At 41.1% G+C, this 61923-nt stretch overlaps 1 protein-coding gene across 1 annotated transcript; it reads left to right on the top strand.

Annotated features, from left to right (window-relative positions):
• Positions 1 to 5768: 5768 nt before the first annotated feature.
• C1H11orf65 (chromosome 1 C11orf65 homolog) lies at positions 5769 to 56779 on the top strand. Its single transcript, XM_002708485.6, has 9 exons — positions 5769 to 5858; positions 11744 to 11833; positions 15753 to 15845; positions 32580 to 32633; positions 32764 to 32964; positions 33993 to 34123; positions 48749 to 48919; positions 52599 to 52654; positions 56424 to 56779. Exons 2-9 carry the CDS (start codon positions 11753 to 11755, stop codon positions 56573 to 56575), a joined length of 939 nt encoding a protein of 312 aa, XP_002708531.1. The 5' UTR covers positions 5769 to 5858; positions 11744 to 11752; the 3' UTR covers positions 56576 to 56779.
• The last annotated feature ends 5144 nt before the right edge of the window (positions 56780 to 61923 follow it).

Genomic DNA, 61923 nt, shown 5'->3' with positions numbered 1-61923 from the left:
TTCAGATTCTGGGAGCTGCCTGGTTTGCATAGCTTTTTTTTTTTTTTTTTTTTTTTTTTTTTGTGTCCAGCTTGAATGAACACTACTAAGTTTAATGGTCTAAAGAATTTTCCTTTAACATTTACAGACTCTGGAATGTGTTAAGTATAAGAAGGTGCTAAGTTCGCTTTAGATTCAGTTATCTCACCTCAGATGAAACAGTGTTAGAAAGTACTGTTTTGGCCGGTGCCAAGGCTCAATAGGCTAATCCTCCACCTGTGGCACCAGAACACCGGGTTCTGGACCCAGTCGAGGCACCGGATTCTGTCCCGGTTGCTCCTCTTCCAGTCCAGCTCTCTGCTGTGGCCCGGGAGTGCAGTGGAGGATGGCCCAAGTGCTTGGGCCCTGCACCCCATGGGAGACCAGGAGAAGCACCTGGCTCCTGGCTTTGGATTGGCGCGGTGATCCACAGTTAGATTCAATGTTCACATCCAGGGGCATCTTGTTCATTGGTGGTGTTTGTTCCAGTGCCAAAGTGGTGGAGCAAAGAAATGGGTTAAATAATTGTGATTTCTCTCCCTCTGCACTACAAATATTTCCTTCACCCATACCAATTCATTTGTGTCCTTATCTCTTACTTTACATGGCTTATGAAGAGAGATAAATTCTTGTCTTTTTAAAAAATGTATTTATTTGAAAGACAGGATTTAAACACAGAGGGAGAGACCGAGGTGGGGGAGATCTTCCATTTGCTGGTTCACTCCCCAAATGGCTGCAACAGTCAGAGCTGGGCCCTTCCAAAGCCAGAAGCAAGGAGCTTCTTCCAGTTCTCCCACGTGGGTGGCAGGGGCCCAAGTACTTAGGCCATCTTCTGTTGCTTTTCCAGGTGCATTAGCATGAAGCTGTACCAGAAGTGGAGCAGCCAGAACTGGAACCATCACCATGTGGGATACCAGCATCTCAGGTGGCAGCTCAACCCACTGTATGCCACAACACCAGCCCCAGTACTTGCCTTCTAACTGGAAAGCAAGAATATTTATAAACATAATACTAACAACATGAATTCACAGGGATTTTTCTCCGAATATCTTAATTGAATTTTCCAAGAACTTTTTGAAGACCTTTATATTGAAGGGAAAAATAAACAGACAAGCAGAGAGGATAGGATTTTGATGAAACCACCTGGAAGTTCCTCTGAATTCTGTACTAGTAATCTATTAGTAGATTTAAGCAAGTGCATTTAAGTGACTAAGGAGAACAACTGAGGGTTTTACATCTTAATGATACACTGTGGCTACTTTGAAGAAAGGTACTTTTTCTTTCAAAGAATTGAAAGCAATTTACATTTATTAGAGAAAGTTCAAGGCTTAGAAATTCTGGAGTTCTTCTGGATCAGGTTAGAGATAACATAAGTAATCAAATAATAAGTATTGTCATTTTTTAAGATTTTATTTATTGGGGCCTGTGTTGTGAAATAGCGAGTTAAGCCACCACCTGCAGTGCCAGCATCCCATATGGGCACTGGTTCGAGTGCTGGCTGCTTCATTTCTGGTCCAGCTCCCTGCTAATGTACCTGGGAAGGCAAAAGAAGGTGGCCCAAGTCATGAGACTCCTGCACCCATGTGGGAGATCCAGAGGAAGCTCCTGATTCCTGGCTTCAGCTTGGTCCAGCCCCAGACAGTGACTATTGGGGAATGAACTAGCAGATAGAAGACCTCTCTCTGTGTAACTCTGCCTTTCAAATAAATAAAAATCTTATTTTAACTGTTTATCTTATTTGAAAGCAGAGCTACAGAAAGGGAGAGAAAGAGATCCTCAATCCAGTGGCTCACTCCCCAGATGGCTGCAATGGCCATGCTGGGCCCGATCCATACCACGAACCTGGAACTCCATCCCTGTATCCCAGGAGGGTAGAGGTGGCCCAAGTACCTGGGCCATTTTCCACTTCTTTTCCAGGCTCATTAGAGGGAGCCAGATGGGAAGTGGAGCAGCTGGGACTGAAACTAGAGTCCACATGGGATGCTGGCATCATAGGCCATGGCTTAACTCACTGTGCCACAATACCGGCACCTGTGTGTCCTGGTTTTTGTTTAATGTTTCAGACAGGCACTTGCCTTAAAAATGTGGGGCTTAGTCTTCTAATATTACATAGACAACACAGTATGCCTTAAACGTGTTGATTATTTAATGCTCTTCACTTAGAAATTCTTTATTTTTGATGGTATGGATCTCATTTATTTAAAACAATATTTCTCACCTCTCAAATTAAAGACTGCAAAAAATAAAAGCAGTGCTTTCTTGAGCTGTCGTTTATCTTGGGACCAGGTCGCTGCCTTTCCACAGGGAACTGGGCTCCGCATACCCCTCTAATCCCACCCCGCCTACAGAACTGTCCGAAGTTTAACCAATAGAACTGCTGTGCACGTGTACATTAGCAAAGGCCGGCCTCGGAGCCCGAGTGTGCCCTCGAAGCAAAGCCACAGCTGGGGCATCGCCGCTCCCTCGAGGCAAAGCAGCACATGAACCCAAAGGAAGGCGGGATGACGGGCCAGAAGATGCCCAGGCAGGTGAAGCCCTCCTCCAGCATCCCCACAGCGACAGAGTTGACCGGGTAGCAGGTGACGACCCGGCTGTGGATGTTATCCACCCTGGGGTGGTGGGTAGGTAACCCTGTGCGAAGTAGGGGTAGGGCCGCGGTGTTAAGGTCGAGAACGCCCACCGCCCGAGGAACGACTCCAAAAGACTTCTCTCATGCAAATTGCAAAGGTTTTTTTTTTTTTTTATTTTTTTCCAGCATGCTGGGGCTCTCTGATCAGACCAGAACAGAGCAGCCCCAAGGAACTATAGCATAGGGTTTATAAAGGCAAAAACTGCAAAATTGGGAGGGGGAGGGATGCACGGTTGCTATACACAGTTGCTAAGATCAAAAAGAGTACATAGTTACTGGGGTCAACATAACCTAAGACCTAGGTGAAATTAATATCCATCATAATCTTGACAATACCAGTTACAATCGTACAATTATCATTTATGATTTTGACATTAATCCAAATTATATGTAAGACATAGACAAATTACATCTTTATTATTAACCCAGGTAACCCAGGTGCAACCTTTTTACTTTTAAGCTTGAGCAATCACGCTAGGGGGTTTTGTGCTCTGCCAAGGGTGATGCAGTGCACTGCTATTGTCCGACTATTTGAGATCATAGTTTCAGACCAGAGTCTCACAGTGTGTGTGGGGGGGTACTTTCCCAGAATGCAGTCTCAAGTGCTCCAAAATGGAGTCCCTACTGTCAAGGTGCTACTTCAGCGGCAGGGAAGCGGTGGGGATGGCACCATAGCCATGCGGGCTGCACACATAGTCGCCTTGGCCGGTCTCCAGGTTGTAGGAGGGCGGCCCGGCCCTCTGCCTGCTCCGGCCTGGTGGTTCTCTTGTTCGCCCCGCGGGGACACGGTGGGGATGGAGGAGATGGAGGCCCAGGCGCTCGGGCCTCCGGAAGGCACATGTAGAAATTCTTGTTCTGGGGCCCTGCACCCCATGGGAGACCAGGAAAAGCACCTGGCTCCTGCCTTCGGATCAGCGCAGTGCGCCGGCCGCAGCGCGCCAGCCGTGGCGGCCATTGGAGGGTGAACCAATGGCAAAAGGAAGACCTTTCTCTCTGTCTCTCTCTCTCACTATCCACTCTGCCTGTCAAAAAAAAAAAAAAAAACAAAACAAAAAAAAAAAAAACAAAAAAAAACACCTCTTGTTCTGAAAGATTTGCTGGCTTTGTTTTATGGTTTATAATTTTAATTTTCCAAGTTACGATGAAATACACACCAAATTGCCATTCTGACCACTTCAAGGCGTACAGTTCAGTAGAATCAAATACATTCTCATTGTTGCATAGTTTTGAATTTAAATTTTTAAACACAGTTGCAACTAGGTTAAAACTGAGGTGCAAGTATTCGCAATGTTTCCATGACTACACTTCCGCACTGGATTTTTCATTGTTACTGTGTACTATTGCACTGAGGCAACTACAGGAATGAGAACTGAAGCTCACCCTCCTGCTTAGGACTGTGTGTGATGTAGTGATTTTAAAGAAATCTAGAAGCTTGTTGAGTCACCAGATTAGCCCCACAGGGAATCTGCTGTGTACAGATGTCCTTATCACAGAGGATTTTTTTTCTTGGTGTCTTTTCTCCCCTTAGATGATCATCTTCCCTGCAAACTGAGTTACATGCACTATATAGGAGGGAAATACCAGAAACGGGCAGTTCTGAATGAAACGTAATTTCAGTAATTTGTGACTTACTAAAGTAATGGCAAAGTAGGTCAGAGTCAAGCATATCGAACTTGGTTTTGATAAGCAGTGTTTATATAACTTGAAGTTTTGATTTATTTGAGAGGGGGAAATGGGGAGGGGACAGAGCAAGTGAGAGGGGTCTTCCATCTCTGGTTCATTCTCCCAAGGACAGAACAACCAGGGCTGGGCCAGGCTGCAGTTGAGAACCAGGAGTTCCATCTGGGTTTCCTACATGGGTGAGAGGAACCCAAATCTTGGGCCATCATCTGCCTCCCAGGATGCACATTTGCATGAAGCTGGTTCAGAAGTGACCTCAAACAACAGGCACTAGGATGGGGGATGCAGGCATCCCAAGCATCAGCTTAACCCACTAGGCTACAAGTCAGACCCTACCAAACTTAAGGTTATCTCAGAACCCAAGAAGTCTTCTGTTTTCACTTAAAAATGATTTAGGCTTTACCAGCAAAAGGACCTTGATTTTAGAAATAGCAGTGAACTAAAGTCACATGTCACTCTGATCTACAGCACAACTTATCAAACCGCTAGAAGGAACAGTTTTCTTTTGTTTAGAGGCCAGTGCTCTGGCATGGAAGGCTTAGTCACTGCCTGCGGTGCTGCCGTCCCATTTGGGTGCTGATAATGACTCGTTGCTGCTCCTCTTCAGATCCAGCTTCCTGCTAATGTACCTGAGGAAGCAGCAGAGATGACCCAAGTATTTGGGCCCCTGCACCCACGTGGGAGACTCAGAAGACATCTCTAGATTTCTGTCTTTGTCATGGCGCATGGCGCGGCCCTGGTGGTTTGCTGCCACCTGGGGAGTGAACCAGTAGATGAAAGACCTCTCTCTCTCTTTCCCTCTCTGTAACTCTGCCTTTCAAATAACTAAATCTTTTTAAAAATTATTTTTACTTGAAAGGCAGAGTTAAAGAGACGAAGAGAGAGAGAGAGAGAGAGAGAGAGAGAGAGGTCTTCCATCCACTTGTTCTCCTCCCAAATGGCCACAAGACCAGGGCAGGCCAGAGCCAGGAGCTAATTCTGGGTCTCTTTTTGGGTGCAGGGGCCCAAGCACTTGAACTGTTCTCCATCTTCCCAGCACATCATCAGAGAGCTGGATCGAAAGTGGAGAAGCTGGGACTTAAGTCAGTGCCCATATCATAGGTTCCAGCATCATAGGTGGCAGCTAAACCACACTCGCCCCAGAGAGTTTTCTTATTTACAAATAAGTTAATGAAACGGAAGATAGCGAAATGTTTTCTACCATCTTGAAGAGTCCTGCTTGAAGTGACCAGACTTTATAAAAGAGGTTGGGCTTAATACGTTATAATCGCTCACGTTTTGCTTTCAAAATCATTGGCTTAAAGCCATTGACGACATGAAGGATCCAACGGCATCGACCACATTGTTTATCGGTCTGGGATCCCTGCGACTTGGAAAGGCTGCTGCACAGAAAAACCATTGGCTGGGAGGAGGGGCTGAATGTAACCAGGTCTACGTCATTTCCGGTTGCCGAGTTACCAAGGAAACCAGAGGATCTTGGGCCAGTCCCGTTTGGCAGACGAAGAAAGTGGTGGTGTCTCCGTCTAATCGGGTACTGCTAGTATCTTTGGCTGGCTGCTGTTTAAGTCTTTCCTGTTGGTGTGCCCCAGACTCCCGTATCTTCAGTGTCCCAGGGTTTGCTCTCCCGAAGTCTCCCCCTGGGCCCCTAGCCTATAGTTTTATAATCCTGTATGGGATTAATCTCTTCCTTGGAGCGTCTGATTTGTCTGCGGTTAATGCTTGTGTCTGATTGAAAAGGACTCATTGCCCACCCTGTGAGCTCAGATTCCCGATGCCAGCACTAGCCAGTTCCTGTACTACATGTGTTTCCCGCAGTTTGAAAGATTTTGCTATTCAATGCATAAAATGGCTTTAGGTCTATTAATTGAATTACTTAGAGATGGGAAAAGGAAAGAATTTTTTTAAGAAGTAGGTTAATACTTGTTTCTCTTCTACTTTTAGTGCAAGGGACCACACTGTAAAAGGGAAAGTTAAACTATGAAACTGACAAAAACCATGAAACAAATGTGTTGAGTCAGTAAAAATTCAGTGCGGGGAAACAATAGGAAGTAGAGATTCCGATCACAGAAAATCTTAGGGTTGTCTTGGAGTTGGAACCCATCTTGGGGGCTTTGATTCAGAAAAACAGACCAGTGTGTTGGCAGCCAGGGTTCCAGGCTGAGAATTGAGGGGGAGATAAAGATGAGAAGAATAAGATGACTTAGTGTGAGAATACATACTCAGAAAGGAGCTTGGGCACATTGTAAAGTGAGCTTCGACCTTGGGGTCATCCCTTTATAAGTGACTGCAAAGCATAGGGGTTGGTGCTTTTGGTGGAGTTTTGCAGGACAGGGTAGATATATCCAGGAATCTTGTGACTGTCTAGTTCTGGCCATCTTTAGGAAGTTTACCAAGTGTTAGGGCATCAGGTACATGATGGAAGTAAGAGTATCAGCCTTGGTAATTTCTTTACAACTATGCAGTAGGCTATTGGTCACCACAGGAACATAGTGGGCAGCCATGTTGCATGTTTGGGGCAGGCAGGGGTTCTGGGAGCAGCTTTGCTGCACTGATTTTTAGATTGTCAGCCTCGGGAGGAGTTTTAGGGTCAAACCTGTGGGGAGGGTTTAGTGACGTATTTCCTGCATCTCCTCTGATCCCTGTTCCCTCACCTCTAACAAATGGCAGAACTGTTACAGTTGATTTGACAGTGTCTCCCAAAGTAGATAACATGCCTGCAAAATCTTTGGTTTATCTGAAAAGCAGTGACTGAAAGATCCTCCATCCACTGGCTAACTCTCCAAATGCCCTCAACAGCAGGGACTGGACCAGGCTGAAGCCTGGAGCCAGGAATTCCATACACATCTCCCATATGGGTAACAGGAGCATCTTTTATTTTCGAATTTGCAAGTGGTACCTGGATGTAGTAAGATACTTAATTTTCTTAGCAGTGGTTTAATAGTAACTTTTAGTATCTTTAAAACACCTGAATTACTTTCACTATTGCTTTAATTGGAGGCTCATAATAAGTGTGAATCTATCTTACTTGCAGCCTCTCCCTCCCCTTCCCTTTCTGCTCTGGATTGTGTCTTCTTAAAACTGAGTGTTTTACCCTTTAATTTGCCCTCTCTTGCAGCTTTAATTTACCCCTTTATACCACATTGTGGTTTAGAATATCCTATATTAAAAAAAAAAAAAAACCTCTCAAATCCATTCCCATCCTCCTGCTACCATTCCATCTTTCTGATCCCTATAGCACCCCAAGAAACTGTTACTGTACTTCCGTGGTTTAACTTTCTCAGAGCCTGAATCCATCCCAGACTTTTTTTGACTGCTACTCAACTGGAACATTACTTAGCAAGGTTGTTGAAGCCTCTGTCTGGGCTAATGTCATTCTTAATTCTGAAGTTACTTGTCCATCCAGCTCTCGCTCTTGCTTTCAAATAAAGTAAATATTTAAAATAAAAAAGCTCGCAAAATACATAAATTTAAAACTTGACCCTTGGCCGGCGCCCTGGCTCACTAGGCTAATCCTCCGCCTTGTGGCGCCAGCACACCGGGTTCTAGTCCCGGTCGGGGCGCCGGATTCTGTCCCGGTTGCCCCTCTTCCAGGCCAGCTCTCTGCTGTGGCCAGGGAGTGAGTGCAGTGGAGGATGGCCCAAGTGCTTGGGCCCTGTACCCCATGGGAGACCAGGAGAAGCACCTGGCTCCTGCCATCGGATCAGCGCGGTGTGTCAGCTGGTTCAGTCCCCAAATGTCCACAACAGCCCAGGCTAAGCCAGGGCAAAGCCAGGAGGTTGAAACTCCATCTAGGTCTCCCAAGTTGGTGCAGGGGCCCAAGTGTTTACACCTGGGAAAGCAGTGAAAGATGGCTCTTAGCAAGGAGCTGGATCAGAAGTGGAAAAGCTGCGACTCAAACTGCAGATCATATGGAATGACATGGGGTACCAGTGTCACAGGCTGTAGCTTAATCTGCACCAAGATGCTGGCCCTTCCACTATGTTTTAAAATTTGGTAAGTTTTTTTTTTTTTTTTTTTTTTTTGACAGGCAGAGTGGACAGTGTGAGAGAGAGACAGAGAGAAAGGTCTTCCTTTTTGCCGTTGGTTCACCCTCCAATGGCCGCCGCTGCAGCCGGTGCACCGCGCTGATCCGATGGCAGGAGCCAGGATCCAGGTGCTTTTCCTGGTCTCCCATGGGGTGCAGGGCCCAAGCACCTGGGCCATCCTCCACTGCACTCCCTGGCCATAGCAGAGAGCTGGCCTGGAAGAGGGGCAACCGGGACAGAATCCGGCACCCTGACCGGGACTAGAACCCGGTGTGCCGGCGCCGCAAGGCGGAGGATTAGCCTAGTGAGCCACGGCGCCGGCTCAAAATTTGGTAAGATTTTTAATCTCAAATGGCTAGGCTATCTTTTAGTGATATAGTGTACTTGAGTAATATTAAGGCTACTTATAGTATTCACAAGGAAAATATCTTTTCCTCCTGTGTCCTGAAATATACAGATTAACTACTTGCTTTCTTTGTTAGTTCTCCACCTGCTGGCTAGAAACAGCATTTATAAAAATACTGTTCTTTAATCAAAATGAGATTTTTTTTAGGCCCTAAGCATCATTCTTTACCCTCATTTGTTCTAATAGGTTCTCTGTAAATTAAGAGAATAATTGCGCTTAAACTGTTCAGTTAGATAATTTTTCTAATGACAGTAATGAAAGGAATAAGTCTTTATTATTCAAAAAAAGTTTCCCAATCTATTAAGTGGTTATGATAGGCTAGGAATTGTACTAAACCTCTTACCTACATTATCTGATTTAATCCTCACAATTCTATGAAGTAGATGCAATGACTCTCTGAATTTTATAACTGAGGAAACTCAGGTTTGAGTAAATTAAGTAACTTATTACACAAGATCATACAGCTCGGTATGAGGTAGAATTTGCTAAGATTTAACCCTTGATGTATTGTCCTTCAGACCGAGGGATACAACCTGTCTCCCTGCTCCTCTTGTATTAAGGTAATATGTAGGGGGGCTGGAGCTGTGGCATAGTGGGTTAAAGCCCTGGCCTGAAGCACCGGCGTCCCATATGGGCACCGGTTCTAGTCCCAGCTGCTCCTCTTCCGATCCAGCTCTCTGCTATGGCCTGGGAAAGCAGTGGAAGATGGCCCAAGTCCTTGGGCCCCTGCACCTGCGTGGGAGACCCAAAGAAGCTCCTAGCTTCAGATCGGCGCAGCTCCGGCCATTGCGGCCATCTGGGGAGTGAATCAACAGATAGAAGACTTCTCTCTCTGTCTATGCCTCTCTCTGTAACTGTATTTCAAATAAATAAAACAAATCTTTAAAAAATAATATATAGGGAACGAAAAGACAAACTGTATGCCTACAGAAACTCCTCCTTATGCTTAAATGTCAATTTTTACAACTCCATAACAAATATGATCAACAATAAGATAACTTGAGTTTTAAGCTTCCAAATACTAAGAAACAAGAGAAAATATAAATTAAGAGAATATACAGATCTTCCTTTCATTTTTCCCTGAAAATGACATATCCTTTAGATAGTTTTCCTGTTTGGTCTCTATCTAAATATTACTCATAGTTTAGCAGAGGTTTAAATAGTTTTGAGGGCTTTGGTTCCTGAAAACCATACATTTTGTGTTTTATAAGTAAAACTTAGGAATTTAAAATATTTTAGCAAAACTTTTAACTGTAACAAAGCATTTGAGAACAAAATTATTACTATAAACATAATGTAGCATTTATACTGTGAACTATTCTGAGATTAAGTAAAATATGTTTTCCTCTGTTTGGTACAGGGCCTGCCTTTTTTATTTTTACTCTCGGAATTGTGAAACTGACAGTACCTTTGGAGGTAGTCAATTGCAATACTTTCTTACAAAGGATAACATTGAAGTCTAACAATATTAAGCTATGTCTAAAAACTAAAGCACAACTTGTCTATTCTAGTCTTGTTTCTATGGTTATATGGAAGACTGCAATGGGTGGCTCTGTAGCACAGTAGGCTGGGCCTCCACCTGTGGTGCCCACAGCCCATGTGGGCGCCAATTCATGTCCAGGCTGCTTCTCTTCCAATCCAGCTCTCTGCTTGTGGCCTGGAAAAGCAGTGGAAAATGACCCAAGTGCTTGGGCTCCTGCACCAGCATGGGAGACCAGGAAGAAGCTCCTGACTTCATATTGTCCCAGCCCTGGTGGTTGTGCCATTTAGGGACAGAACCAACAGATGGGAAACTTCTGTCTCCTCTCTGTAACACTGCCTCTCAAATAAATAAATCTTGAACTACCAGAAAACTATGAACTACTTGCAAATTTATGTATTTCCTCTCATTATTTCATTAATTATACTGAAAAAAATGAAACTGTAGTACATAATATGCCAGAATGTGTAGATTGTATCACTCTTAGAACACTGGAGCAGTACTGGAATAGTTTCTGTTTTGAATGAGATGTTTTTAGAGTAATAATTGTTTAAACAGCATAAGTAAAAATTGAATTTAATGTGCCTTTTTTCTTTAAAGGCTTATTTTTTATTGATTTAAAAGGCAGCATTGAAGAAAGAGGAGGAGAGCTAGAAAGATCTTGGCCATGATGGCTGGGCTGGGCCAGGCTGAAGCCAGGAGTCTGTAGCTTCTTTGGGGTCTCCCATGTGGGTACAGGGTTCCAAGCACTTGGGCCATGTTCTGCTGCCTTTCCAGGTGGACTAGCAAGTAGCTGGATTGGAAGTGCAGCAGCCGAGTCTCGAACCAGCGCACATATGGAATGCTGGCATTGTGGAGGCCTAACATGCTACAACATAATGCTAGCCTCCTTAATGTTACTTTGAAAGCAGTTAAACTATAATCTTTTCTGACTTCTTTATTAGTATATACTTGACAATATTAATAAAATCAACATTTTGCTGTTTCATACCCAGCTTCAACATTTTTGACAATTTAATGCATAAGCTATTAAGTAATCAATGTAGTTAAGACTGAAAAAGAAAGTTTATAATCATCTCTAATTCTAGGTCGGGGACCTGGGAAATTATATAGATGCAATTATGTCTCTGCATATAGAGAAATATTTATTTGAAGTCATATAATAATTTATTTAAAGGTAAAGATCAGACTTTTAAGACAGACTTGGGCTCAGTACTAGCTTAGTTACTATTTGAACTTAGGCCTTGAAGCTTAGTCTCGTCTCTATGACAGGCGTAATAGTAAGACCTGCTATGTATAGTTGTTGGACATAGAAAATATAAACAAGTGGCAATATATTAATCAGTAATAAGTGACTATTTAGATTTTTATTATAATTATTTAGGTTCAAAATCTCATTTTCATTGTTTTATTTATACAGTTCTCTATTAAATTTCTACAAGTTGTAGTAACAGTTTTATAACAACATATAAAGTAATTTAAAATACACTTTTTTTCTTTCTTAGGACTTGAAAATGCCCAGGAAACATGAAACAGAATCTATGAAGGAGGATAAAGCTGCCAGAGTCATTCAGAAGGCCTGGAAACGCTTTCTTGTAAGTTTATGTAACAATTTCATAGAGAGGAAATTTACATGTCATAAAACTTAATAGTTTAAAAATTATACAATTGAATAGTTTTTAGTATATTTACAGAATTGTATACCATCCCTTTAGAGGCATCCTTTTAAAGAAGTTTCAAAAAATTAATTCATTAGCTTCACAAGTATTTCAGTTCCTCATCTGGACCAGGTACTAGTACAATGGCAGAACTCCTTCTAGACCTTGAACCAGTCCTTTCAAATTTTGCTGCTGATTTATCAACTAAATTTATGGGATACTCCAAATTCCTTGTCCTTTCAATGGTGTGCATAGCATCTTTACCAAGAATAGACTTTATCTCAAGAAACTATTTTCTTTACTCATCCATGAGAAATAAGTTCTTACCTGTTAAAGTTTATCATGAGATTGTAGCAATTCTGTCACATCTTCCAACTCTGAATTTTAGGTGTCTTGCTATGTCTACCACATCTGCAGTTGCTTGTACTGAAATCTTGAACATCCCATGAAGGTTGAAAGCAGTCTTTTCCAAGTGCCTGTTAGTGTTGGTTTTTTGACTTCTCCTCCTGAACCTTTACTCTTCTGTATGGCATGTAAAATGGTAAATACTTTCCAGAAGGTTTTCAATTAACTTAGTGGGTATCCATAAGAGTCACTTCATATGGCAACAATAGCTTCATTGAATCTGTTTCATGAATAAGAAGATGTGGAAGTTGAAATTACTCCTTAGTGCACGGGCTGAAGGATGGATTTCATATGAACAGGCATAACAGCCCCATTGATCTCATTGTACATCTTCATTAGAGCTGTTAGGTGATCAGGTGCATTGTTAGTGAGAAATCATATTTTGAAGTAAACTTGAGCAATAGGTCTCAACACTGGAGTTAAGATACTCAGTAAGCATGTTTTTAAAAAATATTCTGTCACTTAGACTTTGTTTTTCCATTCCTACAGTACAGGCAGAATAGACTTGAAATAATCCTGTTTCTTAGGATTTTGAGAATTGTAACTGAACATCTCCTTCCATGAAAAGTGATCAGGAGCATCATCCTTTTACAAGAGACTTGGAAAACTTTGAAGCCAGGCATAGACTTTTGCTCTCTAACTGTGAAAGTGTTAATGGTATCTTTCTCAAATAATACTGTTTGCCCACACAGAAAAAGTGATCGCTTGGTGGAGCCACCTTTGTTATTTATCTCCCCAAGCCATTTGTGTAGTGAACCAGTAGATGGAAGATATATTCATTCATTCATTCATTCATTCTCTCTCTCTCTCTCTCTCTCTCTCTCTCTAACTTTCTGTGTGTGTGTTTATTCCTCTCTGTTACTTGGCCTTTCTAATAAAATATTTTTAAGAATTAAAAAAAAGGAATAATTATACTAGATGTGTAGATGCCAACATAGGGATCAGGAAACATGAAGAAACAAGGAAGAACTTAATAATTTTCCAGAAATAGATTCTGATCTGAAGGAAATTTTAAAAAATGCAAAACAATGATATGCAAGAGAATACAGGTAAGACCATTTAAAGAATTGAAGGAAACAATAGGTAATAGGAACGAGAAATTCAGTAAAAGATAGAAATGAGTGAAATGAACCAAACAGATTTTGAAACTGAAAATCAAAGTCAAGGAAATAAAATATAGCTGAGAGCTTTCACAGCAGAATAGACCAAAGAGAAGGAAGAATTTCTCATCTGGAAGACAAAGCTTTTGAAATTACTCAGACAAAAATAAAGAGAAAAGAATTAAAAAGAATGAAGAAAGCCTATCATACATATGGGATACTATTAAGATTCTTACTTTTTCATATAGTCCAATTTCTTTTTGTTTTACATTTGGTGTCATATCAAATGAATCATTACTAAGTCCAATGTCATGGAATTCTTGCTCTGTTTTTATTCCTCTGTATTGTGATTTTAACCTTAATTTAAGTCCTTTAAGCATCTTTAAGTATGGTTGTATATGGTGTAAGGTAAGGGTCCAATTTCATTATTTTACTTATGGACATAGACCTTTCATAGTACTATTTGTTGGAAAGACTGTCCTTCCTCCATTAAGCAATTCTGGCACTCTTACAAGTTTATCACATTTGTAATAATACATTTTTGAGTTCTCTATTTTGTTCCATACCTGTTCTTATGTCAATACCAAACAATTTTGATCTTTGTAGATTTAGTAGGTTTTGAGCTCAGAAAGTTTGACTTTTCCACTTCATACTTTGTCAGTTTTAAATTACTTTTCAAGATTATCTTTGTTTTTCAGGGTTCCTTGAGATTCCATATGAATTTTAATATGGGCTCTTCTGTTTATTTACATAGTGCCATTCTATTTTATACAGCAAATTTATTAGTCTTTGGATCAGTTTGTGTGATACTGACATACAAATATTAAATCTTTTATCCCATGAATTTGGGATGTCTTTTTTTCTTAGTGTCTTCTTTAATTTAATAATAATTCTGCTTTGATGACATTTAAAAATTTTATTACTGAAGAGAACAGATTTCCTGTATTTTATAGGCAGTACTTCAAGAAAATAACCATACTTCCCTTCCCCTCCCCCGATGCCTTCCTTCTTTTCTTCCCCTAGAATTTTTACCATAACATAATTTCAATTCACTTTATAATCAAAGGCTTAATGCACCACTAACTATAATGTTCAACAAGTGAAAAACAGAAAGACCACTGTTCCACAGGCATATAGACAAGGGATATAATCAATAAAAATCATAAGATGTCAGTTTCATTCATATACATTCATTCATACATATTCATATATTCACAGATCATACTAACTACCGCATACCAGAGAAAATGTATGATATTTGTCTTTTGGGGACTGGCTTATTTCACTAAGCATAGTGGTCTCCAGTTGCATCCATTTTGTTGCAAAAGACAAGAGTTCATTCTTCTGTATGACCGAGTGCTATTCCTGTGATTGGAAGTGAACATGCATACAGAGAACAAGTGTCTCCACACTTAGTGTCCATTTGGAGAAGTGTGTAGGCCTGTGCACATATTCTTTGGTAGATCTTTTTGTCATCAAATTTCTGATTATGTTCTTTCCAAATACCTGATCACCCAGCAAAATATCAGTCACCACCAGTTTTCTAGATCTATACTTCTGGTCTTAAATATTCCTTCCACATATAATAGACAATCAGGTTTATTACTTGAGATTTTACCCCGTAGAAAAATGTCCCTTCACCATTGTGCTTCAGGCCGCCTCTAAGTGAGGCTCTGCTGTGCATAGAACTTCCTATGTCTCAAACCATGTACTTGATTTCCTGTATCCTACTGGGACCTGAGTTTGACCAGTAGAATGCAGAATAAGTATTGCTGTATGAATCCATGACAAGGCTTAAGAAGCCTTGTAATATCTAGAAAATGATTGTATTTATTGAACGCTCTCTGGTGCCAGATAGTACCCAAAGTGCTTTACACATATTAACTCATTTGTTTTTCATCGTAGCTGTGTGAAATAGCTGACTATTCCATTTTTAGATGAAAAAACTAAGCAAAGAAAGGTTAAGCAACTTGCTCAGAGTCCTGCAACTGAAGTACTAATAACTGAACCCAGATAATAGGCCATACTTTGTATTCTTATCAAGTAAGCTGTGCTTTGTTTTTCTCCTAGATTACTCTAGAGAGAATACATAGATAGTACAACTTAAGTTTTGAGTATTTATAGTTGATAGTGATGTAATAAGAAATTCAAGGGTAAAAGTCTTTGAGAATAATACCAGTATTATCCAGCTTGTCAAATTAAATTCCGAGTATATAATATATCTAAAATACAGCTTTTGTACATAAGTCTCTTCTATTGTTTTTATTCCTTTTTCCCTACTTAGGCAAAAAGATAATTAGAAGTACAAAATCTAGTTTTGACCATAAAATCTTATGTGTTTGAACCTTTAGAATATTGCTGTGTTTGAGCACTTTAAAAGCCTGATTAATTTAAGAAGACAAGGGGAGCCACGTCAGGTAGTCAAGTACATCAATCCTAAGGAGGTAAGGGCATCCTCAATTTAACATCTTATTTTTATCTTAACAATTTGACTACTTTACCAGTTCAGTGTGTTCACATTTGTCTCTTTATCTTAAAACTTTATTATTGAAGTCCTACATGTTTAAAGTTCCTAAAGTAAAACATATAGCTCAGTTCATCATCACAAGCACACACCTGTGTATGAACTCAACTCAGAGATTTCATCCTTGAAATCACTCCCTTCAGGGGCCCAGAAAATCTCAGCCAACTTCCTTCTTCCAAAAGATGACCACTAGTTTGAGTTCTAACATTGCATTTTAGTTTTCTGGGTATTTAAAAAACTTTTTAAATTGATTTGAAAGATTCCTCCATTTTGTTGCAAATGACTGGATTTCGTTGTTTCTTACTGCAGTATAGTATTCTAAAGAGTACATATCCCATAATTTCTTTATCCAGTCTACCGTTGATGGGCATTTAGGTTGGTCATTTGCAACAAAATGGAGGAATCTGGAACACATCATGCTGAGTGAAATAAGCCAGTCCCAAAGGGACAAATACCATATGTTCTCCCTGATCGGTGACAACTGACTGAACACCAAAAAGGAAACTTGTTGAAGTGAAAGGGACACTATGGGAAACGGTGACTTGATCAGCATAGCCCTGACTGTTAATGAACAACTTAATACATTATCCCTCTTAGTAGTTTTTTTGTCTGTTCTACTTAATATGACTGATTTAATTCTGTAATTAATACACAGTTATTCTTAAGTGTTGAAATTTAACTGAAATGTGATCCCTGTTAAACATAAGAGTAGGAATAAGAGAGGGAAGAGATATATAATTTGGGACATGCTCAAGCTGACTTGCCCCAAATGGTAGAGTTAGAAACATACCAGGGGACTCCAATTTAATCCCATCAAGGTGGCATGTACCAATGCCATCTCACTAGTCCAAGTGATCAATTTCAGTTCGCAATTGATCATAATGAAAGGACTAAGAGTCAAAGGGAGCACATAAGCAAGTCTAGTACCTGCTAACACTAACCGATAGAATAAATAAAGGGGAGAGTGATCCAACATGGGAAGTGAGATACTCAGCAGACTCATAGAATGGCAGATGCCCTAAATAGCACTCTGGCCTCAGAATCAGCCCTAAAGGCATTCGGAGCTGGCTGAAAAGCCCATGAGAGTATTTCAGGCATGGAAAGCCAAGACACTCTGGCAAAAGATCTCTGTGAGTGAGATCTCAGTGGAAAGAACAGGTCTTCAAAGAAGGAGGTACCTTTCTCTGAAGGGAGGAGAGAACCTCCACTTTGACTATGACCTTGTCTAAACAAGATAAGAGTCGGAGAACTCAAGGGGCTTCCATAGCCTTGGAAACTCATGACTGGAGCATAGGGAGATTACTGATGCCATAGACAGGAGTGTCAATTGGTAAAGTCAACAACAGGAGTCACTGTGCACTTACTCCTCATGTAGGATCTCTGTCCTTAATGTGCTGTGCATTGAGATTTAATGCTATAACGAGTACTCAAATAATATATTTCACTTTGTGTTTCTATGGGGGTGCAAACTGTTGAAATCTTTACTTAATGCATACTAAACTGATCCTCTGTAAAAAAAAAAAAAAAAAAAGAAAAGAAAAGAAAAGAAACTATCAACTCCCAACTTGACTCTCACTGGGATTAAACATGACAATAGGTCTGATCTGATTTCATCATCATTAAAAAAAATCATCTATTATTTTTCACTTTATGTTTCTGTGTGGGAGCAAACTGTTGAAATCCTTACTTAATGTATACTAAGCTGATCTTCTGTATATTAAGATAATCGAAAATGAATCTTGATGTGAATGGAAGGGGAGAGGGAGTGGGAAAGGGGAGGGTTGTGGGTGGGAGGGACGGTATGGGGGGGAAGCCATAGTAATCCATTATTCGTACTTTGGAAACGTATATTCATTAAATAAAAGTTAAAAAAAAAATTGATTTGAAAGAGAGAAATAGACAAGGAAAGACTTTCTATCCACTAATACACTTTCCAAATGTCTGTGACAGGCAGAGTTGGGCCAGAGTAAAACCAGGAGCCAGGAACTCATTCCTGGTTTCCCATATTGACAGGGACCCAAGTACTTGAGCTGTCGCCTGATGGCTCCCAGGGTATGTATCAACAAGAAACTGGAATTCAAAGTGGATCCAAAACTGGAACCCAGGCACTAATAGGGCATGTGGCTGGCCAGTTCGTGGCTATTATAATAACTCCTTGTGTAGATGTTCTTATTCATGTCTCCTGGTGCATACAGACACACATTTCTTTTATATTTTTTTCATTCTTTTTTAACTTTTATTTAATGAATATAAATTTCCAAAGTACAGCTTATGGATTACAGTGGCTTTTTCCCCCCCATAACTTCCCTCCCACCAGCAACCCTCCCCTCTCCCACTCCCTCTCCCCTTCCATTCATATTGATTCATTTTCAATTATCTTTATATACAGAAGATCAATTTAGCATATATTAAGTAAAGCTTTCAACAGTTTGCACCCATAGAGAAACACAAAGTGAAAAATACTGTTTGAGTACTAGTTATAGCATTAAATCACAATGTATAGCATATTAAGGATAGAGATCCTACATGAGGAGTAAGTGCACAGTGACTCCTGTTGTTGACTTAACAATTGACACTCTTATTTATGGCATCAGTAATCACCCTAGGCTCTTGTCAGGAGTTGCCAAGGCTATGGAAGCCTCTTGAGTTCGCCAACTAAGATCTTATTTAGACAAGGTCATAGTCAAAGTGGAAGTTCTCTCCTCCCTTCAGAGAAAGGTACCTCCTTCTTTGATGGCCCCGTCTTTCCACTGGGATCTCACTCGCAGAGATCTTTCATTTAGGTCATGTTTTTGTTTTTTGTTTTTTTTTTTTTTTTTTTTTTGCCAGAATGTCTTGGCTTTCCATGCCTGAAATACTCTCATGGGCTTTTCAGCCAGATCCAAATGCCTTTAGGGCTGATTCTGAGGCCAGAGTGCTGTTTAGGACATCTGCCATTCTATGAGTCTGCTGTGTATCCCGCTTCCATGTTGGATCGTTCTCTCCCTTTTTTATTCTATCAGTTAGTATTTGCAGACACTAGTCTTGTTTATGTGATCCCTTTGACTCTTAGTCCTATCATTATGATCAATTGTTCTTTTCTATTTCTACTCCACTTAGAAACAGTTGGTAATTGATGAGTGATCTTATCTTCAACTCTAGGAGATAATGTCAGACTGTTTTCTAAAGGTATTGTGTTGATTTATATCTGCACCAGTAGTATTCATGAATTCTCAGTGCTGTATATCCTCACCAGCACTTGATATTGTCAGTTTTTAAATTTGCATTCCCTGAAGCTAATGAGATTGAGCATCTTTTGTGAAGTGCTTGTTTAAGTGTCTTATTTGTGTACATTGTCTTACCTATTCTTGTCAGCTTTTAACAGTGTGTTATATTTTTAACTTTTTTCAATTTATTTTGGAAAATGAGACAAACATCTTCATATTCTTTTTTTTTATTATTTGAAAGGCAGAGGGACAGGCAAATAGAAAGCTCCCATTCACTGAGTCCCTCTCCAAATGCCCACAATGCCCCTAGGCCAAAGATGGGAGGCAGGTATGCAATTCAAGTCTCCTACAGGACTGGCAGCGACCTCATGACTTGAGCCTTCACTGCTGCCTCCCAGCTTCTGCACTGGCAGGAAGACACAGTTTGGAGCTAGAACTGGGAATTGAACCCAGGTTTTCTGATGTGAGATACAGGAGTCCTGAACCACTTTGAAGTATATGATTCATTGGTGTTCAATACATTCATAATGTGTGCAACCATCATATTTTTATCATATAAATATCCATATTTTTATCATATAAACCCGAAGCTCTAAGCCAAATAACAAAAACTCCCCATTTTACCCTCCACCCAGTTTCTAGCAACCACTGCTCTGCTTTCTGCCAGCTCTACTTGGCTTATTTCCGTTAGCATGAAATCCTCAAAATTCATTTATGTCAAGGCATATTACAGAATTTCCTCCCTTTTAAAGATTTGATAGTATCTATTGCTTGGGTTTAATACATCCTTCAGGGGATACTTGTATTGCTTCCACATTTTAGCTGTAATGATTGATGCTGCTATGAACATCAGTAGGACACCTGGAAGTAGAATTGCTGAATCATGTGAATTCCTTACAACTTTTAGACAACATTCATATTTTCCATGGTGGTTGTACCATTTTATATTCCCACCAATGATGTGCAGTGGTTATGCCATCTTTGTACTAATCTGTTGTAGAACAACCTCCCAAATTAGTTGGAGGTGTTGCTATAGAATCTTCAAACCTCAGTCTGCTCACCCAATACACAGAAAGCCAATCACTGACATTGGAGTGGTGAAAGATAGGAGGTATTTATTGCAAAACACAGAGCAAGAGGATAGGCAGCTTTTGTTTAATACCTAGGCTCCCCAAGAAGTTAGGAGGCAACAGTCTAATTATACATTGAAACTGGGGCTGAGAGGTACAAGTTCGCCTCATGTCCAAGTACCTGGTTAGTCAGTGGTACTTGTCACCTTGCTTTGGTTGGCAATGCCATGCTCTTAAGGAAAATTTTATGATGGCCAGGTGGGATTCAGTTGGTCTCAGGGGTTACATACAAGTAGTAGTTAACTTTTGCCACAGACCTGCGATTTTTTCTACTTGGACCTGGAATTCCCCTAAACAAAACCCTCAGACAATACTGCCAAGAGAGTTTTATCTATTAGAGAAGCAAATGACTTCTTGAGTCTGGTAATTAGAACTTTGTTGGGCCAGCTGTATCACTCCGACAATTCAATGAATTTCTTTGTATAAAGGACAGGCAAGGACATCTTGTACTAAGGGAGGCAGATGAGAGTCTGGGTCCTGCTTTATGGGTTTGGTCTCCAGCCCTTTATCAGATACTTGTGTTGTACATACATTTTTTCACTCCATGACTTGACTTGTCACTCTGAAAAGTCCTACCTTTGATTTGTATTATGAAAAATGTCAATGTGTTTGAAAATGGCTGGTAGAGAAGATTTTGAATATTCTGAATTTCTTAAATGTCAACTTGAGAAATCTCTGAAGTGAGATTACCAGGAAGTAAAGTCCCATTCTACTCACCACTTCAGGACCCGTTTACCAGAGACAAGAGTGTATGCAAGGGGGGCAGGTGCTGGGGCGCAGTGAGTTAACGCCCTGGCCTGAAGTGCCGGCATCTGGTTCTAGTCCCGGCTGCTCCTCTTCCAATCCAGCTCTCTGCTATGGCCTGGGAAAGCAGTAGAAGATGGCCCAAGTTCTTGGGCCCCTGCACCCATGTGGGAGACCCAGGGGAAGCTCCTGGCTTTGGATCGGTGCAACTCCGGCCATTGCAGCCAATTGGGGAGTGAACCAGTGGATGGAAGACCTCTCTCTCTGCCTCTTCTCTCTGTGTAATTCTGACTTTCAAATAAATAAATCTTAAAAGTGGATGCAAGGAAATCGAGTCTATTCAAGAGGCCAGCAGTCTTGGGGGTAGGGGCTGCAGATATTTCTATCTTGAAAAGGGGTCTTCCCAGTTAGCCCGAGAACCTCTTATAGGAGGAAAGAGTGGGGAGTGGACCATTAGGGAGGAATAATGGGCTTAGTAGATGGTCAGGTACATTCCTGAGGTCAGTTCTGATATTCATGGCATGAGTTAGATGGAGGCCCTTTGGACAAAGTTTGGCTGTTTGCAGTTGATAGTGATAAATTTCTGTCCATGCAGTGGTTCCTTTGACATTGGGGTTTGTGGATGCAAATTCCTTTCTTAACTGAGTTCTTGGATTTCTAGCCACTTCCTTGTAGGAAATCCCTAGACTTCTTAAGCATTATTTAACTACTGAGTTAAAAGTTATGATCAGTCACAGAGTCAACAATTAGCTTTTGCTATGCAGAATGTGAGAACAGAAAAGAGAATATAGGCACTTCAATTAAGGTTACAGTGATAGATTTGCTTGTTACCCTGATGTGATCAATGCACATTATATACATGTATTATATACGGTGCCCCTAATAAATAGGAACAACTATGATTTGTTAATGAAAAATAAAAATCTTAAGGTATGTGGACCTTCACTCAGATAGTAAACAATGCATACATGTATCAAAACATCACAGTATCCCACAAATATGTACGAATTTTATGTCATTTAAGTTTTAAATATACTCAAAAGTTGAAAGACTAAAACAAGCTACCATGTACCCGTTATCTAGATTCAACAACTAGCAGTTCATAACAAGTACTGTGTTATCCACACCTCTAACACTTTCTACAACTCCTAGGTTGTTTTGAAGTAGTGACATCTTTAGATGAACAAAATTCTTAATGAAGCCCAACTTACTGATATTTTTCTATATGGATAGTCCTTTTCTATAATGTTTCCCAAGTATAAGCTCATGAAAGCATTTGTTTATTTTATCTTTATTGATTTGCCTTTCATACTTAGACCTATAATGTATCTGGGCTTGATTTTTGTATATAGTGTGAAATAGAATTCTACATATCTGGGGCTGTTGCTGTGGCGAAGTGGGTAAAGCCACCGCCTGCAGTGCTAGTATCCCATATGGGCGCTGGTTCAAGTCCTGGCTGCTCCTCTTATGATCCAGCTCCCTGCTATGGCCTGGGAAGGCAGTAGAAGATGGCCCAAGTCTTTGGGCCCCTGCACCCACATGGGAGACCTGGAAGAAGCTCCTGGCTTTGGATCGGCTCAGCTCTGGCCGTTGCAGTTAATTGGGGAGTGAACCAGCAGATGGAAGACCTCTCTCTCTCTCTGTGTAACTTTGACTTTCAAATAAATAAATCTAAAAAGTACATATCCAGTTGATGAAACACTTTATTGAAAAGACAATTGTCTGTCCCACTGCTATGTAGTATCTTATAATTAGAACAATGACCATTTAATGACTGATCTGTTTTCAAATTCTGTATTTTTCTGCTCCTGTCCTTTTTATTTTATTTTTTTTTAATTTGAAAGAGTTACACAGAGAAGGAGAGGCAGAGAGAGGGAGGTCTTCCATCTGCTGGTTCACTCCCCAATTGACTGCAATGGCCAGAGCTGTGCTGATCCAAAGCCCAGAGCCAGGAGGTTCTTCCGGGCCTGCCACATGGGTGCAGGGGCCCACTGTTTTCCCAGGCCATAGCAGAGAGCTGGATCAGAAGTGGAGCAGCCAGGACTTGAACCATTATCCACATGGGATGCCGACACTGCAGGCAGTGGCTTTACCGGCTCTGCCACAGCACCAGCCCCCCTACTCCTGTCTTAACACCCACAGATTTATGACAATTTCACTTGGTCATGGTATATAATTTTTATACATTGTTTGACTTACTAATACTTTTTGAGGATTTTCGTACCTATGCTCATAAGAGTTACTAGTGTGTAGTTTTCTCGTGACAATCTGATTTTGATATGACAGTAATTCTGGCCTCATAAAACATGTTTCCTTTGCTTCTGTTTTCTAGAATAGATTTAGATAATTTAGCTTTTTTAAAAAAAGATTTATTTTTTACTTGAGAGAGTTACACAGAGAGAAGAGAGGCAGAGAGAGAGAGAGATCTTCTATGAATTGACAGCAATGGCCAGGACTGCGCCGATCCAAAGCCAGAAGCCAGGAGCTTCTTCCAGGTCTCCCACACGGGTGCAGGGGCCCAAGGACTTGGGCCATCTTCTATTGCTATCCCAGGCCATAGCAGGGAACTGGATTGGAAATGGAGCAGCTGGGACTAGAACCGGCTTCCGTATGGGATGCTGGCGCTGCAGGCCAGGGCGTTAACCCACTGCGCTACAGCGCCGGCCCTAGATAATTTAGTTTTTTTTTTTTAAGTATTTATTTATTTGAGATCACACATTCTAATTTTTCATTCACATTTCATATGCTTGAAATGACTGGTAGGCTGGGCCAGGGCCAGAAACAAGAGCCAGGAATTCTATCTATGTCTCCCACATGGGTGGAAGTGACCCAACCATTTGAATGATGACCTGCTGCCTCCCAGGGTCTAAATCAGCAGAAAGCTGAAATTGAGTCTAGAGCCAGGAATCACACCCAGTCAGTCCAATATGGGACGTGGACATCTTAACCATTAGGCCGAAGACCTGCTCCTATACCTCATTGGATGTTTGATTGAAGTCACTAGTGAATCCATCAGAGCCTTGTGCTTTCTGTTTTGGAAGGTTTTAATTATGGATTCAATTTTTTTAAATACACACCTGTTGATATTGTCTATTTCTCTTTGCGTGAGTTGGAAAATTGTGTATTTCCAGGCATTGGTCCATTTCATCTAGGTTCATGTATTATGACAGAGGTTCATAAAATTTACTATCCTGCTTGTAAGCATGGAGTCAGTAGTGATAGCCCCTCTTTCATTTATTTATTTAGATTTATTTATTTGCAAGGCAGAATTGGAGGGAGAGACAGTGAGAGAGGTCTTCCAATGGCCACAAAGGCCAGAGCTGAGCCAGACAAAACCAGGAGCCAGGAACTTCTGGGTCTCCCAGGTGGGTGTAGGGGCACAAGCACTTGGACCATCCTCCGCTGCTTTCCCAGGCCATCATCAAGGAGCTGGATTGCAAGTGGAGCAGATGGGACCCAAACTGGTACCCATATGGGATGCCGGTGCTACAGGCTGAGGCTTAACCTATTATGCACAGACTGCACCCTGCCCCGCTTTGATTTATAATGTTAGTAATTTGTGTTTTCTGTTTTGTCTGTTACCCAGACTGAAAACTTAGCAATTTTACTGTTCTTTTAACAACGCCTTTTTGTTTCCTTGGTTTTCTCTTCCAATTTGTTTTCAATTTCACTTCTCTTTTTTTTTTCTTTTTTTAAAGAGTTACAGACAGTGAGAGAGAGACAGAGAAAGGCAGGCGGCACCAGCCTGGCCTTATTTTTATTTATTTTTTAAGGAATACAAATTTCATATGTACAATTTTAGGAATATAGTTATTCTTCCCATAACACCCGCCTTCCCACTCACGCTCCTACCCCTTCTCCTTCTCCCTCACCCCTTCCCAGTACCACTCTCCATTAAGATTCATTTTCAATTAACTTTGGTAACAGAAGACCAACTCTATACTAAGTAAAGAGATCAGCAATTTGCATACACATGCACACACACACACACACACACACACAAGCTATTTGAGGACAAGTGTCACAAGTTAACTCTCATAATAGAACTCCTTGAGGACAGAGGCCCTGCATGGGAAGTTAGTGCACAGTGACTCTGTGCCCCATTCTAACTGGGGTGAGGTAAAACCTCAATGTGGTTTTGATTGTCATTTCCCTGATGGCTAGTGATCCTGAACATTTTTTCATGTGTCTATTGGCCATTTGGATTTCCTCTTTTGAAAAATACCTGTTTAAGTCCTTTGCCCATTTCTTAACTTGGTTGCTTGTTTTGTTGTTGAGTTTCTTGATTTCTTTTTATATTCTGGTTATTAATCCTTTATCAGTGGCATAGTTTGCAAATATTTTCTCCTGTTCTGTAAGTTGCCACTTCATTTTGCTGAGTGTTTCTTTTGCAGTACAGAAGCTTCTCAATTTGATGTAATCCCATTTTCCAATTTTGGCTTTGATTCCCTGTGCCTCTGGAGTCCTTTCCAAGAACTTTTTGCCTGTGCCAATGTCTTGCAGGATTTCCCCAATATTCTCTAATAATTTGATGTTATACAGTCATAGATTTAGGTGTTTAATCCATGTTGAGTGGATTTTTGTATAAGGTGTAAGGTAGGGGTCTCACTTCATACTTCTGCATGTGGAAATCTAGTTTTCCCAGCACCATTTTTTGAAGAGACTATCCTTGCTCCAGGGATTGATTTTAGCTCCCTTGTCAACAATAAGTTAGTTGTAAATGTGTGGATTGATTTCTGGTGTTTCTATTCTGTTTCATTGGTCTATTCATCTGTTTTCATGCCAGTAGCAGGTTGTTTTGATTATAGCTGCCCTGCAGTATGTCCTGAAATCAGGTCTGGTGATGCCTCCCACTTTGTTTTTATTGTATAAGATTGCTTTAGCTATTTGGAGTCTGTTGTTAAATTTCCTTTTTCTCTAATTTTTTTTTTATTTTTGACAGGCAGAGTGGACAGTGAGAGAGAGAGACAGAGAGAAAGGTCTTCCTTTTGCCATTGGTTCACCCTCCAATGGCCGCCGCGGCCAGTGCATCATGCTGATCCAAAGCCAGGAGCCAGGTGCTTCTCCTGGTCTCCCATGGGGTGCAGGGCCCAAGCACCTGGGCCATCCTCCACTGCACTCTCTGGCCACAGCAGGGAGCTGGCCTGGAAGAGGGGCAACCGGGACAGAATCTGGCGCCCCGACCGGGACTAGAACCCGCTGTGCCGGCACCGCAAGGCGGAGGATTAGCCTATTGAGCCACAGTGCCGGCCAATTCATCTCTAATTTTATTGATTTGGGTCTTCTCTCTCTTTTAGTTGGGCCTGTGATGTGTCAATTTTGTTTATTTTTTCAAAAAACCAGCTCTTCGTTTTGCTGATTTTTTTGCTTCAGTTTTGTTAATTTCTTCTCTGATTTTAATTATTTTCTCCTACTAGTTTTGGTTTTGGTTTGCTGTTGTTGTTCTAGGTCCTTGAGATGCACTGATAGCTCATTTATTTGGTGCCTTTCCAATTTCTTAATGTCTGCACCAATTGATATAAACTTTCCTCTTCGTGCTGCTTTTGCTGTATCCCATAGGTTTTGATATGTTGTATTGTGATCTTCATTTGTTTCCAGAATTTTTTTTTTATTTTTCTTTTGATTCCTTCTATGACCCACTGTTCTTTCAGGAGCATGTTATTCAGTCTCTGTGTGTTTGCATATGTTCTAGAGATTCCTGAATTGTTGATTTCCATCTTCATTCCATTGTGGTAAGAGAAGATGCATGGTATGATTTTGACATTCTTGAATTTGCTGAGACTTGCTTTATGGCCTAGTGTATAGTCTATCCTAGAGAAAGTTCCATGCACTGGTGAGAAAAATGTGTACTCTGTGACTGTAGGATGCAAAGTTCTGTAGATATCTGCTAGGTCCATTTGGTCTATAATGTCGATTAACTCTGTTGTTTCCTTGCTGATTTTCTGTCTTGTTGATAATCTGTCCATTGCTGAAAGTGGGGTATTGAAGTTCCCCGTTACTATTGTATTAGAGTCTATATCTCCATTTATATCGATTAACATTTCTTTTAAATAGCCAGGTGCTCTTTAATTATGTGCATATACATTTATAGTAGTCACAGCTTCCTGTTGAATTGATCCCTTAATCATTAAATAGTGTCCTTCTTTGTCACTTTTAACAGTTTTTGAGTTAAAGCTTATTTTGTCTGATATTAGGATGGCTACACCAGCTCTGTTTTGGTTTCTGTTAGCATGGAATATCTTTTTCCATCCTTTCACTTTCAGTGTGTATGTATCTTTGTTGGTGAGATGTGTTTCTTATAAGCAGCAAATAGATGGGTTTTGGTTTTTAATCCATTTTGCCAATCTGTATCTTTTAACTGGAGAGTTGAGGTGACTATTGGTAGGTAACAACTTTGCCCTGCCTCTTCAAAATAAATATTCATATTGTTTCCTTTGGATTTCCTTTGTACTTTTACTGGGAGATTTACTGGGAGATTTTCTGCCTTCACATCCTTTCACAGTGATGACCATGTTTCTTTTGTAAGGCTGGATGGGTGGTGACAAATTCTTTCAATTTCTGTCTGTTACAGAAGCTCTTTCTTTCATCTTCATTAATAAATGAAAGCTTTGCAGGTTACAGTATTCTGGGTTGGCAGTTTTTTTCTCTTAAGACTTGGAGTCTATCTCGCCATTCTCTCCTGGCCTGTAGTGTTTCGGATGGGAAGTCAGCTGTGAATCTAATTGGAGATCCTCTGAAAGTAATCTGGTGTTTCTCTCATGCACATTTTAGAATATTTTCTTTATGTTTTACTGTGGTGAGTTTGATTACAATGTGTCATGAAGATATTTTCTGACCATGTCTATTAGGAGTTGTATGTGCTTCCTGTACTTGGATGTCCCTTTCGTGGTCCAAATTAGGGACATTTTCTGTAATTATTTCACTTAAAAGGCCTTCTAATCCATTCTCTTTCCATGCCTTCAGGAACTCCTAAGATCCATATGTTGGGGTTTTTGATAGTATCCCATAGATCCCCAAAGGTGTTTTTTAGTTTTCTAATTTCTTTTTCTTTCCTTTTTTATTTTTTTGCCTGACTGTAAAATTTCCACTGATTTGTCTTTTAAATCAGATATTCTTTCTTCTGCTTCACTGAATCTCTCTCTCTCTCTCTCTCTCTTTTTTTTTTTTTTTTTTTGACAGGCAGAGTGGACAGTGAGAGAGACAGAGAGAAAGGTCTTCCTTTGCCGTTGGTTCACCCTCCAATGGCCACCGCGGCCCGTGCACTGCGGCCAGCGCACCGCGCTGATCCGATGGCAGGAGCCAGGTACTTATCCTGGTCTCCCATGTGGGTGCAGGGCCCAAGCACTTGGGCCATCCTCCACTGCACTCCTGTGCCACAGCAGAGAGCTGGCCTGGAAGAGGGGCAACCGGGACAGAATCCGGTGCCCCAACCGGGACTAGAACCCGGTGTGCCAGAGCCGCAAGGTGGAGGATTAGCCTAGTGAGCTGTGGCGCCGGCCCACTGAATCTCTTGTTAAGGCTTTCCACTGAATTTTTTATTCATTCTATTGAATTTTTCATTTCTACGATTTCATTTTGACTTCTTTTTAAGATCTCAATTTCATGGGAAAAATTTTCTGTCATGTCATATATGGATTTCTTTAATTTGTGGATTTTTTTCTGATTACTTCTAATCCTATGATCAATTTTTAGAATTCCATTTCTGGCATTTCTTCAATCTCTTCATCTTCACATTCTAGTACTAAAGTGTTGTGTTCTTTTGGGGGTGTCACATTGTCTTCCTTATTCTTGTTTCTTGAATTGCTGCGTTTATTATTTGGCATTTGTAAAGATACTTGTTGGTTTCTTTTTTGTTTGTTTTTTTCCCTGTGATGGCTTTTATCTTTGAACTATGATTCTGTGGCTTAGTGAGTTCAGTGCTCCAGGGTGAAGGGAGTGTCCAAGATGACACCCAGATTGGGCATTGTAAATGTTTTCTTATCTTTTTTTTTTTTTTCTTTAATCAGAGGAGAGGTTTTTTCTGCTCTATTGGTGTAGTCTCACACTCACCTTCTGTCCTCCAAGGAGACCAATGCCTGGCACTAGCCCCAGTGGGTGTATATTCATCCATGCTGCCACAAGAACCATACAGAGGATCTGTACAGTCCTTGGTGTGAGCAGGGGTCCCACAGCAATGAACCTCACCAGGGAGTCGGGGATCCCTGAGTATGTGTTGCCACCATCACAAGCACTCAGCCCCTTGTCAATTCTCCCAGCCAGACTCAGGCATCTCCTCTCAGCTGGTTGCTGAACTCATGGACAGGAGCTGGTGCAACTGTTACATATGTCCAAAATGGCTCCCACTTTCTCTCAGCTAGTTACAGGATGCAGGTGCAGAGTGATTGAAGAGAGAGAAATGTGCCCCCCCCTTTTTTTCTCTTCTTGTTATGCAGGTATACTGTTACTCACAGGGCTCTAAGCTGGGCCCACACCAGGCTCTTCTCACAGTTTTATCACCAGTAGCTTGGGCTGCTGCAGACTGGTCTCACCTCTCCAAAGCTAGCAGTTTTTTTATTGAAGCATATTTTTGTGTGTTGATTTTTGTATCCTTCAACTTATTTCATTCATAGTTCTAGTAGTCTCTGGTAGAGTCCTTATGTTTTTCTATACATAAAGTCATGTTATCTGTCAACAGGGATGATTTGACTTCCTCCTCTCTTGCCTGGCTAACTTTTATTTCTTCCTCTTGCCTCGTTACTCTAAGACTTTGAATATTATGTTGAAAATAAGTAATAAAAGTGAACTTTGTTTTTAGGAAGTGTTTTCAGCTTTCCTCATACAGTATGATGTTAAGTATGGGTTTGCCATATAGACTTTACGATGTATTGAGATGAATGTATGGTTTTTGTCTTTCATTCTTTTGATTTATGATTATTGACCTGTGTCAGTCAAACCACACTTGAATTCCTTGGATAAATCCTGATTGATCATAGTGTACAAACTTCTTGTGATATTATCGGATTCAATTTGCTAGTATTTTGTAAAGAAGTTTTGCAACTTTGTTCATCAGGGATATTGGTCAATAATTTCCTTTTAGTTGTTGTTGGGTTCATATCTGTTTTGCTATCATGATGATGCTGGGTTATTAAATGGATCTGGAAGAGTTTACTCCATCTCAACATTTTAGAATTGTTTGAGAGCTGACGTTAGTTTGTTCTTGAAAGTTTAGTGGAACTTAGGAGTTGAATCCATCTGATCTTGGGCTTTTGTGAGGAGATATTTTGTTATTGATTCAATGTTGTTCCTTCTAATTAGTTTGTCAGGTTTTCTGTGTCTTCATGGTTCAATTTTAGTAGGTTATACGTCTAGAAATTTGTCCATGTCTCCTAGATTTTCCAGGTTTTTTTGATCATGCAATCCAAATATGTCCTAATGGTCTTTTGCATTTCTGTGATATCATTTGTAATGTGTAATTTTTCATCGGGTTTCATTTGGGTTTCCTCTTTTTTATCCTTTTGTTAGTATAGCTAAAATTTTGCCTGTTTTGCTCATCAGAAAATCAGTTCTTCATTTCATTGATACTGTGTTTCTGTCTATTTTGTTTATGTTCTGATCTTATTTCTGGCCTTCTCATTTTTGGTTTGACTTGTTCTTTCTTTTGTAATTCCAGCAGTTGCATTGTTGTTTATTTGAAGCCTCCTGCCCCATCCCTTTTTTTACATGTATATGCTTACTGCTATGAACTTCCTTGTTGAGTACTCATTCTGTTGTGTCTCACAGGTTTTGGTATGCTGTCTGTGAGCTTCCATTTGTTTCAAGAAATTTTAAAATTTCTGTTTGGATTTTTTTTTCTTTGGCCCACTCTTCATTCCTTCATTCCTGATCATGTTAAATAGCTTGCATGTGTTTGTACAGTTCCTTAAATTTTTTTTTATTTCTAGCTTTATTCCATTGTGTTCAGAGTTGAAACATGCTATGATTTCAGTTTTTCTGAACTTAAATATTTGCTTTGTGGACTGATTGATATATGCTTTATGCTAGAAAACATTTTATGTACTGAATAGAAGTGAATATTCTATAAATGTCTGTTAGAGGCACTTGTTCTATAGTATAGTTTGACGTTTCTTCATTGATTTTTTTTTCCCCCTTTGGCTGAGCCTATCTGAAGCCAAGAGCCAGGAGCTTCTTCTGGGTCTCTCATGCAGATGCAGGGCCCAAGGGCTTGGGCTGTCTTCTATCTGCTTGCCCAAGCCATAGCAGAGAGCTGGGATCAGAAGTGGAATAGCTGGGACTCAAACCGGCGCCCATATGGGATGCTGGCACTGCAAGCGATGGCTTTACCTGCTACGCCATAGCACTGGCCCCTATTTTCAGTTCTTTTAGCTCTAAGATTTCTGTTTGGTTTCTCTTAACTGAATTTCTTTAAATGTTCTTCCCAATTTAATTGAATTTTCTGTCTGTATGCATATTTTCTTAGATCAAATTACATTTCCTTAAAATATTGTTTGGGATTCTATATCAGTTTGCCAGTTTCCTTTGCTTTGGGAGATGTCACATCTTTTATCTTTCTGTGGAGATGTCACATCTTATCTTTTTGTGGAGATGTCACATCTTCTTGCTTTTTATTTTTTCCTTTTTTCTTATGTCCTTAAATGGACATCTGGAGATTCAGTTGCCTCTACAAATTTTATGGGGTGGTTTTCACCTGTAACTTATGTCTGTTGAGTAGGTTGTGTTGGCTTTGGTTCCAGACAGCTGCTTTAAGGTAGTGTTTATGTAGCTTCTTCATCTGTCATCAACATTACAGAAATGATCTCGTCTACAGAGGTTGTGGCATACTCATACCAGGCTGTGTTGCAGCTTTCTTGGGAGTGGGAGAAGTTTTACTGGTGGCTCTAGGTGTGGCATGACTGACTGGTTGTGGGCCTTTGTCACCTTCTACATATTGGGGCGAGTCCTTTGTAATGGGCCCAAATAGGTTCAGGGACTCAAAATGGTACTGTGCCACGTACATCCTAAAAACTTGTCTTTAGTGGGAAAAAAGGGTAGTGTAATGTCATTGGTCAATATAAAAAAATGCTTTATAAAAGAATATCACACTTCATACTTGAATGCACAAACTTTTTAGTCAGGACAAAATCCTACAAAGCAAATAATCTTTCAAGCTTTACAGACTGGACAACTTAGGATAATATCCATTTTCTCAACTAACATGATCAGGAAGTAAAGTTGAACTGTCTTCTAATAGGAGACCAAGCATTTTGGTCTCTACTTTGCACTTGATACAGTGTATTAAAATTTGGAAAACCTATTTTATACAGTTCTTACAGAAATTTGAACATGAATTTTTGAGTCAAAACCAGTTATAAAGGGGTCCTCTGGTGCTGAAGTCAGGCTGATTGGTCAGTTTTTTCACCAAGTTTTCCTAAAATATTTTTAAATGTAATCCATATATTTAAAGATATACTTAAAAGTTCTACTTTATGAAGATTAAATCACTTGGTTTTGTATTTCTGTATTGTACAGAACTTAAGATAACTGTGACAAATAGTACATTGACACATATAGAATGTTGAATAATGTATTTTCTTATAGGCAGAACTCCTAGACGCTGCAGCTGGAATTCATGTACGATTCAGATTAGGTGGAGTAAGTATTGATAAATTCTTATTTAGTGGTTTTAAAATATATTTATATGACATTAAAAGTGGAACTTTTAAAAATATACACCATTTCTGTAATTGCATTGCAATGATATTTTTAATTTTTCCACCTGCAGGCTAAATTTCCACCTGATATATACTATAAAATTTTTACTCACAGACATGTTGAAGATCTTTGTGCCAATAGTCCTAGAGATTACATAAAACTTTCAGCAAAATATACATCTCATAATAAAAGTGACCACCTTCAGGAAGAAGATCAGAGTGGCTGGTACCGTCGGATAGAAAACAATGGCTGGAGAATTGTTTCTGATAAAGTAAAGAGAAATAAGAATAATTATTATATATTTACATTTGTCCTTTTGAAAATTGTTTGAAAATTTTAGTAATTTAACTGATAATATTTAAGTAGACTATTCTGGGGTTAGTAATACTTCAAGGAAGAGCACTTTATGGATTTTTTTTCTCAATTTACTTCTGCTTTTAATAATCAGCTTCATATCTTGGCCATCTTTAGATATACTCTGGTACTCACAGATTATATACTCACTATACAGATTGCAGAATGTGATTTGCTTTCATATTAAGCATGAAAATTGAAAGTGATCAAAGAGTGAATTCATTCAATAAACTTGATTGCATATAGTGTGTCAGGTATTGTAGTTGCTGGAGATAGCAAGGTTAAAAAGCCAATCCTTCCTCTTAAGTAGTTTACTTCTTAATTAGGGAGTTATTGTATAAAACGGGATATTTTAGTGTGGTTAAGTAAATGTTAAGTGGCTTAATGGGAGAAAATACACAGTATTGGGCATAGGGTAGCAAACTCTCCTCCTTGTTATCTAGTGTGTGTGTATGTGTGTATGTGTCAAAGACAGAGTGTGGAGAGGAGAGAGAATAGGAGGGGCATATTTATATAGACAGACAGAGACAGAGGGAGACAGAGAGAGATGGGTGGGAGGAGACAAAAATTGGAAGCAGGGAAAATGGTAACCAGTTAGCAGAGTGTCATACAGGGGCAATGCACGCTGGGGACCTACAAAGGAACAGGTGTGTTCCTGGGGAGCTGGCTGCCTATACTGCTTGTGGATTAGAGTCATGAACAGGAACACCACCAAGAGTAGGCCAGGTACATTCATGTGAGAAGACGAGACTGTCAGACTATGTCTGTTAATTTATTCATCCAGCAAATATTTACTCATTACCTCAGTGTGCTGGTACTTCTATTTTGGCGTATTCATGTTGAACACACATAATTTTTTGCCTGTAGCTAAATCACGTCACAATCAATATTTCAAGATTTTGTATGTTTGTATTTTTGTATACTTGCATTTTCATTTCTCAATAGTTTTGGATACCTACTGAAAGTGAAATCATGGAAGAAAAAAAGGAAAGTGAGTTCCACTTCTCTAAACTGAAGAGAAGGCAAGATTTGGAAAAGAAAAGAAAAATTAGAAAAATAGAATGGATGAGGCAAATGTAAGTATGTCAAATACTTAGAATTACTAAAGACATATTTATATATAGAGAGAAAAAATGAGATAATTTTCATTACTTGATTTCAAGACTCTACCAAGTTACTATAATCATATTGTGGTATTGGCATATAGATCAATGGAATAAGATATATAATTGAGAAATAAACACACACATGTATTAATTTTCAACAAAAAATGTTAGGGAAATATAATGGGGAAAACATAATCTTCTCAAGAGATTTAATATTCAAATTCAGAAAAATGTACCTTGACTCTTACTTCACACTACACATGAAATTAACTTAAAAGAAACCATAGATGTAAATGCAAGAGCAAAACCCATAAAGTATCTAAGAATAATGGAAGGAAAATTCCAATGACTTGGGTTTTGGCAAGTATTTCTTAGATAAGACACAGAAAACATGAACTATAAAAGGAAAATTATTAAACTACATGTAATCAAAATTAAAAAACTCTTATTCTTTATACTATCTGTTATAAAAGCAAAACTGGAAGCCATAAATAAAACATTTACAAACTGTGTATCTAACAAAGATCTTCAATTGAGAATGTTAAAAAAAAAAAAAAACTCAAACTCAAGGAGACAATCTAATAATGGATAAAAAATTAACAAACAGTCCATAGATTAAGATATATGTATAGAAAAATTTTAAAACTTGAGATACCACCACATTACCACTCAGATAGCTTAAATAGTCTGCTATACCAGTTGTTGGCAAGAAATGTGAGCAAATGCAACTAAATAAACCCATTTAGAAAACATTTTAACAATTTTTTTTTACAACATAGCTACTATAAAACCCAGCCATTCCATCCCTATATATTACCAAAGAGGAGAAAAAGTGTATTTCCAGAAAAGACTGTATGATGTACTTGAAAATGTGAAATTAAAAGATAATCTTATTTTGGTACAAAAAATTGAAATCCATGCAATTTTTTATAATATGTAATTTCCATAGAACCTTTTGAAGACTGATCAAAAATGAATGCTCCAGATAAGCTTTAAAAAAATTGATTTGAAAGGCAGAGTCAGAGAGAGAGAGAGAGAGAGAGAGAGAGAGAAACAGAGATCTTCCGTCTGCTGGTTCACTTCCCAAATGGCCCAACAGCTAGGGCTGGGCCAGGCCAAAACCAAGAGATTCTTCCATGTTTCCCACATGTGTGATGGGGGCCCTCACACTTTTCCTGCTTTTTGAGTCCATTCTCAGGGAGCTGGACTGGCAGTGGGTGTAGCCAGGACATGAATCAGTGCCGGTAAGATACGCTGGCATTGCAGGCGGCAGCTTTGCTCACTATGCCACAGTGCTGGCCCCAAAGTAGGCTTATTCGTCATACCCCCAACCTGGAAACAGCACAAATGTCTATCAACAGGAAAACAAATAAGTTGTGGGATACTACTGAGTAATACAACAGAGTGAACTGTTGATACACATAACATCGATGAAGCTCAAAATAATGACAAATGAAAGAAGTGAGTCAAAAATATATGTAAATAAAATTCCAGAATATAAAACCATATCTAAATTGACACAAAGGAGATCAGTAGGTGTCAGGAGAAGAGGGAAAGATTAACAAGGGAACTTCGGGAGATGGTGAATATATTTATTTATTTATTGTAGTAGAGGATTCACAGGCATATACAGATGCCCGAATATCAAACTGTGCACATTTAGTTCACTTTTTCTGACTTATTGTACATGAGTTCTACTTCAATAAAGTTGTATGAACCCATATTTGAAGGACATAGGTGCTCAGAGGATCTCTGCGGCAGTACCCTTCACCTGCTGTACTTGTAGGGAGAGTGGAGAGCAGCTCGGGGCTCCAGTTGCGAGGGCTAGAGAGGACCAGTACTTGCGGTACTACCGAATTCTCAGCCCTGCCACAGGTTCTGCACTCAGATGAAGACATCACCAGGGAGGAGGTAAAACCCTGAGATCTGGAATCAGGACAGTTGGACAAACAAAAACAAAACTAAGAACTATAAATATGCAAATTCCCTCGTTGGCGGGAGGAACCATTGCTTCCCCTTTAGATGGAAGAATCCTTCCGCCACAGAACAGCCTCCCAGAAACCACACTGGCCTGGTTCCTGCGCACACTTGAGCTGTTTCTCCTTGGATCCATTTCCCACCACCACCACCACCACCATCACCATTTCTCATTGCCACATCCTTCACTGAGAGTTGAACTTCAGGACAGCTCAGAGATACAGGTCTACTCCAGGAGTTACACAACCAAAGGATCCTCAGAAGCATTATGTGAAGTTGGGTCCTGAAGTTGTTAATTGGGGGGCTGGTGTTGTGGCATAGTGGTTAGAGCTGCTGCCTGTAATACATTCTTCGCATATGGGCTCAGGTTCTTGGCTGAGTGCTCCACTTCCAATCCAGCTCCCTGATAATGGCGTGAGAAAAGTAGCAGAATTTGGCCCAAGTGTTTGGGCCCCTGCAACCCACATGGGAGACCTGGTGGAATGTGGCAGAGGGGAGCGGTGGGAGTGTCCAGCCTCCTGGCTTCAGACTGGCCATCCCTGGCTGTTGCAGATGTCTGTCTGTCTGTCTCTCTCTCTCTCTCTCTCTCTTTATCTCTCCAGTTCTGACTTTCAAATAAATAAATCTTGTTTAAAAAGTTAATTGTGGGGCCGGCACCATGGCTCACTTGGTTAACCCTCTGCCTGTGGCGCCGGCATCCCATATGGGTGCCAGATTCTGTCCCGGTTGCTCCTCTTCCAGTCCAGCTCTCCTCTTCCAGTCCAGCTCTCTGCTGTGGCCCGGGAGGGCAGTGGAGGATGGCCCAAGTGCTTGGGCCCTGCACCCCATGGGAGACCAGGAGAAGCAGCTGGCTCCTGGCTTCAGATCGGCACAGCGCCAAGCGCCAGCCATAGCAGCCATTTGGGGAGTGAACCAATGGAAGGAAGACCTTTCTCTCTAGCTTATTTCTTTTTTTTTTTTTTTTTTTTTTTTGACAGGCAGAGTGGACAGTGAGAGAGAGAGAGACAGAGAGAAAGGTCTTCCTTTGCCATTGGTTCACCCTCCAATGGCCACCGCGGCCAGCATGCTGCGGCCTGCACACCGCGCTGATCCGATGGCAGGAGCCAGGTACTTATCCTGGTCTCCCATGGGGTGCAGGGCCCAAGCACTTGGGCCATCCTCCACTGCACTCCCTTGCCACAGCAGAGAGCTGGCCTGGAAGAGGGGCAACCGGAACAGAATCTGGCGCCCCGACCAGGACTAGAACCCGGTGTGCCTGCGCCGCAAGGCGGAGGATTAGCCTAGTGAGCCGTGGCGCCGGCTCCATATATCTGATTCTGTTGGGTGCAATCTACTCAACCATGTACAAGCCATAACCTCACAAAGCCTCTCCATTGAGTTACTGAGAAATGTCACTAAGCAGTGACAGGTGCAGCACAGTTTTTGAGTTCTGTGATGGTTGTCCCTTAGAGGCTAGAGATGACAGTGGAGAACGTTGTGATGGAATCTATTCCTTTGGTTCACTGAGAATAATGGAACTTTGAAGTCATGTGCAGGTCCGGAGGTGACACAAATTACAGCTAGGCTGCTTCTTGAATAGAGTAGTCTCTGGCATCTGCTATGCTGCTGTTGAACTGGTAAATGTATTTTTTCCCAGTCCAATCACTAAGCAAAAAGAAACAGCATTAAAGTGGAAAGAACAGATGCTATCTTTGCATTTAAGTCTCAAAGTTAAATCAGCATTCCTGCTCTACTCCCTAGGGGCTGAGCATCTGTTTTCACAGGACATCATACCTGTCTGTTGCATGGATGGCCTATGTTAGTTGGATGCACTGAGCAGAAAATAACAGCTCCCTGGATGGTTTAGTAGGACCAATGCCCACTGTGGGGAGGGGGCGATAAACCTTGCAAAAATGTAAAGGTCTGTCACATGGCTATAGCTTAAAAGATATTTTGGAGTATACTTTTTTTTTAATTAATTAGTTTATTTGAGAGCCAGAGTTATAGAGATACCTTCCATCTGCTGGTTCACTCCTCAAATGGCTGCATGGTCAGGGCTGGGCCAATCCGAAGCCAGGAGCTGCTTCTGTGTCTCCCATGTGGGTGCAGGGGCCCAAGGACTTGGGCCATCCTCCTTTGCTTTCTCAGACACATGAGCAGGGGGCTGGATCAGAAGTAGAATAGCTGGGATTCGAATAGCAGGGATTTGAACTGGTACCAGTATGGGATGCTGGTGCTGTAGACAATGGTTTAACTCTCTAAGCCACTACACCGGCCCCAGGGTATAGTTTTTAAAGTATGAGATAAGTTACTATACATTGCACCACTTTGAAGAAGCACAGTTCTCAGAGGCCCTCTTCTGATTTGGGAGGTAAAATAATACCCGTGAGGGAAGGCCACAGCAACTCATTTGCCAGGTGATGTGAATATGGCCACCAGACTTGACATGAGCAAGACAGACCTCTATGGCTGGTCCACAATGTAGTCAAGTTGCTCCATCACTTGGGATTTATGGTCCAAAAGTTCCAACAGTGTGAGAACCATCTGTAGACAATGATGAAATATGGTGTGCAGTCCCTGAAGAGTTCTAGTAGAAGAAACACGGCACAGGGCACAAGGGTTTTAAAATAAGGTAGTAGCAAAAACTATTACCTTTTGAAAATCAGTTCCTGGCTTGTTAGTGGACCATGGAAGGGACTGGATGCTTGCCAATAGGTGCTAAGTGCCATATGATGATGAACTGAGCTGGGTCTAGTGAATCTGTTAATCTATAGGACTGAGAATACATAGCATGGTTGCAGTATAAAATTTATGTGGTATATATTGGGATATTTTTAAAAGGTGATAGAAAATGGAATTAAAAGATGAATTTATTTTGTTGGAAAAATTTTTAATCCTTGCATATATGGGGTCTTCAAAGTTCATGGAAAATACATATATGAAAAAATTTGCATGGATTTTTAAGGATTTTGTAGAAAAATAAATTTTGAGTTCATTTTTCCATCAACTTGTTGAAGCACTCCTGTGAGAATGAGTCTAAGAAGGTCTGGATAGCCTATGTAAGCTGCATGAGCCAGTGGCTCAGACTTCTTCAACCAATACTTACCCGTTGCCTCAGTGTCTTCTCCGTACCTTAGACCTCATGGGGAGTCCCCTGTGGCATGTCAGCAGAGGAGGAATAGGAATCTTGAGCCTAATTCACCATGAATCTGCACAGGAAGTTAGCACCATCCAAAGATGGACAGTCACTTACGGTCCTCAGTTGTTGCCAAAAATGATCAAAGGAGAGCCTTCCAGTGGGCCCAAGTTCCATTTGGTTTTCTACTTCACGTAGAAGGGGGAATAGCTTGAGGTATGGATTTTATTAACAGTGGGAAGTAGCCAATAGTTTCTCAGCTGACCGCCAAGTAGAAAGAACACTGGAAAATGTGGCTAGGTTAGGGCAGAGGCTACACCGAATGGGCTCAAAGAATATTCATACCCCAAGTGAGTGCTCTCCGAAAGGCTTATATGAGGCAGAGAGCCTTCTATAATCCCAAGGACAAGAAGATTCAGCCTGTGTATGTTAGCATTTTTCTGGGACACTTCAGTGGTTGTGCACAGAGCTGTGTACAAAATGCCGCAGTAACATAGAGGGAAGCGGTAAATAGACTCACCTACGGACTCTTCCCCTCACCTGGCTGTAGTCACAACTGACTGTGTAATAAGAACCAGTGCTTTGTCCCCACTAGTGAGATATGCTGGCTCCCTGGTGACAGGCTGATTGTATTGGGCACTCTCCATAATAGAGGAGGCCTTCATTTGTCCTCTGACAGATACTCTGAATACAAATTTTATTTCTTTCTGCCTGCATTGTTCCTGTCAGTAATACCATTCACTACAGAACCCCTTATCCATTACCATTTTATTTCATATAACATTTTTTTCTAACCAGAGGACCCATTTATGACAAACTAAGTGTGGTAATGTGCTCAGAACGACAAAATTCATTTAGCATATGCCATAAGCTAGAAACAACTGGATTTGACAGTAGTGGTGTGGCCTCTTCAAGCTGACTCATGCTACCAGCTGGGAGACAACACCTGTGAATAGTAATCTTGTTTCATATACCTAATCCTTTAAACAGTAGTGATCTCTTTATGCTGAAAACATTCAAAATACTCTTTTCCAGCTCTCTTGTAAGAAGAAAATTCCAATAAAATGTCACTAGCTACAGTTAGCCTACTGTAGTATAGAACATCAGAATATTACTTGTGTCCAATTATAACTTAGTGCCTTAAATAACCTTTCCTCATCCCGTGCCGCCTCCATTCTCGCCAGCCTCTAGTAACTACCATTCAACACTCAACTTCTGTCAGAACACCATTTTAGATTCCACATATGAGAGAGAGGATGTGGTGTGCCATTTCTATTTCTGTTATTTCAGTTAGCATTCTATACATGTGGTTGCAAAAGAAAGTTTCATCCTTTCGTAGCCAAATAGTATTACTTTATATATACGTAACATGGTTCCTTTATTCCCTAATGGATAGACGCTTAAGTTGTTTGCATTTCTTAGCTATTGTAATAGTGCCACCTGAAACACCAGAGTGCAGATGTGCCTTCAACAGACTAATTTCATTTCCTTTGGATTTATAGCCACGGTGGTATTGCTGGACCACATGGTAATTCAAATTTTAATTTTTTGAAGACACTCCATAATATTTTGCATATGGCTCTACTAATTTACACTCCCACTAATAGTGTGCAAATGTCCCCTCTTGTCCACATCCTCACCAGTGCTGTTTTCATCTTTTATCTTTTCATAATAGCCTATCTAACTGGTGTGAGGTGACATTTAGCCATGGTTTTGCTTTGCATATTCCTGATGATTAGTGATGTTGAACTTTGTTTTTGTGTACCTATTGTCTATTTATATGTCCTCCATTGAAAAATGTCTATTTAGATCTTCCCATTTTTAAATTAGATTGTGCTGTTGCTATTAAGTTGTTTGAGTTCCTTATGTATTCTGGTCATTAACCCCTTATCAGATGAATAGCTTATAAATGTTTTCTCTCATTCTGGGGATTGTATCTTCATTCTGTTTCCTTTACGGTGAAGATGCTCTTTGTTTGATGAAATCCTGTTTGTCTATTTTTGCCTTTATGTCCTGTACTTTTGGGATCTAAACTAAAAGAATCATTGCCCAGACTAATGTCATGATGCATTTCTCATATGTTTTCTTCTAGTAGTTTTGAATTTTCAGGACTTTCATTTAGGTCCTTAAACCATTTTGAGTTGGTTTTTGTATAAAACTTGGGGGAGGGCCTGGTTTTACTCTTTGTACATGTGGATATTCAGGTTTTCCCTGTACTATTTATTTTATTGAAAAGACTGTCCTTTCAACAATATGTACAGTTAGTATCTTTGTTGGGAATCAGTTGAATATAAATGCCTGGATTTACAAGTAGAACAGAATACAGATCATAGAAGCAAATCCATGCAATTATAGGCAACTAATTCTATGCCAGTACCATTCTTTTTAAGATACCATACATTTATGTAGTATTTGTTAGAGTTGGATATTGTAATGCCTCTTGTTTTATTCTTTTTGTTCAACATTTTCTTTAGTTTTTTGGTATCTCTTTTGGTCTCATGCAACTTTAGTAGTATTTCCTCTAATTCTGTGACAAATGTCATTGATATTACATGGGGATCGCATTGAATATGTAAATTGTTTTTGATAGGATTGACATTTAAGAATATTGATGCTTCCAATCCATGGACATGGGATTTCTTTCTGTTTCTTTGTGCCCTTTTCAATTTTGGCATTATATTTTAGATTCTGTTGTAGAGACTTCTATTTTTCTTTAGCTAGTAGAAATAGGGTTGCTTTATTGCTTTTTAAGTTAATTTACTATTGGCATATAACAAAGCTATTGGTTGTTGTACAATGACTTTGTTTTCTGCAACTTTGCTAACTTAGTTTAATAATTTTTAGTAGAGTCTTTGAGGCTTTCTACATATAAAATCATGTCATCTGTAAAAAAAATAATTTGACTTCCTCCTTTCTAGTTTGGTTGCACTTTATTTCATTCTCTTACCTAATTTCTTGTCCTAAGACTTTCAGTACTGTGTTGAATACAAGTGGTAAAAGTTAAAATCTTGTTCCAGATTTTAGAAAGTCTTCAGCTTTTCCTAACTCAGTAAGATGTTACTTGTTAAGCATGTTATATATGGCATTTATTATGTTGAGATATGTTCTTTCTATTCCTAATGTGTTTAGAGTTTTAATCGTAAAGGGAGGTTGTATTTTTTAAAGACTTATTTATTTATTTGAAAGGCAGAGTTACAGAGAGGCAAAAGGCTGAGAGAAAGAGAGAGAGAGAGAGAGAATCTTTTTTTTTAACTTTTATTTAATGAATATAAATTTCCAAAGTACACCTTACAGATTACAATGGCTTCCCCCCCATAACATGACTCCCACCCGCAACCCTCCCTTTTCCCACTCCCTCTCCCCTTCCATTCACATCAAGATTAATTTTCGATTCTCTTTATATACAGAAGATCAGTTTAGTAAGTAAAGATTTAAACAGTTTGCTCCCACACAGAAACACAAAGTGAAAAATACTGTTCGAGTACTAGTTATAGCATTAAATCTCAATGTACAGCACACTAAGGACAGAGATCCTACATGAGGAGTAAGTGCACAGTGACTCCTGTTGTTGACTTAACAAATTGACACTCTTGTTTATGGCATCAGTAATCACCCTAGGCTCTTGTCATGAGTTGCCAAGGCTTTGGAAGCCCCCTGAGTTCACCGACTCTGATCATATTTAGACAAGGCCATGGTCAAAGTGAAAGTTCTCTCCTCCCTTCAGAGAAAGGTACCTCCTTCTTTGATGACCTGTTCTTTCCACTGGGATCTCACACACGGAGATCTTTCATTTAGGTGGTTTTTTTTTTTTTTTTTTTGTTTGTTTGTTTGTTTTTTGCCATAGTGTCTTGGCTTTCCATGCCTGAAATACTCTCATGGGCTTTTCAGCCAGATCCGCATGCCTTAAGGGCTGATTATGAGGCCAGAGTGCTATTTAGGACATCTGCCATTCTGTGGGTCTGCTGTGTATCTCACTTCCCATGTTGGATCGTTCTCTCCCTTTTTTATTCTATCAGCTAGTATTTGCAGACACAGTCTTGTTTATGTGATCCCTTTGGTTCTTAGTCCTGTCATTATGATCAATTGTGAACAGAAATTGATCACTAGGACTAGTGAGATGGCATTGGTACATGCCACCTTGATGGGATTGAATTGGAATCCCCTGGTATGTTTCTAACTCTACCGTTTGAGGTAAGTCAGCTTGAGCATGTCCCGAATTGCACATCTCTTCCCTCTCTTATTCCCACTCTTATATTTAACAGTGATCACTTTTCAGTTAAGTTTCAGCACTTAAGAATAATTGTGTATTGATTACAGTATTCAACCAAAAGTATTAAGTAGAACAAACAGAAAAAAATACTAAGAGGGATAACATATTAAGTTGTTCATCAACAGTCAGGGCAAGGGCTGATCATGTCACCGTTTCTCATAGTGTTCATTTCACTTTAACAGGTTTCCTTTTTGGTGCTCAGTTAGTTGTCACCTATCAGGGAGAACATATGGTATTTGTCCCTTTGGGATTGGCACAATGTAATACTTTATCCATTTTAGTATTTTTTTTTTGTTCTAGTACCACTGGTTGAACTCTGTAATTAACACACAATTATTCTTAGGTGTTTAAATTTTAACTGAAAAGTGATCCCTGTTAGGAATTTGGAAAACATTATGCTGAGAGAATCTTTATTCTGCTGGTTCACTCCCCAGATGGTTGCAACATCCAGAGCTGTGCCAATCTGAAGCCAGGAGCCAGGAGCTTCTTCCAGGTCTCCCACATGGATGCAGGGGCCACTCCTTTCCCAGGGCATAGCAGAGAGCTAGATGGGAAGTGGAGCAGCCAGGACTTGAACTGGAGCCCATATGGGATGCTGGCACTGTAGATGGTGGCTTTACCCACAGCACCGGCCCCTGGGTAGTTCATTCTTACAAACTTCTTCCTGGAACTGGGGCAGGCCCAGACACCTAGTTCTGTGCTCCCCATCACAACCATGGTAGATTACTCCTGGAGTTTGTATCTTGTCAGAGACCAGCACACCATGGAGTTAGGACCAAAGCCGGTACTGCTGTGGTCTACCTGCTGCTGAGGTAGACTCACAGCCTGACTGACTCCAGCCAGGGACAGCTGATGCTGACTGCGACATAAGTGACAGAACTCCACCTAGGACTGTACCAAGTCTAGAGGCTCCGTTGACAGGCTGTAGCTGGGGATAGAACCATTAAGATCTGCCCAGTGTTGTGTTTTACTATCCTAGTCCTGAGTTCCAAGACAGTTCTGTGCTTCCTTGCAGTCTGCCCAGGGTTGGGGGAGAGGTGGTAAAAGCAACCTGTTAGACGTCCAGAACAGCACAAAGCTAAGGTCCTACTTGGGTCTCATAGACATCAGGCCCTGTGCAGCCTCAGGATGAATGACAGGCCCAGGCAAGACTGGCAGTGTTACATTTCAAAACAGGTCCAACCTATCAGAGCACTAGACACTGCCTGATGTGAAGGTCAGCCTTGGAGGCTCTGAGCACTGGACTAGGGATAGAGGCCTTTCTGCTTTGTCAGGTGCTGGGTTTCCTAACAGTGGGGCTGGTTCTGAGCTCCAAGGCCAAGTGCCAAGCTTCCTTTCCTGCCTAGTCTCTAGTGGCTGGAATCTTGCTTTGCCGTCTGCTGGAGGTTAAGAAACTGCGATAGAAATGGTCCCTTGGCTACCAGGCTAAGGAGGATCCTAAGCCTCAGTCTACAGGTACTGGCCTTGGGAGCAGTGCCCTGCAGGGCACTGGTTGCTATCTTGATGGGCCTAGTACTAGGTTTGAGGTCTAGGATCTGGACTCAATCCCCTCTCCCTCTCCTAACGAGGAGGTGAGATATGTCTGCTCACACTGTACACCTTGGAGCTAGGGTAGGAGTGATGTGGACAACTCTTTCCTTTCTGATTTCTTCAGTGTATCTATCGTTATGATGAATACCAGGTACCGTGGTGTCTCACCTGGCCTCCTTGGCTCTTGTGAAGATGGCTTGGTCCGTGAATATTTGTTGAATTGGTGATCTATGGGGAGATAATCAGTGCAGCGTCTTACTCGGCCACCATCTGCTCTATTTTCTTTTTTAAAGATCTCTATTTGTGAGACAACTTGTTATAACATTCTTTATTTCCAATTAGTATTATATCTGAAATATTGTCCCCACTTGATAACCTGTTACTGTCTTAGTGTTATTTAGATGACTTCACTTTAATAGTGACTAAGACTTCAAGACCTGAAAACTAAATTATTAGAATAATTGTTAGGACTCCTGAAAACAAAGTACCTCTTTTATTCTCCCCTGATAAGAGAATACATAACTAAATTATCATATGTCATTGTTGCAAAAGGAAAAATAATATCATTCAGGTTTCTAGTTCCAACCTTAAGTGTTTGCATATTTGGGGAGGTTAAAAAAAGGAATCTATAAAAAGTATTTTCACCCCCCAGCTTTCCACAAATTTGTCTCTTTTTTTAAGATTTATTTATTCAAAAGGTAGAGTTTCAGAGAGAGAGGGCGAGACAGAGCTCTGTCTTCCATCACTGATTTGCTCCCCAGATGGCTGCAATGGCTGGAGCTGGGCCAGACAGCAGCAAGGAGCTAGAAGCTTCTTCCTAGTCTCCCACATGGGTGTAGGGGCCCAAGCACTTGGGCCATTTTCTGTTTCTTTCCCAGGTGCATTAGTAGGGAGATGGATTGCAAGTGGAGCTGTTGAGAATTTAACCAGTGCCCATATGGAATGCCAGCATTGTAGATGGTGGCTTAACCTGCTACGTCACAATGCCATCCCTTGCAAGTTCTAAATGCATTTTCGCTACTGAGTGGGCATTAGTAGTTTAGTATCTCTGAACCAGTGAGTACTTCAATTAGTTCAATAATTTACTTAATACATACTTACTGATTGCGTGTTACGTTCAGACAATGGAGTATAGATTAATATATTGCAAGTCCCATGGGACCTTCATCACTATAACCATGTAACACTTTATAAATGGTGGACATTCAGGGGCCGGCGCTGTGGCACAGTGGGTAGAACCACCACCTGCAGTGCCGGCATCCCATATGGATGCCGATTCGAGTCCCAGCTGCTCCACTTCTGATCCAGCTCTGTGCTATGGCCTGGGAAAGCAGTGGAAGATGGCCCAAGTGCTTGGGCCCCTGCACCATTGGGAGACCTGAAGGAAGCTCCTGGCTCCTGGCTTCAGATCAGTGCAGCTCTGGCAGTTGCAGCCATCTGGGGAGTGAACCAACAGATGGAAGACCTCTCTCTCTCGCTTTGCCTCTGCCTCTCTAACTCTTTCAAATAAAATAAATATTTTTTAAAAAAATGGTAGACACTTTATAGATAGTAGGTGAATGAATAAGTGCATAAAAAGTACAGAATATAGTATTTTCTTAGAAAGTCATACTTTCTGGGTTTTTGTTCTTACTGAACTGTAAATCAAGAGCCATGCTCCTTCTTATAAAATACATTGCCTCTCATGGGTCATTATCCATTAGCAGTCTGACCATGCAGAAATTTAATGAGGGGGCAGGGATGCATTCTGTCCCTGTCATATTCATACCACCACATATTGTGTGAACCTTCTTTGAACTCTCACCATGTGCTAATCACTCTTCTAAACGCTTTACATGGTTCATGCTAGGAGGGGGTGCTACTGTGAGTACCGTTTTAAGGAAAGGAGGCTTTTTGTTTTTTTTTTTTTTTAAGAAACTGAGGTCAAGAAAGGTAGGTTATTGCCTTAGTTTTTAACAAAAGTTTATAAACTAAAAAACATTACAACTTTTTGAAATACAAAATAAACTTAGAATTTGGGTATAAAGAAACAACTATTGTATAGCTGTACAATGTGTCTGTTCTAAGTTTACAAAGGAAAAATGTCACAGGTAAGCTAAGGTTTATTTATTACTGAAGAATTTATGATAATTTTACCTTAGCCTAAGTGTATAGTGTTTTGAAATCTACAGTAATGTCCACAGCCTTATACATTCACTCACTCACCACTCACCCAGAACAACGTCCAGTCCTGCATATTCCACTAGTGGTAAGTGCCCTATACAGGTGCACCATTTTTTATCTCTAACACCATATTTTTACATACCTTTTCTACGTATAGAGACACGAGTGCTTACATTGGGTTAAAATTGCCTACAATATTTAGTACAGCAGTGCGCCATCTCGGCCTTACAGCCTAGGTGAGTAGTAGGCTATACCCTCTAGGTTTGTGTAAATACACTGTGATGGGCCGTCGCCGTGGCTCACTAGGCTAATCCTCCGCCAGCGGAGCTGGCACATCGGGTTCTAGTCCCGGTCGGGGCTCCGGATCCTGTCCCGGTTGCCCCTCTTCCAGGCCAACTCTCTGCTGTGGCCCGGGAGGATGGTCCAGGTCCTTGGGCCCTGCACCCGCATGGGAGACCAAGAGGAGTACCTGGCTCCTGGCTTTGGATCAGCGCCATGTGCCGGCTGCAGCAGCCATTGTGGGGTGAACCAACGGCAAAGAAAGACCTTTCTCTCTGTCTGTCTCTCTCACTGTCCACTCTGCCTGTCAAAAAACAAACAAACAAAAAAACCAATGTGATGTTCCTACAGTGAAATCCCCTTTTAAAAGTTTGGAAACATAGACCCCCAACACTGAAAGATTTTCCTTAATAGAGAAGAATGTTTCTCAGAACAAATCCCCTGTGGTAAACAACGCATGACTTTTCCAGTGTTCAGGGCAAGGCCTTCTGACTTCACTCTATTCACTCGTGTTTAGTGGCTCTGTTAATCCAGTTGCTGTCACAAATGACAGACAGTGCTGCTAAGGAGGCTGGGCTTAGTCAGTTTTGAATACTGGCCCTGGGACCTATTTACTACCAACATGCTCTTGAACAGGTTCTCCACCAAGTTTCAATTTGTCCATCCAAAAGCATAACAAAAACAGCTGTCACAAATAGCGGTGTCCATTTTTAAGAAAATTAAAGAAGATTATGGATGGAAACTACTGCACAAAGGTGTTCATGTCTGTGTAGCCTTTGTCTCATCTTATTTCTCATCTTCTTTCCCCTTTGCCACCTGCCATTAGCCTCATGACTTTGTAAGTTACTCAACTCCTGCAGGATTTATTTTCCTCTCCTGTAACGTGAGTGGAGTAGTTATTTAGTCTGTTAAAATACTGTCTACTCTGTAACTCCATGATTTGTTAACTTAATAACTTAGTTTTACTTTGTATCAAAAGAATGTGATTTTTTTGAATAGTGGTTTTTAAGTGAGGTCTCTGTTTAGTGGATGAAGTTACTTGCTCTCCTCGCCTCAACCAAATATCCCATCTCATAGGTCTTGGTTTAGATGCATCTCAGTGTAAGAAAGAAAACTTGAATCAATACATCATGTTATATAAGATGAAAATGTGATTTAAAGTACAAATAATTTTTATTTGCAAATAACAACAATATATTTGAATTGCTTTTACTTGTAATCATCTATTTCAAGAGATTTCTGTCTCTGGTGCTCTGTTTAGGTACTATGCTGGAACTCTGAAAGCTAAGGCCACACATGATGAGACTCTAGATTTAATTCACACAGCAACAAAAGGACTAATAAGAACTATTGAAGATGGTGGAATAGAGTCTGTGATGGAGTGGGAAGTGGATGAAGTGCTGAACTGGACAAACACACTGAACTTTGATGAGTGGGTACTTGTTCTGTCTGATCTTGGGGTCAAGGGCAGTCATCATAAATTTTGCTTCCTAACATTTCCTATTTACATGTTGAATCTTAGGGCCACAAACATAATCCTTAAAAAGGAACAAATATTCTCCACTTATCTAAAAAGAAAAGGGAAAAATGAAGGATAAAAAAGGAATGACTCCAAAATAGAAAACAGCAAATTAGATTTGGGTGTTTGTTATTCTTAGACTTTATTCTTATACCTTCATGTAATCCTGCTTTGTTTTCACTTTGAGATTTATAAAGGTTAAAAGCATGAAATTAATGATACAAATGATTTCTTCAACCTGTATTCTAACATGAAAATGTTAGTTTTTCATTGATGTAGGAAAGCCATCATGGATCTTTATCACCTACCAGAGAAGGGTATTAGGGCATTATGGGCGAGGAAAATCTTAAGTAGACCAGGATGCCTATTTGTTTCTTTCTCTCAAATGCAACTGTTTGTTTGATTCTTTTTTTATCCCAGTAACTACAGGATATCAGACATAGATATTTTATAATTCTTCACTGAAGGTTGCTGGGGAATTAGCCAACTGTATAAAGGAAAGGCAGAGTAGGATTTCAACAGTTTACCTGCAAGAATTCTCTATCCGATCCCCAGAAATTCATTCAAAGTAGACCTCCTGGCCGGCGCCGCGGCTCACTAGGCTAATCCTCCGCCTTGCGGCGCCGGCACACCGGGTTCTAGTCCCGGTCGGGTCGCCGGATTCTGTCCCGGTTGCCCCTCTTCCAGGCCAGCTCTCTGCTGTGGCCAGGGAGTGCAGTGGAGGATGGCCCAAGGACTTGGGCCCTGCACCCCATGGGAGATCAGGATAAGTACCTGGCTCCTGCCATCGGATCAGCGTGGTGCGCCGGCCGCAGCGCACTGGCCGCGGCGGCCATTGGAGGGTGAACCAACGGCAAAGGAAGACCTTTCTCTCTGTCTCTCTCTCTCACTGTCCACTCTGCCTGTCAAAAAAATAAAAAATAAAAAAATAAAAGTAAAAAAAAAAAACAACAAAGTAGACCTCCTCCTATGTCTCTCGCCCCATTTCCTGTTTCTTCTCCACACAACAATTTTAAGTCTTATAAAAAAATAAAAGCAAGGCATTGCAATTCCATCTTTGGATGTTGTTTCTTACATTTTTTAAAAAAAGCATTTATTTATTTGATAGAGCTCTTCTATCCACTGATTCTCTCCCCAAATGGCTGCAGTGGCCCGGGTCTGGGCCAGACTGAAGCCAGGAGCCCTGAGCTCAATGCAGGCCCACCATGGGGGTGTCTGGGTAGCAGATTCCAGTGCTTCAACCATTGTCTATGGCCTCCCTGGATGTGCATTAGAAAGAAACTGGATTGGAAGTGAAGTAAGTCTGGACTCAAACCAGGCATTTTTATTTTTTTAATTTTAATTTTCACTTTTTAACAGACTCAATATAGTTCATGGATCAAATTCAAAGAATTTAATGATATTCTCCTCTTTCCTCCATCCCTCTCTGTCTCTTCATTTCTTCTTTCCTTTCGTTGCATTGTGTCTTTCTTTCTTCCTTCTTATTTATTTGAAAGTTAGAATTACAAAGAGAGAGTGAGAGACACAGACAGGTCATCTATCTTCTAGTCCTCTGCTCAAATGGTTACAACACTCAGGGCTGGGCCAGGCTGAAGCCAGGAGCTTCTTCCTGGTCTCCCACACTGGTGTAGGGGCCCAAGCACTTCTGCTGCTTTTCCCAGGCCATAGCAGGGAGCTGCATGGGAGATGGAGCAGCCAGGATATGAACCAGCACTCATATGGAATGCCAGTGTTTCTTCCTTTTCTTTTCCTTTCCCTTTCTTTTCTCTCTCCTTCCCTCCCTCCATCCCTTCCTTCTTTCCTTCCTTTCTTCAAATCAGGCATGCTGATATGGCATGTAGGAATCCCTAATGGCAGATAAAATACCCACCCAAGGGCTTTGTATACCTCTGATCAAGATCCCTTTCTGGGGCTGGTGCTGTGATGCAGTGGGTTAATGCCCTGGCCTGAAGCGCCGGCATCCCATATGGGTGCCGGTTCAAGACCCGGCTGCTCTATTTCCAATCCAGCTCTCTGCTATGGCCTGGGAAAGCAGTAGAAGATGGCCCAAGTTCTTGGGCCCCTGCAACCATGTGGGAGACCTGGAGGAAGCTCCTGACTCCTGGCTTTGGATTGGCACAGCTCCAGCCATTGCTGTCAATTGGGGAGTGAACCATCGGATGGAAGACCTCTCTCTCTGCCTCTCCTTTCTCTGTGTAACTCTGACTTTCAAATAAATAAATAAAATCTTTTTTAAAAAAATCCCTTTCTTGGTTTTCTGGAGGGAGAATGAAAACCTTTTAAGTAAATGAGGGTACTTCAAAAAGCTCATAGAAAATGTAAATAAAGATGAGTTTATTTTGATGCTAAAAATCTTGAAATCCATTCACAACCTTTTTTTTTTCTTTTTTAAAGATTGATTCATTTACTTGAAAAGCAGGGTCACAGAGAGAGAGCTTCCATCTGCTAGCTCATTTCCCCAAATGGCCAGAATGATGGGGACTGACCCAGGCCAAAGTCAGGTGCATCCTCCAAGTTTCCCATGTGGGTACAGGGGCCAACAACTTGGGCTGTCCTCCACTGCCTTCCCAGGCATACCAGCAGAGAAAGCTGGATTGGAAGTAGAGCAGCTGGAACTCGAACTGGCATTCATATGGGATAGCAGCGCTACATGCCAGGGCTTCAACTTGCTGAACCTTGCAGCATTGGCCCCATATACGACCTTTTTACTTTGTGTGCTTTCCATGATCTTTCTGAAGCCCACCTGATATAAATCCAAGCAAGCAGGGTGACTGGCAGCTTTTCACAGTGCTCCTGAACAACCACTGAAAACACAAAGTCTGCCAACGTTTAAGGTCAAGTGGATTGAATTGCCTATGGAGAGGTCCTGGAAGGGGCTACACCCTCTAGGTATGTGGAGCCTTAGATGAGATAAATCACGGCACTCCTCCTCTTGGAGCTTCCCCTCCTCTTCACAGTTCATCATCTCAAGTTCTTCCATATTCCACCTCTTCCTGAACTATGCTTTGTCAGTCTCTGGGAAGCTGAGCTGGCAGCTGCATTTTCCCTACTTGAATGCTAACCTTTTGTTTTCTGGATACTGCAAAGACTAAACTCTTGTTCTAATAAGGCCATAAACTACATGCTTTACATTTCCTTGAGATATCAGAGACAGTAGGTTTGACAATCCAGAACCCAGGAAAAAGTTTTTGCTATTTTTCCCTGAGAGTTTTCTGTCTATATTTTAGTTAGAATTATTAACTAATACATTAGTAGGCACTCACTTGAGAACATGATCTTGCAGGAATGAAACAGGATAAAATGAGATGTGGTAGAGGAAGGCAAAAGGACACTAATAAGGTAGATGGCAGGTTCCATTCTTATACCTACTTCAACTTTTTTTCTTGCAGGCTGCCTTAGGTTCATGCAAACTACTAGGAGATGGGAAAGTCCTAAGAATTAAACCCTGATACTAGTGAATTTGTCACCATTAACTTTAGATTTCTAAGAGAAAGTGGAATAATTAAAGTAATCTAAGTATATGCTAATAAATCAATTTATTACTTACTAATGAATCAATGTGATTTAATGAATGTTAATATAATCTAATTAGGTATATTGCCAACTGGAAGGAAATTGCCACAAGCAACTCTTCAGTTAACTTTCAAGGTAGGTGACTTTTAGCAGTGGTTGATGGGAAAATTCCTGTGAGCCAAAATGATGTATTATGCACATGTGCATATTCTAAGCCTTTACCACATCAGTACCCTGCCAATGTATAGACACAAATGAACTGGCCAAGTCATCTTGCCTTTATGGATAAGATTGTTATTTGGGAAGAGAAAAACATTCTATTTTATTTAGAGTTGAAGAAAATAGTTTTTAAAAAGTGAATGCTTTTTATGGTTACATATTTTAAGGTTTCAATAGTAATTTTTTTAAAATATTTATTTTATTTGAAAGAGTTACAGAGAGAGACAGATCTTCCATCCACTGGTTCACTCCCCAAATGGCCACAATGGCCAGAGCTGAGCCAATCCGAAGCCAGGAGCCAGGAGCTTCCTCCAGGTCTCCCACAGGGGTGCAGGGCCCAAGCACTTGGGCCATCTTTCACTGGTTTCACGGGTGCATTAGCCAGGAGCTGTATCAGAAGAGGAGCAGCCGGGACTTGAACCAGTACCTATATGGGATGCCAGCACTACAGGCTGGGGCTTTAACCTGCTGTGCCACAGCACTGGCCTCTCAGTAGTAATTTTTAGTAAGCAAATTTCATTTGACAAATTAAGTGCCTCAAAATATTTTTTTGGTTCCATTCTACTTTTGTCCCACTGGTGGTCTACAACACTAAAATCTGAAAGTGGCAGCATTTTTAGGAAGTGTATTAGCACACCCCCAGAAATAGCTATAGTTCCACATAGCCTACTTGGGGTTATTATCTAAGTTCACAAACTCCGTCCTATTATCATTTGAGAAGTAGTAAAGCAGAGATGTAATTGCGGAATCTCTTTCATACAACCTGGGTTTGATTTTGGCTCTACTGTTGGCTGCTGTGTGATCTGGGACCAGCTGGTTGCTCAGTCTTTCATCTATAAAATAAAAGCAACAAGTATCACCCAGCTCATAGGTTGTTGCAAAGTAATAAGTAATAGACATAAAGAGCTTAGACTGGTGCTCCGCACATGACGTGATACACTCCATAAATATGCACTATCATTAGCATTAACCTATCTACCCACTTGTTTCTTTTTTTTCTTTAAAGATTTATTTATTTTGCTTGAAAGTCAGAGTTAAACACAGAGAGAAGGAGAGGCAGAGAGAGAGAGAGAGATCTTCTATATGCTGGTTCACTCCCCAATTGGCTGCAACAGCCGGAGCTGCACCGGTCCAAAGCCAGAAACCAGGAGCCAGGAGCCTCTTCTGCGTCTCCATGCAGGTGCAGGGGCCCAAGGACTTGGGCCATCTTCCATTGCTTTTCCAGGCCATAGCAGAGAGCTGGATTGGAAGTGGAGCAGCCGGGTCTCGAACCAGTGCCCATATGGGATGCTGGCACTGCAGGCAGCAGCTTTACGCGCTATGCCACAGTGCCAGCCCCTCTATCCACTTGTTTCTAACTCATTACCAGCACCCCAGTATGCTATCAACTCTCCACAGGCTTGTATGGTGGCCAAATGCTTTCTCAGCCCATTCGCCACACAACATATGGTGACTTTTTTTTTTTAAAAGGATTTCTTTTAAAGATTTATTTCATTTATTTGAAAGGCAGAGTTACTGATAGAAAAGAGAGAGAGAGAGAGAGAGGTCTTCCATCTGCTGGTTCACTTCCCAAATGGCCACAATGGCCAGAGTTGTGCCAAGCTGGAGCCAGGAGCCAGGAGCTTCTTCTGGGTCTCCCATGTAGGTGGCAAGGGACCAGGCACTTCGGTCATCTTCTGTTGGTTTCCCAGGTGCATTAGCAGGGAGCTGGATTGGAAGTGGGGGCAGCTGGGACTTGAACTGAACCCCATGCAGGATGCCATTGTTGGAGGTCGTGGTTTAACCCAGGGTGCTGCAGTACTGGCCCCTGTGGTGACCTTTTACAAATTTAAATTGGCACAATTGAAACACTTGGATTTATTTAACAAACTCTTTAGCAATTATGACATAGACGTGCTTTACATATTAACTCGCTTGATTTTCCAAACCACACAGTGAGACAAGCTCTAGTATCTGCATTGTACAGAGGAGCAAAGAGGATACAGTTACTTCATCGCAGTTCATGGGAGTGCCAGGATTCTGAGATAGACTAGCTCAGAACCTTGTTCTGCTGCCCCTTATAGCTTTCCACTTGGGATAAACTTCTAAAGCGGCTTCTGGCTATGGCTGTGTCCCAGCTTTCCAGCCTTGCAGGCGCCACTCTTCCCCTCGCTTGTAGCACCCCATGTCACTAACCGCATGTCTGCTGCTCCAACACACCATGCAGTTTCCACTTTAGGGGCTAAAGGAAATAATGGCCTCTAGAGGTCAATTTTAGGTAACCATCTAAAGCAAGGAGCCCTTTCGTTTGCTCCTGAATGCTCAGTGTGTAGCACTTAGTAGCTTCTCAATGGCAACTCAAAGAGTATAAAGGAATGACAAGTATAAAAACTGGAAACAATATAAATGAGTCAAATCATATATATAAAATATATATTTATATGTATATATATGTATATATAACATATATATGTATATATGACAAGAGATTACAGTAAAAAGAAGGAACAATACAGCATAGCAATTGGAAGGAGCGTAAGACCAAGTGGAAGATATTTTAAGTAGCGGAGCCAGTGAAGACGTCGGCACTGCAGAAGAGAAAGTGTGCCACTTTTTCAAGAAACAGGAGAAGGTCAAATCTCGAGCATATTTGGGAACTTTTAGCTCTAGAAAAGGATGAGACATCTCTTTATTTGTGAATAAAGACCTGTTGGTGAATAATTACAGAACACTAAATGTCAAACACTATGCTAAGTTCTTTGGGGGCTCCATCACAGTTCTCACAAAGATCAAATAAGGCATGGCACTTTACAGATGAGAGCACTGAGACAGCCTGTTGCTGAATAAGATGGGAGGTAGATCTGCAGCTTGATTTATACAAATGCAGTCTGTGGCAGTGGGCTTTGGCTTGGTGTATGTGGCCAACAACACGGAGAGGGTAAAACTGCAGTCTGTCTCCCCAGTGGGGTTCTGGGCAAAGTTTTCTGGAGTAAGGAAAGAAGCTGGGATGCTGACAGGTCAGGAGAAAATTCCTGATGCGTGGATGGGGACAAGGAAGAGCCCCATCATCACGTGTCCTCAGCCGCAGACCCTGCATTGCCTATGGCCGTCTGGCTGGCTCTTCTGTTTCACTCATTCTCCAAGTTTTGGTTCTGTGGTGGGACCACCACTTTGGTCCCAAGTATCATTTTTGGCCATCATCCTTCTTTTTGCACTGAGCCGGTCAGTCTCAGTCTAGCTGAAACTGATTTAGCCCAGCTTGGTGGTGATACTTGAGAAAACAAATTAAGAAATGGTCATTGACTAACCTCATTTTCGTGGCTGAAGCCTGTTAAGAATGGGAAGATTTGGGGGAAGGAAGGAGGAAATTCAGCAAGGTGCTTTTGAGTGTCAACAGGAGATTTGATTAAGCGTTTTATAACTTGCACCAAATTACACAGCTCCTTACTGGTAGATCAAACCTGAAACTCAGGTCTAGCAGAGCCTTTCGTAGGCATGGATGATGACATATGTTAGTGAAAATAGGATGAACTCAAAAATCTCAGGCATTTATGGTTTCACTTAAATAGGATGTAAAGAAAACTGCTGTGCAATAGTGAGAAGGGAAATGCAATAGGGCTTTTCTGTTCTCTAGCAGCAGGCAGAATGAGTCTGTGTCTGTGTGACACATCTGTCGTCTTTCTAACTGTTGGTCATTTCTCTTTAGGTTTCAGGTTTGAGGAAGCACAGAAAGATACATATGACCTTGAAGATCTATCAGAGCCACAAATGGAAGTACCTTATGATCATTTCTATGAAAATATTTACAAACAACCAAATTTTAGCAGAGTAACACCGGATTCCACATATGGAATATAAATATTCTTTCCTAGTTATAGCCATCCAAACCCTGAACCCATCAATTACAGCCAGGAGACAGTTATTGTGACTGGAATGACCTGCGTATTTATGTGTGTATGTATACATGTACACACATACACTTGGTCCAGATCCTAGCCTAATAAATAAAATAGAACAGAAACAGAACATTGGACTGAGTACAATGGTCAAGTGAGATATGGAAATTATTCCTGGTATTCCTTAGAAATTGTAGTATCCTAACATTTATACTGAAATAAAGATACACTATTTAGGTACAAAAAAATCTCATTTGCTGATTTTTCCCTCTTTATTCTGTGCAAGGCAGAGCATCCTGGGCATTTATCCCACGTCCAGAGAGCACTAATTCTTCCCTCTCCCACGCTTCCTAATCCCTCATTTCTCCACTATGCTTTTATACTTTCTTCCTCTTGATTTGTGCCTACTCACTCATCCTAATTGTCTTTACCTTTCTTAATTCATCTGTCACTCTTACTACCTATTTTATGTAACACCTGTATCTTTGTTCTTTTATGATTTTTATCTTTCTTGCTTACATGCTTTCATCATTGTTCATTCCTTTTTTAAAATTATCTCTGCACCCTTCCCCTAATCTTGGTTCTTTGTAGGACCCACACTTTGCCCTCACTATTCTGCATGCAATCCAACTCACTGGATTCTTACTCTTTCAGGTATCACACTGACTTAGTTAACTGTTGCTACGTAAAAAACTATCAAAAGACTTAGCAATTCAAAAGAAACATTTTTTAAAAGATTTATTTATTTGGGGGCTGGCGCTGTGGCGTAACAGGTAAAGCCGCCCGGGCATCCCATATGAGCCCTAGTTTGAGTCCCAGCTGCTCCACTTCCAAGCCAGCTCTCTGCTATGGCCTGGGAAAGCAAGGGAAGATGGTCCAAGTGCTTGCTCCCCTGCACCCGTGTGGGAGACCTGGAAGAAGCTCCTGGCTTTGGATCAGCCCAACTCCAGCTCTTGTGGCCATCTGGGGAGTGAACCAGCGGATGGAAGACCTCTCTGTTTCTCTCTCTGTGCGACTTTGCCTTTCAAATACACAAATTGGAGGAAAGAATTGGAGAGAGACAGACAATAACTTCCATCTTCTCATTCACTTCCCGGGTTGCCACAGTGAACATTTATTACCTCACAGTCTGAGGATCAGGAATCTGGGGGGGTTTACTGGGTACCTCTGGCTCAAGGTCTCTAATGAGTTTGCAGTAAAGATTTTGGCCAGGGTTATAGCCCTATGAAGGCTTGACTGGAGTGGAGACTGCTTCCAAGATGGCTCAGAAAGAGGGTGGCTGTCAGGAACCCTAAGTTCCTTGCCTCAGGGACCTCTTTGTGGGATGGTTTAAGTGTCCTCAGAACCTGGCTGAGAGAGAGGCTGTCAAAACTTTACACGTGGCCATAACATGTAGAAAAGGGACAGCAGAGCAATATCTCCTTTTATCAGGAAAGCAAAAGCCTTCTTAGAAGCTTTAGCCTGGGGCTGGCACTGTGGTGTAGCAGGTAAAGCCGCTGCCTGCGGTGCCAGCATCCCATATGCGTGCCAGTTCGAGACCAGGCTGTTCCACTGCCGATCTAGCTCTCTGCTGTGGCCTGTGAAAGCAGTGGAAGATGGCCCAAGTCCTTGGGCCCCTGCACCTGCGTGGGAGACCCGGAAGAAGCTCCTGGCTTCAGATCGACGCAGCTCTGGCCGTTGCGGCCATCTGGGGAGTGACCCAGAGGATGGAAGACCTCTCTCTCTCTCTCTCTGTAACTCTGACTTTCAAGCAAAATAAATAAATCTTTTTTAAAAAAATACAAGAAGATTTAACCCATCACCAGAGCATTCTTAAATAAAATTGGATCACAGGGGTCCCTTAGGTTACAAAAGCTAGGAAAGCAAAAATCAGTTTTTAAGCTTCCACTGTGGGAGGAACAAAGGATTGGAGAAGACCATTGGGTCAAAAGTCTACCATACTCTCCAGTCTGAATTACTTTGTTTCTGAAGCATCCTGTAATTTTACCCATTATTACAGTTTTTTTTTTTTTTAATTTATTTGAAAGGCAGAGTTAAAGAAAAGAGATTAATCTTCCATTGGTTTCCTGAGTCACTCTTCAAACGGCCAAAACAGCCAAGGCTGGGCTAAGGTGAAGTCCCGGGTCTCCCACATGGATGGCAGGGATCCAAGTACTTGGGCCATCTTCTGCTTTCCCAGGTGCAATAGCTAGGAGCTGGATTGGAAGTGGAGCAGCCAGGACACAAAGCTTAACCCACAACACCACAATGCTGGCCCCCATTATCACATTCTCCATATGGTATCTTTGAAAAACTTGTCAGTAATTCTAATAGACCAATTATACCCCAAGAATTTTGGAAAAAATTGTTAAAGGGTCTAATGATTTAAGGCTAATAAATCGTTTATTGATATAATTTACATATAAAATACACCAATTTTGAGCATTCAGCTCAATTTTTTGTGAAATTATTTTTTATTTAAGTAATATAAGTTTCATGTATTTCATATATGTATCTTTAGGTACAAAGTGGGGCTTCCCCTCCCTCATGCCCACATTCCAACCCTTCCCCCGCCCTTAGATTCCCATTCTTAATTTTTACAATGATCTATTATCAGTTTATTTAGTGGTCATATAGTTAACCCTACTCTATGTGAAGGAGTTCATCAAATAGTATGAAGAGAAAGAAAACAAAATTCAACAAGATTGTTCTTCAATGGAAGAGACAAGGGCTATAAACAATCATCCATTCTCCAAATGTCTGTTTCTCTCCACTACATTACATTTCAGGTATTCTATTAGTTGCGTTGGATCAGGGAAAACATAACATATCTGTCTTTTTGGGACTGGCTTATTTCACTAAGTATAATGGTCTCCAGTTGTGACCATCTTGTTGCAAAGGACAGGATTTCATTTTTTTTTTTTTTACAATTGAATAGTACTCATAGTGTATATATACCATAATTTCTTTATCCAGTCAATAGTTGATAATAAGCTGGGTTGATATCATATCTTAGCTATTGTGAATTGTGCTGCAGTGAACATGGGGAGATACAGGTAACTCTTTTATATACTGATTTCTTTTGGTTTGGGTAAATTCCCAGGAGTGGGATGGCTGGATCATACGGTAGGTCTATATTCAGATTTCTTTTTTTTTTTTTTTTTTTTTTTGACAGGCAGAGTGGACAGTGAGAGAGAGACAGAGAGAGAAAGGTCTTCCTTTGCCGCTGGTTCACCCTCCAATGGCCGCCGCTGCAGCCGGCGCACCGCGCTGATCCTGGCAGGAGCCAGGAGCCAGGTGCTTTTCCTGGTCTCCCATGGGGTGCAGGGCCCAAGCACCTGGGCCATCCTCCACTGCACTCCCTGGCCATAGCAGAGAGCTGGCCTGGAAGAGGGGCAACCGGGACAGAATCCGGCGCCCCAACCGGGACTAGAACCCGGTGTGCCGGCGCCGCAAGGTGGAGGATTAGCCTATTGAGCCACGGCGCCGGCTCTATATTCAGATTTCTGATGTGTCTCCATACTGCCTTCCACAATGGTTGCACCAGTTTACATTCCTACCAGCAATGGATCAGATTACCTTTTTTCAAGTATTTTAGTTAAAGTAACAAAAACCAGAATAATAAAGAAGATTGGTACCAGGAGCGGTGCTGATGCTATTAACTGTTTCTGAAGATGTGGGGGAGTCTCTGGAGTTAGTTTACTGGGAAAGTTTGGAGGAGGAAATTTGAGAAAGCCTACCGCGTTATAAGCTGAGTGTAACAGGCAATTCTGATGAGAGTGCAGAAGACCAGGCTACTGGTAGAAATGTGAAAAAGGCTATGCTGATGAGGATTCAGATGGAAATGAGGATCTGATTGGGAAGCGGAACTAAAAGTCCTCTGGGTTGTTTGGTAGAGATTTCAGGTGTTCAGGCTGTGGCATGCATGTTGATGGATAGTCTTGGTGTGCTTTACACTGAGAGTTGGGAGCAGAGGGGAACATAGCACAAAGACTTAGAAAACTTGCGGCTTGGTCAGAGAAGGAGTAAAAAGAAAACCATGTGTTTAGGACAGGAAAACACCATAAATTGCTCACTAAAGAATAAGTTTAGGTAATGGGAAGCAATGTATCCATGGTAAAAAGACAGAAAAGGCATTTCGGAGGTCTTGAAGGCAGAGAGGTAGAGAAGTACAAATTTGTTTCAAAGATTTCCCAGAGTGGATCCCATCAGGAAGGAGCCCCAGGGCACCTTGCTTGTCCTGCTTGCTCCTCTGTGGAGCTGTGACAGTGGAGCTGATCAGGGATAAGGTAGCTGGCTGAACTCCAGGTCACAAATGCCAAGTCCCCTGCCCCATGTAATTCTATCCTACTTGTCAGTCAGCCCTCCCTCACCTCTCCAGGGATGCTTTGTTTCATCAAGGATCTGGAGAAAAGTTGCCACCTAAGTGTGTGTATTAAGCCCTGTGGGGTGGAATTTTATGGCAGTACCAAAAAGCTCCCAGGAGACTACACTACCTCATAAAAAAGGTGCTGGGAGATGCTTGTCCCTGTGTCATTGGAGACCAAGACTAAAGGAGGTGCTAAGCTGCTTTCCTTCTCTTTGCTTCCCCTCCTCCACACCTTTTCTCCCTCTCCACGCAACTATGCCTGCCCACACAAGTGTTGTTATCTTACCTTAAAAGACGTTAGTAGTTTGTGCACCATGTACGTGCCTGTACTTAGAATGCTTCTGTAAGCAGAAGGCAAGGACCTGGAATAATAAAAACCCCACCTCCCCCACTTCAGAACTGCAGAGGAAACCCCAAAATAGTAGTGGTGCCAGTGATGTGAGACCCTTGCCAAGAAAAGCCACAAGCAGTGTGGCAGGTCAGCCGGGGATGGCCACAGACCTTAGTGTGCAGCCAGCTACACTGGCCAAGAACACGGCCATGGAGGTATGAAGGCTTCCACCTCGATTTCACAGGATGTTTTGGACACACTGGGGGCAAAGACAGAGATAAGTTCCAGGGTGGAGCCAGTACAAGCAACTTCTACCAGGGCAATGCTTAACGGAGCTGCAGAGATGAAGTATGGGCTGCGTCCCACAAAGCTGTAGGGACGGGTTGCCCGAGCTGTTGGGAGCTCAGGCCCCAACATGGTGTCCAGGATACCTGACATACAACTTTAAGACTTACTTTTTGTCCTGTGGGTTTTGGTTGTGTTGGTTCCACTAATCCTATTTCCTTGTCTTGCCCATTTAGAATACAAATGTATACTACCTTTGCTTCATCATTGTTATCTTGGAAGTAATTTGTCTTTGATTACAGAGGTTCACAGCTAAGGCGGCATGCTTTGAGCCTCAGATGAGACT

Source organism: Oryctolagus cuniculus, chromosome 1 (assembly GCF_051225735.1).
Source record: "Oryctolagus cuniculus isolate XC-2025 breed Fujian yellow rabbit chromosome 1, ASM5122573v1, whole genome shotgun sequence".
In the NCBI taxonomy this organism is placed as follows: Eukaryota; Metazoa; Chordata; class Mammalia; order Lagomorpha; family Leporidae; genus Oryctolagus; species Oryctolagus cuniculus.
This window is presented reverse-complemented; position numbering and strand designations above follow the sequence as displayed.

What these genes read in the sequence shown, in the direction of transcription:
- C1H11orf65 (XM_002708485.6), top strand. Translation starts at nt 11,753, where the DNA reads ATGCCCAGGAAACATGAAACAGAATCTATGAAGGAGGATAAAGCTGCC. An exon ending in AGTACATCAATCCTAAGGAG is followed by an intron (nt 15,846 to 32,579) that starts GTAAGGGCATCC and finishes ATTTTCTTATAG; the next exon opens with GCAGAACTCCTAGACGCTGC. An exon ending in TACGATTCAGATTAGGTGGA is followed by an intron (nt 32,634 to 32,763) that starts GTAAGTATTGAT and finishes TTCCACCTGCAG; the next exon opens with GCTAAATTTCCACCTGATAT.